The sequence below is a fragment of the Drosophila pseudoobscura genome, chromosome 2 (genome assembly GCF_009870125.1).
Source record: "Drosophila pseudoobscura strain MV-25-SWS-2005 chromosome 2, UCI_Dpse_MV25, whole genome shotgun sequence".
Taxonomy (NCBI): Eukaryota; Metazoa; Arthropoda; class Insecta; order Diptera; family Drosophilidae; genus Drosophila; species Drosophila pseudoobscura.
In genome coordinates this window covers 31,210,455-31,278,693 of record NC_046679.1, presented here as the reverse complement: position 1 = coordinate 31,278,693, position 68,239 = coordinate 31,210,455, and the positions used below count along the sequence as shown (strand labels likewise).

The 68,239-nt window shown below is 47.5% G+C and overlaps 8 protein-coding genes across 8 annotated transcripts; 6 read left to right on the top strand and 2 right to left on the bottom strand.

The window, feature by feature from the left end:
- Positions 1-23,521: 23,521 nt before the first annotated feature.
- On the top strand, positions 23,522-27,485 carry LOC5384075 (xanthine dehydrogenase-like). Its single transcript, XM_033376480.1, has 6 exons — positions 23,522-23,611; positions 23,674-24,414; positions 24,474-24,707; positions 24,767-25,858; positions 25,912-26,620; positions 26,671-27,485. The coding sequence occupies exons 1-6, from the start codon at positions 23,537-23,539 to the stop codon at positions 27,468-27,470; spliced, it is 3,651 nt and encodes a 1,216-aa protein (XP_033232371.1). The 5' UTR covers positions 23,522-23,536; the 3' UTR covers positions 27,471-27,485.
- A 960-nt stretch (positions 27,486-28,445) lies between these two features.
- On the top strand, positions 28,446-33,946 carry AOX3 (Aldehyde oxidase 3). Its single transcript, XM_001360035.4, has 7 exons — positions 28,446-29,039; positions 29,672-29,826; positions 29,897-30,637; positions 30,697-30,930; positions 30,990-32,081; positions 32,135-32,843; positions 32,905-33,946. The coding sequence occupies exons 1-7, from the start codon at positions 29,000-29,002 to the stop codon at positions 33,702-33,704; spliced, it is 3,771 nt and encodes a 1,256-aa protein (XP_001360072.2). The 5' UTR covers positions 28,446-28,999; the 3' UTR covers positions 33,705-33,946.
- An 86-nt stretch (positions 33,947-34,032) lies between these two features.
- On the top strand, positions 34,033-38,601 carry AOX2 (Aldehyde oxidase 2). The gene is made up of 6 exons (XM_001360037.4): positions 34,033-34,385; positions 34,445-35,182; positions 35,476-35,709; positions 35,764-36,208; positions 36,266-37,309; positions 37,374-38,601. The coding sequence occupies exons 1-6, from the start codon at positions 34,131-34,133 to the stop codon at positions 38,504-38,506; spliced, it is 3,849 nt and encodes a 1,282-aa protein (XP_001360074.4). The 5' UTR covers positions 34,033-34,130; the 3' UTR covers positions 38,507-38,601.
- An 858-nt stretch (positions 38,602-39,459) lies between these two features.
- Positions 39,460-44,414, top strand: LOC4803309 (indole-3-acetaldehyde oxidase-like). Its single transcript, XM_001360034.4, has 6 exons — positions 39,460-39,684; positions 40,287-41,215; positions 41,362-41,595; positions 41,657-43,469; positions 43,530-44,150; positions 44,212-44,414. The coding sequence occupies exons 1-6, from the start codon at positions 39,645-39,647 to the stop codon at positions 44,391-44,393; spliced, it is 3,819 nt and encodes a 1,272-aa protein (XP_001360071.1). The 5' UTR covers positions 39,460-39,644; the 3' UTR covers positions 44,394-44,414.
- Positions 44,415-45,683: 1,269 nt separating this feature from the next.
- Positions 45,684-51,800, top strand: LOC117183732 (indole-3-acetaldehyde oxidase-like). The gene is made up of 6 exons (XM_033378706.1): positions 45,684-45,882; positions 47,189-48,117; positions 48,264-48,497; positions 48,559-50,371; positions 50,734-51,354; positions 51,416-51,800. Exons 1-6 carry the CDS (start codon positions 45,843-45,845, stop codon positions 51,595-51,597), a joined length of 3,819 nt encoding a protein of 1,272 aa, XP_033234597.1. The 5' UTR covers positions 45,684-45,842; the 3' UTR covers positions 51,598-51,800.
- Positions 51,801-52,879: 1,079 nt separating this feature from the next.
- Positions 52,880-59,007, top strand: LOC6898005 (indole-3-acetaldehyde oxidase-like). Its single transcript, XM_002138062.3, has 6 exons — positions 52,880-53,086; positions 54,395-55,323; positions 55,470-55,703; positions 55,765-57,577; positions 57,940-58,560; positions 58,622-59,007. The coding sequence occupies exons 1-6, from the start codon at positions 53,047-53,049 to the stop codon at positions 58,801-58,803; spliced, it is 3,819 nt and encodes a 1,272-aa protein (XP_002138098.2). The 5' UTR covers positions 52,880-53,046; the 3' UTR covers positions 58,804-59,007.
- Positions 59,008-63,833: 4,826 nt separating this feature from the next.
- On the bottom strand, positions 63,834-65,331 carry LOC6898004 (allergen Tab y 5.0101-like). The gene is made up of 3 exons (XM_002138061.3): positions 65,099-65,331; positions 64,648-65,048; positions 63,834-64,339 (listed from the first exon to the last, which is right to left on the bottom strand). Exons 1-3 carry the CDS (start codon positions 65,219-65,221, stop codon positions 63,973-63,975), a joined length of 891 nt encoding a protein of 296 aa, XP_002138097.2. The 5' UTR covers positions 65,222-65,331; the 3' UTR covers positions 63,834-63,972.
- Positions 65,332-66,008: 677 nt separating this feature from the next.
- Positions 66,009-67,142, bottom strand: LOC4803306 (allergen Tab y 5.0101-like). Its single transcript, XM_001360033.4, has 3 exons — positions 66,987-67,142; positions 66,527-66,921; positions 66,009-66,473 (listed from the first exon to the last, which is right to left on the bottom strand). Exons 1-3 carry the CDS (start codon positions 67,107-67,109, stop codon positions 66,128-66,130), a joined length of 864 nt encoding a protein of 287 aa, XP_001360070.3. The 5' UTR covers positions 67,110-67,142; the 3' UTR covers positions 66,009-66,127.
- Between the last annotated feature and the right edge of the window lie 1,097 nt (positions 67,143-68,239).

Below are 68,239 nucleotides of genomic sequence, written 5' to 3'. Positions count from 1 at the left end.
TACTGTAAATTATGCGTAGTCGATGCCTGGTTGTTGGTTTTAAATTTCAAATGGTTTTTCGTTGGGGGATTGCCTTTCATTTTTACGTGCCCGAAACCCACTCAGCAAGAAAACCCTCCTTCCAAATATATATATGTATATGTATGTACTACTCTAAAAAGCCACGCAACAACGGATTGCATTCATTATGTTTCACTCACTCAAGGGGCTCTATCGTAGTCGTACAAGTGGAACTTATTTGCATTATTCGTGAGCCAAAAAAGAAATACTTGACTAATGTTTTTTGGCTGTGGCAGTGGCTGTCGCTTTGTTGGTCTTTGGCTTCGACTGCACACGAGATTTAATAGGATTTTAGTGCATTGAAGTGATTCCTTAACACCGCCATTTGATGATGATGTCAGAAAGTAGCTGGTGGGGGGATAATCCTTCTTGATGCGTTAATGAATGTTGAGTGGGGAAGGGCCTTTTGATTTGAATAATTTGAAAGTGGGAACCAGACCGAAAGAGCTAAGGGAAATGGTCAGATAAAGGTCGGGAATGGGTCATAGTATACAAAGAAGGGATCGATTCTTACCTCTAAATATAATAAACATATGCCTAAAACTTTTGCAAGTTCTGTCTCAAATTCAGCTTTCTCTAGGGAATCCCTCTCGCCAAAAATTTGATTAAAAGTATGCAAAGAAGGGATCGATTCTTACCTCTAAATATAAGAAACATATGCCTAAAACTTGTGCTGGTTCTGTCTCAAATTCAGCTTTCTCTAGGGTTTCTCTCTTGCCAAAAATTTGATTAAAAGATTCAATTAAACGGAGTGGCGTGTGCAGAGAAGTCCTAGTCCTAGAAGGCCTGCTAGTTTTTCAGCTTCATGTTGGCTCGTGTGCTGGGCTCGTAGTTTCATTTCAATCAAAAACATACTCAGGAAATTCGGGCACTTCTTCTTCGAGTTGGAGTCTCTGACAGTTTAAGGAAGTTGGAGTTTAACAGCATTTCCACGTGCCACAAGGCACAGAACGAAGTCCGGGACCAAAACCAAAAGCCAACAAAGAGCCAAGTGGTGAGTGGAGAGTGCGCCAGAGAGGGCTGTGGGGCGGTGGGAAGTTCCTCTTTGGTTTTGGTCTCTGGACTGTTTGTAAATTTATGACTTGCCTTTGGCTTCTAATGAGTTTGTCGGCATCACTCACACAGCAGCAGCAGCAGCAGAAGGAGAGGTAGGAATGGATGTGGATGGGATGCTCTATGGCGCCCCAAAAAGCGGCTTAGAGTCGAGGGAAGGCCCCCAGCATCGCATAATGGGTTAAAAATGCGTAAACGATTTTTGGGGCGTTGTAAGCTCCTTAGACTTTTGCACGAGATTTCCCATAAATTGAGTGGCCCTCCGCCGTGTGTCCGTACGGGGAGCTCTCTCTCGACCTGGCTCGGCGGAAGCATTTTGATTGATTTACACACACATCTGCGTGAGGAATAGTAGTAGAATAGTAGTATAGTAGGAGCTGCATCTGCTGCCGCCTGAGGGATCTTTGCCTTTTGGGTCATGTGATGAAATTTGCCATGAAGCCACAACACAAAATACGGCCGTATTTCTTCAACTTCCGGCATTAAGTGCACACTGACGGGCAGTCAAGGCAGGCAAATTAATTAAGTGACGTTCTGCCAGGGCCTGGGCCATGGGAATGGACTGGAATGTAGTCCGGACTCTGAATCGGTGGGTGGGGTGAGGTGGGGTGGGGTGTGGGTTTGGGTTTGTCTGCTTGTCAAATTAATTAAACGCACACCAAAGACATCCAGGGCTCCCGTTGTGGAGCTCTGGCACTGCTTATGGGAGAGAGGAAGAGAGCTTTGCTGTGGCTTTTGTTAAGCTTCGGCAATTTACACCTGTCAGTGTTGATCCGGCTTGAAGACCGGACCAGTAAATGTCTCCCGTCCCTGGCCAAGACTCTTCCACAATGTCGGTGGCATTCAAATTTGTGTATCTGTATGGCAGAATCGTTTTCAATTCTGTTTCGCCATTGAATCGCTTGCATTTCATTGAATCGTAGCCTGTTTTTCGGCGCCCAGGCAATAACCTTTATTCAATTTCCTAATTGGCCTTGATATGACCCCACTTTCGCTAGAGTCAACAATTTTTAAACCGATTTTCACGGCAAAACGAGTATGGAAAGTCAACACAAACAAAATTGGTTGAAAAAACGCAATGTAACGGACAGTTGGAAATATGGAAATACCCCTTAAATGATTTGGGATTGTACGTATGAGGGTTCTATCAACTTAAACCTCTTTTATGAACAAAAAACCCCAGGATATGTATTTATTTCAAGGCCATAGGATCCACAGAAATCACAGTACCAACTCCCGCAACATTCTACCATTTCCATGCCATTCTTTGGCCCCAAATCATCATAGCCTTTGGAGTTTACCAGGGGCGCCATCATGCCAAAAACACACAAAAATCCCTTTGCTGACATAGTTTTCCCATTGATCTGATGGCTTAGTCGGGATGGCTGGCAGCGGAAATTAGGCAAACTCTGAATAGAAAAGGATGGCTACAGAGCTCTCTCTCTCTCTCTCTCTCTCTCTCTCTCTCTCTCTCTCTCCCTCTAGCTGTGGCACTACTCTGTGGCATTAAAAAGCAATTTTGCGGCTCAGTTTCATTGAAAGGTTTACCAGTTTGCCTGACATTTTGGGTATGTTTCCGCTATCGTCTCGTTTAGATTTAGTTTTTAGTTTTTATTTTGTTAGTGTGAGGGATTTGGCAACAGCGACACTCGTAGGTGTTACAGTGCCACTCCCTCCGGTACTCCAGCACTCCAGGGCTTTAATGGGTTAATGTTTACTTGTGTGATAACATCGATAGATGGTTTTTAATTGGACTTTTGGTTGGAGCTACTCAAAGCCTTAAATGGGGGCAATTTTAGTTGATATTCGAAGGTAGATTTGGTGGGAATCCTAGCTAGAGTCCTGGATAGCAGCAAATTCTATCTCCCTACTGTACCTAAGACAGCTGTGATTCGTCGTTCCATATTTTACTCATATTAGCGCAAGCGAGTGAGCCGGGGGTTGACGCACAAAGGGTGCTTGCTCCCTAATAATAACCTCACCATCTTCTGCGCTTTGTTCTAGTACCAATCTACCTGTTGGATACCCTCTTTATGGCATGACGTTCATCAGGTAGCCAAATGGCATCCATCCCCCGCTCTGGCAAAGTGTTTGAATCGCTTCTGACTAATGCATTGGCACGAGAGCATGAGGATAAAGTGTCCTGTCCTGGCTCTTGCCTCCTGCCGCTACTGCTGCCTGCTCCAGCTGGTTAACATTGTCTGAAAGCATTTCCAAGTGACATGCAACCAAATTGCAACTTAAACGGGCAAAGACAGCCAAAGGAGAAGCCATCCCGGCTGAAGGCGTATCCATGCTCCTCTCCGCCCCCCCCCCCCCCCCCCCGTGTCCTTGTTGTCTGTCCTATTTTGTATAATTTAGCGAAAGCGCCAGACAACGCCGGAGGATGTGGATGGGAAGGCGAGTGCGAACTTCTTTTTTAATGCAATTAGTGAATTCTGGAAAACATTTAACACACACACACACACACGGGCACACAGAAGCCCAGTCTTACACACACACATGGCCTCCCTCTTCCTTGTCGTCGCTTCCCTCTAATTGAAGCTGAAAGGCGCTGCAAATGAAGTCAACGCCAAAATGTTGTACGAAAATTTTGCGACGTCTAAAATGCAATTACGTAATCAGCATTCACAGGCAGAAGGGAGCAGCCCTGCACCCCCAAAAGATACACCCCAAAGAGACACATGTATTACATAAAGAAAACCAAAAAAAAGTCCTAAAAAAAATGAAGTGAAATGCAACATAAACTCGATTTATCTGAAGTCGAAAGCCAAGGATTTTTGATTGGAGGATATTTGCAAGAAAATCCAGAACCCAGTACTCGGGAGCTCAAGGAAAATCCTTTACAACAATTTTGTTTGCTTGCTTGTTTGTCTATTGCCCTTTCCCCCACTCGGTCTAGTGTTTGTACTAATTGAAAATTTGCATAAAATCAATTTTAATTGAAAATCTTGTCTTGGCCAGGGCAAAAAGTTAAGTGAACAACTCACTCGCCCACTCAGACATTCGTTCATACATTCATTCAATCATTTGGCCAACTTGAGGCCAGACAAATATTGGCATTTGCCTTCTCTTCTCTGCTCTTCTGCCCAAGATGTTCGATAACACACACACAGGCAGAGATATGGCCATGTCTTGTTCGGTTTCTGGCTTTATTTATTTATGGCTGGCCAAAAACTTAAGCATTAAAAATTAAATTAAATCCTCAAGTTTTGGCCCAAAGATGCTTTCTGACTTTTGCGTCTGTCTGCCGCTTGTCGTGTTGCCATTTTCAGTTTTGCAATTAGCAAAATTTCATTATTTCATAAAGCAAATTGTTGTACTTCTGGCAAAAGTGTATGTGGCAGAGCTCAGAGCTCAATTAGTTATTTAGTAGCTGGCAATTGGCAAAACTGTTGAAATTATTGTCACTGTCCCTCGAGGCAGGACATCCATTGTCCATTAAGTGTAGAGCTAAGTGAATTTTTAGTATCCTAATGAGTGAAGGCAGAGGATCATCGGGAAAGGTGGATCCAAACTGAAGGTACACCTTTGAAGCCTTCTTTCTATTCATGGCTGGGATATCCTACGACTGTTGGCCCCCCATTTCCATACCAATTATTCACTTGACTTCAAAAGGCCAACTATGCTTCGTTCCGACCCAGCTACAGCCATCCATCCGTTCACACACAAACATCATCTTTCTCGAAATGCTGATGACTTTCATGAAGCTCTCTCTCTGAAAAGTTCCTTCGGCCTGTCACACCATCAAAGTTTGTCCCCAAAGGGGGACCCACAACACCTCCTCCTGGTGCTCTCGGGTGCTCCGTTGGACATGTTGTCCATTGTTCTCTCTCGGCTGTTAGTTTAGTGCTCATGGGGCATGCCAAAAATGTGAATAATAATTTTATTTGCTTTTCAATTTGCATATGCCTCCTCGTACTCTCGACTCGTGTGTCCCCGTCAGGGACAGAGACGGCTTTTTTCACTCTGTGGCTTGGGGCTGCCCCACCCGATCTGTTCTGTTTGCTTACAATGTAAGCTTTTGGGCAGTTTGACTTTTCGTCCATCAAGTTGTTAACATGTGTTGGCCGTACGGGCGGGAGCCGAGGGGGTGCCTCAGGCTAGTGCCCAAGGATGGTTTATAGGATGTGGAGAGACCCCGTCAAGTGTCTTTGGGTTTATTTATTCATGCACTTAGTGAGGCATTCAACGCTTGAGCTTCAGCTTCAGCTTCATTTCAGACGGACCTTCAGATGGATTTCTCTCTGCTAATTGCCGGTCTATCCCCCCAGCGGACGGCGACTGCGACTGCCTCCTGGCTTCCCTCCTTCCACCTGCCAATCAACGCGCTCAAGTGTTGTCAGCTGTCCTAGCCGAAAGTCTGTCTGACCTCCTCCTCGTACTCGTCCCGGTCAAATCAGTGCGTGCCATTGTTGTTTATCTTTCAACTGTTGTCAGTCCATGTCCAGATTTCTACCTTCTGGCTCTTAGCTCCTGACATCAGACTCGTCTCGGCTCCTTCCTTCCCCTGTTCCCCCCCTTTGGCTAAATGAAGCGTGGTTCTTTGTGTCTGCAGCTGAACCTGAACCTGAAGTCTCCACAACTTATTGAACTGCCAACACAAATGACTGCCATGCAAATGAGCCAAGAGCCAAGGGCCGGAGCCTCGCCTTCGACATCGACTTCGATGAGTGGCTGCTGCCTGCCTGCTGCTGTCGTCATCGAGGATCCGGCATACCGGACATTTATTGAAAATGTAAGTGCTAATATTTGGACAACAAAAACCGTAACTTAATTGCGAAAACATGTTTAGAGTTCTCTTAGGTTGGGGTTGGTGGCAGCACAGGAGCATTGTCTAATTACAATGGGTGTGGTTTTCTGTTTGTCCGGTGAATCCTAATGTGAACAGAGTCTATATTAACCAGAGACTTCTCTGGAAGGAACCTGCAAGTTGTAACCCTTTTTCGGAGCAGAAAACTCCTCTCTTAACCTTTCTCCAACCGCACCCTTGTAGAGTGTCAATCAGAGGACGGACTCCTTCCCCAAAGCCTAACATCTTTCGATTGTTTCACGGCTACAGTGTGCAGTCCAGTCGAAGCCCATTAGCTTAGCCAAATGTCCTTTCCCACAGCACAAAAACACACAGAAAAAAACAACGAAATCAACCCGAAATCAAAGGCTAGACAACAAAAGGTTTGTCTTCCAGACGGAATACCGTAACGCCCACAAATCACGCCCTCAACAGGGTAACCTCAAGCAAAAAAAAAAAATCGAAAAAAAGTATGCACAAAATGAAACGAAGAGAGCAACAGTAAGGAGAAGGAGTCGAACGGGGTTTACCATTTGGTAACGAAAAAAATGACAGGAATTTTACAGTCAGTCAATTATGGAAGAGCCCGGGACAGGAGCAGCAGAGGACACCCAACAGCCAGAAGTAGAGACACCCATCGAGGAAAAGCTGTAATCGGTACCCCTCGGTTGCAGAGGGGGTATTGGGATTTCGTGTAGAATGGAGCCCTACCGGATATGCATATAGTCTCCATCTGAATCTATAGAGGTGCTTACTACTCTCTTTTAAACATCTCAGATCGGATCGTATAGCAATGCGAACTTCAATAAAATATTTAATTAATTTCTTAGGAAAATATCATCTATTCCTATAAATGGTGGATATACTCCAGAGACATATGGACAGATGTTATTTAGCTACGATATTCTTAGTGAATAAATTTCTATTCCAAAGTCTGCTTCTACTCACATCTTCATGACTTGTCCATCTTTAAGAGTACTCGAATTGGAATAGATTTGGAATCAAGGAGTACGCGATAGGCATTCGATGGCTTTTTCTTTAGAACATTCGGAACCCATAGATGAGGCGAGACATTAATGGGTATATACTGCAACACCGCCGTCTGGCGTTGGATGCCATGCCGTTCCCTGCACGAATTCCTTCGGAGAACCATGACGGCAAAATGTTCATTGGCTCAACAACATTCGCATTTCCATGGCTTTTGCCGTAGATTTTCCTTCAATTTTTGATGCGTTTATTTCTTGCACGGGCTGTTGTCAATAATATTCTGATTTTTTCGAGGAAATACTATATACATTTTTCCATCGTTGCTTGCTTAAATTACTTTACAAATATTTCCAATATTTTCTGTTTCGATATTTGATTTCTTCTCTCTGTCGGCTGGTTGGGGTTTCTAAATTTTTATTCACTGAAACACTGCACTCCTGTTGATATCGAGGAACTCTAAGTATCTTTAGTTCATACAAATTCATACAAATCATACAAATAATGTAGTCTATGTGTTCAGGGTATAAAAAGCTTCTAGGAAGCTAGATACATACATACACATATGTATATAATAATGTGTTCTACAACTCACATTAGTTTTTCATTGATATTAAAAAAATTATATTCTCGCTTCTATTATTTTTCTTAAGTATTTTTCGGTATTTCTTTTCAACGTTTAGTATTTTTTGTTGGAATTTTTTAAGAGTATCAGTATTTTTTTTAAGTAATTTTCGGTATTTCTTTTCAACGTTTAGTATTTTATTTTGGTATTTTTTTATTTTTTAGTATCTCTTTGAATATTTTTAATATCTATTGGTATTTTGCTTGGCAATAAATACTACCTTTAGTATTTTTTAATTTTCATTTTGTAGTATTTTTCGGTATTTTTATAATTTGTAGTATTTTATTATATTTGTAGCTTTTTTTTAGTATTTTTGGTATCTATTGGTATTTTCTGGGGAAATAAATACTACATATAGTAGTATATTTCTGCTTCGAATGATGTAGAAAATACCTTTTGTAGGGTAGCAAAATCCACGATACCCCGAAGTGGCACTCTTTTCTGTTGTTCGTTTTGTTATAGTTTCTGTTACTTGTTGTAACCAAAACGCGCATTTTCCATGCGATTGGCAGAACGAAAGAGACGCACCAAAAAAAGATGTAAAAAAGAGCAAACCAAGGGGTTGGAAGGGGGTTGGACAACAAGGCGGGGCAAATCGACATATTGACAGACTAAATGGAGTTGTGGGTTTTGAGTAGTAAATCAAGTTAGCCACTCACACCGGACGCACCACCACACACTGGACTGGGCTGGGCTGGACTGTTGGTGGGGGGGTGGAGGCAGGGGAGACACCACACAGTTGCATGCATAAGCGAAAATTGCATGCCGCAGAGAATTTACCAACATAAAGCAACAAAAAGACACAAAGGAAAGACAGAAAGAAATCCCTTATATAATGAAGCGTGGATACCCTAAACGGGAAGTACACTTTTATTCTCTCCAGTGGTACCCTCTGGCTCAGCCACAAACCCTATCAAAAAGTTAAGCTACCTCTAGATCAAACCAAGAAAAAAAGAACCCCACAACAAGTTGGCAAAAGTCAAAGAAGAGTCTTGCCGCGTTAGTGGCTACCAAAATGTTTGGGGCGTTGCGGGGTGACCATGGAGACTGGCATCTGGGATTTGGGGAATGGGGTCTAGGGTCTGGGGTCTCGGGTCTGGGGACTGCGGACTGTTGCAGCTTTTTGTTGTCTGTCAAGCGGAGTGGCCAAATATGGTTGTTAGATTGGTTAGAAGACCGAAGGCGGAACACGGCAGAGAAGCAGGCAAAAACATTTGCATATTTTTGTGCCACAGCCACACGAGTGAGTGGAGTGTGTGGTGTGTGTCTTGTCTTTCTCCTCCGGGACCTGTCTTTCGGTCACTCTGGACTCTTGGTCTGTGTCTGAGTCCGGGTCCGGGTATGGCAAGTGGCGGCGAGCGAAAAGGAGTTGTGTTGCCTTTTTGGCAGCCAAAATCAAAGGCAAAGTTCGTTTATTGCCGGCGAAGTTTGCTCGTCAATGTTTTTTGGGTTTTGCGCCCCGCGAGACAGCTTAGGCACTCGTATTGTTGCAAGTATTGTCTTTTGGCTGGCACTGCGAGTATGTGTAAATGGAGTCAGAAGCCCCCCCACCCCCACCGTCGTACACTCCAGGGAAAGGCGCCTGTTCCTGTAACGATTGCTGTTTGCACGCAAATATGAAAATCACAGCCAGCCATCGACAACAACATCAATTGTTGTGGAAAATGTGTGTTTAGCCTGTGGACAAGGCTGCAAAAATCCCACACTCAACTCATCATCATCATCGTCATCGTCGTGCCCTGTTCTGGTCCCCACTTGAGGGAATATTTATGCAAAATGCTCGTTCGTTGTTCTCCCAAAACCCAGCTACCCAGCTACCCTGCTACCCTGCTCTCCTGCTTTGTCCATTCAAATGTGTAGTTAGATCCAGAGACAGAGCCAGTGCCAGTGACAGTGCCATTGCCAGTGCCGGGGACCACCGCATTCATGGTTCACAGTCACATTTGATCCATAAAACATGAGTCGATTTCGATTTGCGATTTAATGCAATCAGGTCCGGTACGGGGTGGGGTTAGGGGGGACAGGATGGTGGAAATTGTGGTTAGGGGAAAAGCGTTTCCCAAAATGTTTGCTGATAGATGGGTTGTCTGTCAAAATCTGTGCGGCGCCAATCGATTTGGCATTGTATCGACATTGGGATTCATTTGGGATTAGAACTGGAATGATGATCGATCACACATTAGAAGCAGCAATGAAAAAATATATTTCCCTTTCTTTTAGCAACTCTTTTTTACTGCCTTTTGGCCCTGTCTAGCCGTAGCCCCCACACCTCAGTCTCCATATGTTCTGCACCCGCAACTAAAATCCTTTTTGTGTAGTTTTGACAATAACTTCGTTAGCAAGCAACCGACAGTCACTTGACTTGACCCTGGCCTTGGCCCTGGCCCTTGTACTCGCCCCGTACCACCACTCTCCGACAACCATTTAGCAACTTTTAATACGAGAGTGTGTGTTCATTTGGTAGTAAAAATCAACAGCTTCCTCGTGGAGTGGCTGGCAACCAAAAAGTGCAGCGAGCAATTAGGCAGAGGTCCAAAGTGCAGCCCTCCTGCTGGCCCTCCTCCTCAGGTTTTTTCCCTGGAATATAGTTTCAACCTCAAGACTGGCTAGCACTCAAATATTTCTCGGCATCTATTGACATTTCTGGGGGGCGTGGCTGTCTGGAAATTTACTACAAATTGGCAATCACCGAAAAGGTTGACTCTCGTAGCAGTAGTTTGAATCCCCTGCCCCATTCATTGGGCATTGAGTGGGTGTCGCTTTTGTTCCAACAATTCTTCTTGCATCTCTCTTTTGTCGAGGGTTCAGGGTTCAAGTGGCAAGTGGGAAGTGGGAAGTGGCTTGTGCCGGCATTGTTACCCCGTACAAGTTTCAAATTTAATTAGACAAATTTTTAATTGATATCATATGGCCAACGCCCCACAATTGTGGACTCTAACGCCCACTCGGGCAGCCAGTAGCCCCCGAAAGTTGCACGTAAAACTTGTTAAGGAAATTGCAATCCACAAAAGACTGGAAGCGGCAGTGGCAGTGGCAGGAACGGGTGGGGGAAATGCAATTATTTGCGTCTGGCTGTATGGAAATTCTGTGCAGCTTTTGCCCCCGAAATGTGAACCGTCGCCTCGGGCGCACACTCAAACAATTCAAGTTTGTTGAGAATCTTTCTCTCTCTTTCCCTGTCTGTCTCTCGTGAAGTGATTCTGTGAGAAGGTGTGAGCATAATGGAATTTGGATACTGCTGCAACTTGTCTGCTTGCCAGCTTGTTAGCAAACTGTGGCATGGCTCTCAAGATACTGAAAGATCTAGAAATAAAAACGAGGGGGAGCGTTGTGAGTTGCTGCGGACACCGCAACTCTACGGTTATACCCGATACTAAGTCAGTATGGCTCTCCTCCGGCAGACGCCGCTAATATTTAACGACACGACAAAGAGTGCGTGCGAGAGAGACAGAAAATCAGTCTGAGCGTGACGTCGGGCGCTGCGTAGCCACTGCAAATTGATTTGTTCCTTTTGGCTATAAAAATGATCTGATCTGATCCAGATTCAGCAACCTGATAGATATGGTCATTATCTATGATTCTGCGTTTTTAGTTTTCTCAAATCTGCAATATTGTGGATGCAACAGATTTTCGTCCTTTGTGGGGGCGGAAGGGGGTGGGGCGAAATTTTGAGAAATACGTTTTATAGTGACATCTTAAAGGAGTGTGTGTACCAAATTTGGTTACTCTGGCCTTAATAGTCTCTGAGATTTGTGGTTGCCTCAGATTTTCGTCCTTTGCGGGGGCGGAAGGGGGTGTGGCGAAATTTGGACAGGAAACGGTCAAGGTCCGATATCACAGGAGTGTGGATACCAAATTTGGTTGCTCTGGCTCTTATAGGTTCTAAGATCTTTGAACTCATATTTCGCAATTGGCAAAACCGACCATGAAACCTGTGTGTTAGAGAGAGACAGAGCGTGAAAAAATGAAATTGTTTTCTTGATTCTGGCTATAATAATTATACGATCTGGTTCAGATTTTGAACTTTAGAAGATATAGTCATCCTCTACGGTTTTGCGTTATTTTGGTTTTATCGGATCCTTAAAAATGTGTATGCCACAGATTTTCGTCCTTTGTGGGGGCGGAAGTGGGCGGGGCAAAGTTTTGAAATATTTTTGGAGCAGTGACATATCACAGAAGTCTGGATCCAAAACATCGTTGCTCTAGCTCTTATAGTCTTTGAGCATTAGGCGCTGAAGGGGACGGACAGACGGACAGACGGACGGACGGACAGACGGACAGACGGACAGACGGACAGACGGACAGACAGACATGGCTCAATCGACTCGGCTATTGATGCTGATCAAGAATATATATACTTTATGGGGTCGGAAACGATTCCTTCTGGACGTTACACACATCCACTTTTACCACAAATCTAATATACCCCAATACTCATTTTGAGTATCGGGTATAAAAAGATTAGCATTCCATATAGCATATTTTGGTGACAAAATGTGATGCTTATTTAATGGTATTTACTGATAAGCTAGAGTAAAAATAATTGATGCTGGAACCCAAGGCGTTTTGCCCTGCAGGTCCCACAACTATTTATTCGCCGCCCACTCGGGTTTCCAGTCTATTTCCCCAGAAACCCTTTAAGCGCATTTTAGTGTTAAGTAAACAAGTGCATAATTAAGGAGATTCTAAGCCAACAAACAGCAGCATCAGCAGCAAAAACAAGGACACGACTGCCAGAGAGCTGGAGAGCCAGAGCTGGCAAGCCGGGGAATCCCTGTTCCCCAGTCGCAGCGTCTCTTCCTCTACCCCTTCTCTGCCGTTTCTCTGGCAGAGTTTTCTCCCCTTTTCGCTCTGTTGTCAGTGACAGGCGATAGGCAAACAACACACACACACAGAAAATGATGGGGGAGCAAAGGATCCAGGACCCAGGAGGCAGGAGCCCAGAACCATGGGAAATCGTGGCGGACGGAGGCGGGACAGAGACCGTTTGGTAGATAATGTGCCTGCAGGTCATAATATTAATTGTTTTTACCGTTTCAGCACTTAAAAGGGGGCAAAGGGTTGTTGTCTGTCCACTTTACACGGGGCAAGGCAGGGAGATAGCGGGAGAGAGAGAGTGGGAAAAGTGAGAGGGCCAGGGCATATTGAATGTCTTTGACAGCCGCTGGCACGCCCAAAAGTATGCTTTCCAATTTTGCAATTAAGCCAACGCGTGTGCCAGGACACAACACCAGGACCTGCCAGCCAGGACATTGCTTTGATTCAATTAGCCAGAAGCCAGCGCCCAGGCTCCTCCCTAAGCCACATGATCCCCGGCTCTTGTCCTTATGCCTGCCTCGAATTCCTTCGCCATTTCATTAAGTCAACGGACTTCTATTAATTGAGCATTTGTGCGGCTTCTGTTCCGGGAGGGCTCTGGGTAGGCTTAAGACGGAGCAGATGAGGGACTACCCACAGCGCCACTTGTCGCCACCAATTGCCGCCAGTTGACAGGCCAAAACTTTTGCCGTCCCCCCCCCCCCCCCCTCCCCCTCCCCTTGGAGCCGTCAAAGCCACATGTCCACCTTTGTGTCAGCTACATTTCCGGCTCTGCTACTGACTTAATTTGATTAAAAGTTTGCGGACAAACAAGGAATTTCCCCCCACACAATCGGTAGGGAGAATTGATCGAAGTGGCCCCCATCCACTCAAAGAATTAGAGACAAAAGAATGTATTTCCCCATTGAACATTTTAATGATTTAATTGTCCAAACAATTAGGCGACAAATCGCTGATGAACAAAAGTTTGCTGCCAGCTCCACGAGTATCCACCGAATTTAAGGTAAAGACAATGTAAGCCACCAGATGAGCTGGAAAGGCTAATTAGATGCGGAAAATTCACAGGAGATGGAGAGCCAAGTGAAAGTTGAATGGTTCTATCAAAGAATGGTTGGATTTCGCAGGTACTTAAGTATTGGAAAGATCCTATGGCAACCAGAGATGTGACAGCATGAAGTGAGCAGAAGTTGGATAGTTCTGGGACTGCGATAGCTATTGAGAACCAGAGTTAGAGACGGATAGGTTTATAGTTGATTAAACACAACAGAGAAAAAAGGCCCTGATCCCCGAAATAACACTTGGACTTTAAGGACTTTATGACATTATATTTGCCCCGAAATTGGAAATATTAAAATGGAAATGTTTTCACTTACATTTTGGCTTCAAAATTAAAATATTTGATCTAAACATACTTCGGATATATGTATAATAAACTAGCTCAATTGATTGTTGCGTCGATGGAGAATAATATGTCGAGTTTGGAACTTTAGACATAGGTATTATTAGTAGTATTTCATGGTCCAGTTTCTCCTCATTCATTTTTTTCGAAAGACAGAGACATTTTCCAAAGTTTCTATCTAGTGTTGCAAAACGTAATCAACTCTCCAATTATGGCCATCTTTTGACAGCTTTAGGAAATAGGGAAAACCCCTCGAATCACAAATGTGCCACCTCATACCTCATATTTCAGTCTAAATAAATAAAGTTTTTATAAAATACTTTGAGACTTCTCAAAAACGAAGCCTTGTAAAATTTTCCATCATGCGGCCGCACTTCAACATTTTAATACTGTTAATGGCTGGGATACACTCGTATTCCCAGAGAACGGCTCAGAACTGGAGATTTTCACCCATCCGCCCAGAAGCCAGGCAATCATTTGCCATTCACATGTCTCCTCGGGGTCCCTGCTCCACTCTGACTTGCATATTCAGTGCCGTTGAAGTGGACTTAACTTATAAGTTTTATGCACATGTAACTGACATTTAAGCAAGCGTCAAAACAAAAACTTGAGCCAGAGGCAAACGCAAACGCAAACACAAAGGCGGTTGGAAAATGCCTGGAAAAACAGTCCGGGCCGGGACCCCGAAAGTGTTTGTATACTCAACTCTATGACACTCCTGGGACCCCAAAGACAAGAGATCCCTGAATGGCGGAGGAGGAGTTTTGTTTCGTTTCTTGTTCGTGCAGAAGCACAAGAAGCTCACTCGTATGTCATGCTCGTGCAAGGATGTAACAGACCCCCCAAAAGAGACCCCCCCCCCCCTCGCAATGTCAAGAATTCAAATTATTTGCTACAGAAAAAGAGTGGGGATTTTCCGTTTTTTTCCTTCCTTTGCCATTACTTAATTGAATTGAGTGCAAATACTTTGCTTTTGTTTTTGTCGGTCCGGGGGGGTTTTTTTCATTCATTCGATGATTACAAAGCGCAGCCAAAGGAATTTCTCATTATTGACCACAAAAGTCGTCGCTGGATCAATGCTAACAATGTCTCTGTTACAAATTGCATTCCACTTCTCGGGAGAGAAGAGAGAGAGAGAGAGAGTAACGGAGAACCACAGAGAGAAATGAAATTAAAAATCGTTTGATGGCAACACTCGACGGTGACTCCAGATTAATGTAAAATCCAGTACAAGTCAACACAGATATCGATGGGAGATATCGCACAAAAAAAAAATTAATTAAAAGCACCAAAGCGACCAGAGGATTGACATCAAAGTGTTACTTTGTCCCTGGCTCTGGTTCTGGCTCTGGCTCGGAAAAACTTCAATTAATGCAACCAAATGGAGCTTGAAGTGTCTGTGGCAGTGACAGTAGTCGTCTACGAAATGAAGTTTTGCTGATGGAAAAGCGCCGAGTGGAGATGGTATCTGCATAAGTGGAAAAAGTGTTTGTCTAAAACTTCCTTTAGCCGCCCCATTCCCCTTCTAGATCCATCCCCCAAATTCTGTAAAAAAGGAAAACTCATCACTTGAGCTAATTTAAGCTAAACAAAAGCACAAACATTTTCTCATTACTTGGGCGCACACAGACACAGCTCACATTTCACATTCCCCCCCCTGTCCGGTACGGCCCCAGCCATAATTTTCCCCCATAAAACGTCAAATGTGGCACTTAAAGCGCTCCACACCCCGAAAAAACCGAAGACCAGCTCCTGTATACCGTGTCCCGGATCATGAGGCAGGGTCCCACAGGTGTTTCGGCCCCGGACGTTCTTCAAATTAAATGAAATGCGTAAAAATGGCAACAATTTGATTTTGTCAGATTTTCAGAGTGGAGGACCCGCACTCACAGACAAGGATACAGATATGCCGCTGCTAGAGATGCTAGAGAGTGGGGGCGGAATCGTTGCCGAGGCACGTAAACATTTCGGGATGGTCGAGAGCAACCCCCGAAACGCATGTTTTATGCAATGTTGCCTCCATTTCCCGCCATTCCTGGTTCTTGCGTATTGCACGCACAGAGCTCCCAAGTTGCTAATTTAAGTGTAATAATCCTCAAAGCCAAGGAAACGTGAGCCAATTTATATGCAGGCATTACGGGTGAGCATTGGTGGAGGTGGAGTTGGTCCGCAGAGGGTTCGAGTGGTTTTGGTGGGGGGTATTGGGGTGCTACGATGCTGGGTCTGGTCCATTCACCTGATGGCCAGATTTGTGTAAATTACTGGGTGGATGATAGTTCATTAGAGCAGGTAAAATGTTTCATTGGTAAAAGTAAATAAGTTCATATGCGAAATGAGTATTTTTTTCGAAGTATTTCGAGAGAAACAATCACAAATTCTCCTAAAGAAACCGTTTAGAGATGTGCAACACTGCTGGAGCTGACCAACACTGCGCCTATCAGGAGCTCCCAACGCTGGGCCAGACCGAGCTAGTTCCTCCACTTGAACCAGAACTACAGCTACCACTTCTATTGTCTCTGTGTCTCCCTCGGGCTTTGGCTAATAATCATTAAGCACACACCGGGAGACACACAGACCAAACAATTGTTTATTGAGGCCTGGTAGCCACCCGTCCGCCCCCATTTTAGGAAATTATGATACAAACAACCGAAGCAAACAAAACTCCAACCCCCAATCCCCCGCTCCTTGCTAAAATAAATTTAATATTGATTCAGCTTTTGTAATGAGAAACGCGACAGCAGCATCAAAAGTCCACTTAAAAAGCCACGGCCTAGTGGGGAAAAGCCTGCTCATTCGGCTCTATTGGTGGGGGTGGGCAAACAGTGGGGGCAGGGCTGCTAACCCCGCTGCTGTGCTGTCAAATGTTGCTGTTGTTGCACTTTAGCTGTCCCGAAATTAAAAAGCATTTAAATTATGCTGATGACCAGAGAGCGAGAGCGAGGGCCAGAGACAAAGAGTCGTCCCTTTTCCCCATTTTGCTGAGCCCGCCTGAGCCCAGATGAGGTTTTCCTAGAGAGCCAGAGATGGGGAAGTTTCATATTTGTTAGCCCTAACATGGAGGCCATTTCATTATAATGCCTGTGGGTCCATCGAGCAGACACCAAAAGCACTTTACACGTTTCGGCTCGGGCCTTTCATTAAGTTTGGCATATAACATAAATGATAAACAAGGATGCGGCGGCGGACACGAGAGCACCATAGATGTGGCATGGATATGCCAGAGTACTTTGCTAAAGTGTTGAGATATTTTTGGGTAATTTCCCTGCTTTATTACAAAGAGTTAACGAGTTCAATTCGTGATCTTTCGTTATGTGAACTTTCTGGCTGTCTTTGGAATGATCTTTCGTATGGATCTTAAACGCACTTGAACATTCCTGACTGGCTGTTCTTCATCCCTTTTCGAACTACAAAGGTAAGAGGTTTTTAATATATTTTCAAAATATTCTTTGACTGTCACAACTTTGTCTTCAGTTCCTAGAGAGGGGAGAAGAGACTCCTCCTCCCCCATTAAAAGCAAAGTTATTTACCGAGCAGCTCATTAGGCCAGAGCTCAAACCCCCTGCGAATGTCCTTTGAGGACTTGACAAAGGTTTTGCCGGAAAAGGAGCTGTAGAGACAGCGCAGACTGTCGCATTTCATTTCATTTTTCGGTTTTATGTTAAATATTTAGACCGCCTGCTGTATCAGCCCCAAAAATGCTGGTGAAGAGGAGGGAACAACCCTTCCCGCTGCCGAGTAGGAACTATCGTCCTTTTGGTCAGAACTCTGCTGAGGACCCCGCATTGAAATGGAAATCTTCCTCAAAAGTTCCAGAATGCAATTAATTTTAACGCCAAAACTCATTAATATCCCCAACGACGACGGAAAGGACACTCGAGCGGGATCCTTGCCGGCTACCCTTTTCGGTGTGTTAGCCCTTTTGCTATTTACCTTGGTTAATAATAAAGCAGCCGAAGGCGCTCTCCGTATTATTTTCGTCGTCTGCAAAGATGAAAACAAACTCAAACTTGTTGCTCGCCTTTGGGTTTTCATATCAACAAAAAAATTTCACCTCTACCTTTTTATTCTCATTTTCTTTACTTTATTTTGTATTTTTGCTTGTTTTCCTCCTTTCTTTGAGGCAGAGCAAATGATTTATGGCCGAAGGCCAGAAAGGTCCCGGCCAGGAAATGAAGTTCAAGGCATCGTAAGTAGTTTCGGAAACGTCGGTGGGAAAGTGTAAAAAAAAAAAAAAAACATCCTCCCGGAACTCCTGTGGCACTCGTTTTCTCGTACCTTGCTCAAATTGAAAGGCTCTCACTCGAGGCACACTCGAAAGGATTTGCAGAAGAGTCGTCCTCGCCATCGTCCGCGTCTGCCTCTTAGGCAGTTGGGGAAAAAAAAGTTTCATTGTTGTCCCGGGATTTGGGCAAACAAAATTAAGCAGTCTGCAAGTTTTTAATTAAAAAAGGACGCCAGCGAGTGTGCATTAAGCGGCTAAGACGCGGAATGGGGGCCACCCCCAAAGGCCAGAAGGATGTGGAGGCCTCTTTAAAGATGGAATGCCATAACGTTTTTTAAGGTATTCTTCCGCTGCTGTAGACCCAAGCAATTAGTGCTGGAAAGATGGTCTTTTCTGTGGAAAACTTCATACTTATCCCATAGCAAAGATCTTTAAAAGATGTTGTTAACAATGTTGTCGTGGAAATTGCCAACAGGTTTCCATTTCATATCCACATAGGAGTATTACTTAGACGATCCACGGACTTGATGATGATCCTAAGCATATGTGAACAAATTGCGTGGCCCGTTGGCAGGAAATTTGTTCAATCTGCCGACAAATTGGCAAAGACACGCAATACCGCAGAAACCGAACGAATCGAACGAAGTGAGTGTTAAGCCAAAACTTGATGAGATGCAAATGGATTTGTGAGATAAAGAGCAGGCCCCAAAGACACACAGAGAGGGAGAGAGAAGATCGGGGACCAGTTTCCGAGTGAGGACGGATACAGGACAGACGCAGAGCCAGTCCAGACCCAGACGCAGACCCCGTCCAGAGCCAGGTCCGACGTGGGCCCCAGCCGAATGCTGGCTTATTATTAACTGTATAATTTAATGTGTAGGCAGGAAATTGATTTATTATCAACGCAAGTTAATTTTTTTCTCATTTTATAAATTAAGAAACGCTTGCAACCATTCCTTGCAAAACAACAAAAAGCCAATAAAAATAAAAGATGCCACGACAGGGAGGTACCCTGGTATGGGGAGGCAAAGACTATAAGAATTATATAGAACTTTCAGAGAGTCCCTGTTCTCTATAAAAATACATATTTACCCTGATATATGCACCCAATATACCCCCTAGAACTCTTTGGCGTACCTTTCGAGGGTATACAAAATAAATCACAAATGAAGTTGTTGGCTCCCACAGTTAACCAGGTGGAGGGGCAGAAGGGGCAACAAAAAAAAACAGAAAGCAGAAAAAACGCCCGTCATCGGGAGATAAGGCCAGAGACAACCGTCTGCCGCCGCCTCGTTTGGGTGACAAAATCCACGCCACAGGAGGATGACTCCGAAAGACGAGGGACAGACGAGAGGGAGAGACAGGAGGCAGGAGGCCTTCCCGCCGTCACAGTCACTTAATAATTTATCGCGCCTACTTTTTATGTGTGCGTTTCTGTCGCCCCTTAAGGATACCCTCACAGAAGATACCCTAAGAAGCAGAAATGGGTGAGGTTAAGAACTATTGAAGATACAAATATCAAAGATTCAGCTACTAAAAATACACCATATTTCTGTGAAGGAAGGTTTTTTCAGAGCATCTGCTTTTCGGCTCTTTCTACAACTCTCTTGTTTTTTTTTTTTATATTATCTTTGTATCTGAATGTTTTGCTGTTCGTCGAGTTATCTTTGAATGTATCTGCTAGGTAGGCGCTTTGCCAAGTTGTGCAAAAAAAGCGAGAGATATTTGTGTGGGATAAGTAAGAGAAAATACATCAAATCAAATAAGAGCCGAAAACATTGGTGAAATATTCGAAAAGAAGGTAGTAAGCGAGAGATAAAGACTATCAAAACATGATACACCAATCCTCCACCAATCCATAATTAATCAGATTGAATGGGATATATGCTATCTCTTCCTTTGACTCTTCCTCTGCCGCCGCTTAAGCAGGAAACTCGTCTGTCAATTGCCCCGAATGAGTCGTCGATTGTGCCACCAGTTGTCGGTACTTTCGATTTCTGATCGAAATAGTTTGTCAGGGCACATGACAAGTGATTGTTACTCACTCGTATGGTCGTTGTCGTTACCATTGTTACGATGTTCGGACAGTCGACTGTTGGATTGATTGAAGCAGGAGTTTGGTTGGTCGTCAAGCCGTGACAATTGCATTTCATCAAAAAGTTTCGTCGAATTTTTTGGGTTCAGCAGTAAATTGCTATTAAATTGCCACACAATTGCAAAATGCCATAAATCGAATGGGATTGAAATGAAACGAATCGTCGAATCGAATCGAGTCACAGCAGAGTTCCCACTTCCATGTCCGACATGGAGTTCCAATGTTCAAGTCCATGTCCATGTTGTGACCCGAAAGAGACCCACTACCACTCCCACACTCCCGCGGAGCGAGCTGGAATTTAATGGCCTGGTTTTCCGCTTGGTTAACTCAATTTGCGTGGCTTCTTTCAATTAGGTTTCCGCTCGGTTCCCTCTCGACTGTCGACTGTCTGCTGTCTGCTTTTGTGTTGAATGGAAAGCTCATTTCACTTAAATATATAGAAATTGGTTATTTGTTTATTTGTCGCAAATAAAACGACTGCGGGGGGTGGTTCCGTTTAAAGAGTTTTTATAGATTTTTTCTTTGAACTCGTAAAATAGAAATGTTAAATAGCCTGCCCGCAAATGAGTTTGACGACAGTTGCTGGCACAGAGGCCCGGTGGCAGGTGCAGTCTGCAGGCCCAAGCCCAACCCTCAACGGCTGCACCTTGGTGGGGGGTCTCTCCGGCCTGCGACTCAGTAACCCAAAACCCATACCGAAATCGTTGCTAATCAATAATGAAGCGCTGATGAATCAATTAAATGGCATTTCGGCTCCAAAGAGCAGCCATTTATCACGTGGGGCATAAAGAAGCTGCCAGCGAATCCGCCAAAAGTCATTAAAATGCGTCGTCTGGTGTCTGTCTCCTTATCCCCGGCTGCAACATGCATCAAACAACAGCAGAGGATAGTAAGACGACGAAGCGAACAGCAAGTTGGCCCCCAAAACGATAAACGCAGAAATTATTTCAAGCAAATAATGCGAATTTAATGTGACATCCGACAGGCGACAAGAGACAGAGACTCGGCAAGAGGACTGCGACTGCGACTCTGAAGCTCTGAGGCCAACAAGCCAATGAATGCCAGGACGATGGCTAAGAACGGACCTCACAAAAGGAACAACTGTGGGGTACCTAGTACTTGAAGGCATAGAGAAGAGGGAATACTCTTCCTATCTTTTGTTTTACTTAGATATGACACCTCTTTGATGTCTCGAAGAATTATTACTGCAGGAATTCTAATATAATTTGGAATATATAATATATATGTAATATATAACAAAAGAGCTATTTATAGTCTTAAGTTATAGAGAGAATATTCCATCACAAACAGATCTTTTATCACTGATCCATTATATATTCTCTAAGCATCTTAAACCTTCCAAAACTTACATTCAAAAACCCAACTAAGCTTCCTAATAATCTCGTCTATTAAGCCATCTTTACCCTATATTAAAACAGGAGGATACCTATTGCCTGCTGGCAGTTCGAAGTCTGCCAATGACCAGTTTTGATGTGACAGCAGTGTACCCTCTTCCTGTCAGAGCGCACTTCGCAGTCCCATCTCCCCCAGCCAAGGGGTACGCACCAAATGACGCATTATTGAACTGTCAATGGAAGTGACAAAGGGTTAACAGTGTCACCATCGAGTAGTTATCTATTTATTTCTCTGAACCCTACCAGAGAGAAAGGGGGGTGAGTGATGGATAATGTGATCCTGGAATTGAAAGATGTACATAAAATGAACATTTGTTTGAATTTTTCGAAATGAAAGAAACTTGGCTTCTCTTCCTGCACTATCTGAATCTAAAAAGTTTTGGCCATAAAACTTTAGCTAATCTTCAAGGCCCCCAAAGGCATCGCATATTTATGGGATGAGCCAAGAGATGTGGCCAATTGAGTGAGGCGTCTGTCTCACCTTGCCCTGGCCTGGAACCTGAACCAGAACCTGGGCTTGGTCTTGGTCTTGACTGTTGGCTCTGCCATTTCAGTGGGTCAGTGTCATCATTCCGTGCTGGACTTGTGAGCATCAAATGGCCGTTGGCCAATAAAACCCAACACTTTCATATGGGTGTGTGCGGATGTGTCTGTGTGCATCATCTTTTTTGGGGTCGGGTTCGAAGTTCTGAGTGGGGATATGGAGATATGGAGATGGAGAGGCTCACGTCACTTTTCGTGTTTGATAAGGATCCGCAATCGAGAACGAAGAAACGAAGACAAGGCGAAGGCGTACGGTCAAATATATTGGAATTTTATTATGCATGACAGCTCCAAAACGAAAGAAACCAACAACAATGGACACTCCCCCGAACGAACGAACAACAAGGAGCGGTTGGACCTGAGCCCCAGACCCCAGAGCCCAGACCCCAGACCCCGGATCCCAGACCCCCGACCCTGGACTCTGATGGCCGGCTGGCCGGCTGGCCGTCTGGCCGGCTGGCTGCTTACCTGTTTGACAGCGGGTTGCCTCCGATATACCAAAATGCCTAGCCATGTGAGAAAAGATTGCGTTATTCATATTTTAATTTTACTTGTTCAAAAAGTTCTTTCATTTCTTTTTTGATTATTACTCGTATTTTATGTGTGTTTTTGGAAAACGATTCTTGAATATCGATAAGGTGCCAGGGCGGAACGTTCTCTTTGTTGTTGTGGGATGATTATGTAAGATTTCCGTCTGTCCAACCGTTCGTTCTCCGAAAGGAAACATCGATTTATATTTTGACAAATGATTTCCCAATGAGTTGACAGTTTTTAATCGTGCCTCTCGAGACTCGCGAGTTAATAAAAGACGAAAACAACGAGAGGAGAGAACATGTATTTAATTAATTAAGCCGCGTCAAGATACAAGATGAGAGAGGGCCAATAATGAAAAACATTCAGGCTGGTTAACGTTAAACGTTGGAGATGCATCCCCATAATGATAACTCAAAATGGAACTCCTCGCAAAAGGTAGATCATAAACTACTCTTAAATTGATAACTAATGGAATAACTTACCTCTTAAATGAATTGTACTTACAAACAAACAATAAATAATCGCATTATATCCATTGAATGGAAATTACAGCACAACAAAGCCAGCAAATGGTAAATAAATCTGTTGCATGGGGAATGGAATCAGCAAAGCGAGAAACGGCAATTCATAACAAATTTCAACAAATTATTCGTAATTTCATAAACGATTTGGGCAAATATTGTATCTGTTAACTGATTTGCAGAACAAATATAGGGCGGTCGACCGTCCAGGGAGACCATCAGTTGACCAGAGACTTTCCCTGCAGCAAGTGGCAACGGCTATAGATAAATAAATTGTACAATGTCTACAACATTTACCATAAATGGACAACCTTATTCGGGTAAAGGATAGATCAAGGATATACTGGGTATCGCTCAGAACCAGCCATTGCATCTTTCCTTTCCATCTTCCACAGTAAACCTAGCTGATCTGCCACCCGACATCACCCTGAACACCTTCATTCGGGAGCATGCCCAACTGACGGCCACGAAGTGCATGTGCTTGGAGGGGGGCTGTGGAGCCTGTGTGTGCGTTGTGCGCGACGCCAACGGACCCAGAGCCGTCAATTCGGTGGGACCAGAGATCAACTGAATCATTCCAATTCTAACAAATATCTCCCATCGCCTTCACAGTGCCTCAAACTACTGAATACCTGCACCCAGCTGGATATCGTTACATGCGAGGGACTGGGCAGTCAGCGCAGCGGTTACCATCCGATACAGAAGCGTCTGGCCAAGATGAATGGCACCCAGTGCGGGTACTGCTCCCCGGGATTCGTGATGAACATGTACGGCCTGCTGGAGCAGCACGACGGTAAGGTGACCATGGCGGTGGTGGAGAAAGCCTTTAGTGGCAACATTTGTCGCTGCACCGGCTACCGTCCCATTCTGGATGCCATGAAGTCCTTTGCGGTGGACAGCGATATCCAGGTTCCCGCCGAATGTGCGGATATCGAGGATCTGAACCTGGAGGCCCGCAACTGTCCCAAGACGGGGCAGCCCTGTAGCGGCAGCTGTCATCGTTCCGCTTTGGTCTATGAGGACGGGAGCCAGTGGCACTGGCCCAAGACCTTGAATGAGCTGTTTGAGGCCCTGGACAAGATCGGAGAGGCAGATCAATTCATGCTGGTGGCTGGCAACACGGCGCATGGTGTCTACAGACGATCGACGGACATCAAGCACTTTATCGATGTGAGTGGAGTGGAGGAGCTGCATGAGCACAGCACTGAGGGGCAGCAGCTAAAGCTGGGCGCGAACCTCAGTCTGACGCAGACCATGGACATCCTTAGTACGACGGCCAAGCAGCCCGGCTTTGAGTATCTGGAGGTTCTATGGAACCATTTGGATCTCATTGCGAATGTCCCCGTGCGCAATGTGAGTTTGGAGTCAGCTCCCAGGGTCGATCATCTGAGTTGACCTCCTCTTCTTTACAGTCGGGGACTTTGGCTGGAAACATCTCTATTAAGAAACAGCATCCCGAGTTCCCATCGGATGTCTTTCTGTCCTTCGAGGCTTTGGATGCAAAGGTTCTGGCAATGAAAAGTGCCACTGAGGAGCAGGAAATTACCCTTGCCGAATACTTGGGCGCAACCGATAGAAAGCTTGTGGTGAAGGCATTCGTCCTGCCTGCCTATCCCAAGGATAAGTTCATATACGAGTCCTACAAAGTAATGTATTGATTATTTCCACAGTTCCCTTCCTATAGAAAGTCTTTCTTGTGCAATAGATCATGCCACGGGCCCAGAATGCCCATGCCTATGTCAATGCCGCTTTTCTTCTCGAGTTGGAAAACGGTTCAAAGGTGAAGAATGCCAGGATTTGCTTTGGTGGCATCCGACCCGACTTTGTCCACGCCACCGCCATTGAGCAGTTGATGGTGGGACACAGTCCCTACGAGAGTGGACTCATAGAACAGACGTTTGATTCGCTACCAAGTGTTTTCAATCCAGACGAGGTCCTGCCTGATGCCAGTCCTGCCTATCGCACGAAATTGGCTTGCGGATTACTCTACAAGTTTTTTCTGAAGCACGCCCCACCTGCAGAGGTCGCGGAGAAGTTCAAGAGTGGCGGCCAACTTCTTCAGCGGCAGCTCTCATCTGGTCTTCAGCTCTTCCAGACGCAGAAGCAGAACTACCCAGTCACCCAGGCAGTGCAGAAGTTAGAGGGCATGATCCAGTGTTCCGGCGAGGCCACGTACATGAACGATGTGCCCACCACCTCCAACACCGTTCACTCCGCTTTCGTGGGCGCCACAAAAGTGGGAGCCACCATCGACGACATTGATGCCAAAGAGGCGCTGCAGCAACCTGGTGTGATTGCCTTCTACTGTGCCAAGGATGTGCCTGGGGCAAACACCTTCTCGGATCCCAGCTTTGGCTACCAGGCGGAGGAAATCTTCTGCTCGGGGCTAGTGCGTCACTCGGAGCAACCGGCGGGAGTGATCGTAGCCCTCACTGCCGATCAGGCTCAGCGGGCGGCAAAGCTGGTGAAGATCAGCTACAGTCGGGCGAGCTCCGACTTCAAATTGATGCCCACTTTGAAGGATGTTTTTTCCTCTGCCACCCCGGATCCATCACGTATAATTGCAGTGGCCAAATCGAAACTAAAGGAAGTAACATTCTCCGACAAGCCTGATATGGAAGTAAGGGGCATCTTCGACATGGGCCTGCAGTATCACTTTACGATGGAGCCACAAACGACTGTAGCCATTCCTTTCGAAAACGGCCTGAAGGTATTCTCGGCTACACAGTGGATGGACCACACGCAGTCTGTCATCGCCCGCATGCTCCAGATGAAGGCCAAAGATGTGCAATTACAGGTGTGTGATTCCTTTCAATTTCCGTGTTCTTTGATACCTAATCCTCATTCTAGGTTCGTCGATTAGGCGGTGGCTATGGCTCAAAGATCTCCCGCGGGAATCAGGTGGCCTGCGCCGCTTGTTTGGCTGCCTTCAAGCTTAATCGTCCTGTTCGCTTTGTCCAGACTCTGGAGTCCATGATGGACTGCAATGGCAAGCGCTGGGCCTGTCGGTCTGAATATGAGTGCCATGTGAAAGCCAGTGGGAAAATGGTTGGCTTGTCGAACGATTTCTACGAGGATGCAGGCTGGAATACCAACGAGAGTCCTGTGGAGGGTCACTCGACCTATACAGCTGGCAATTGCTACGAGTTCACAGACAAAAACTTCAAGCTCAGTGGCCATGAGGTGCTCACAGATGCCCCCAGCTCCACTTGGTGTCGTGCCCCGGGCTCTGTTGAGGGCCTGGCCATGATGGAGAACATTATTGAACATGTTGCCTTTGCGGTTCAGCGAGATCCTGCAGACGTGCGCCTTGCAAACATCAGCAAGAAGACCAAGATGGCCACACTGCTGCCAGAGTTCCTCAAGTCGAGGGAGTACTATGCCAGGAAAAAGGAGATCGATACCCACAACGCCAACAATCGCTGGATGAAACGAGGTCTCGGCCTTTCCGTAATGAACTTTCCAGTCATCTATATAGGACAGTTTCCGGCCACAGTGGCCATCTACCATGTGGATGGCACTGTTGTAGTCACCCACGGAGGCATCGAAATGGGGCAAGGTGTGTTGTGGAACCCTCTCCTGAAAGTACATTGATTGATTTCTTTCCAGGTATGAACACAAAGATCGCCCAAGTGGCTGCCTATACGTTGGGAATAGATTTGAGCTACATTAAAGTGGAATCCTCTGACACCATCAATGGAGCCAACTCCATGGTGACGGGCTATGCCATTGGCAGTGAGAGTGTCTGCTATGCAGTCCGCAAGATCTGCGAAACCCTCAACGCTCGCCTGAAGCCCGTAAGGAAGAGCAAAGCCAGCTGGGTGGAGACCGTGGAAGCCGCCAATGCCGCCTTGATCAATCTGATCGCCTCCGATCACTACAAAACGGGTGATATGCAGAACTATCAGGTGCTTGGACTGGCCCTGTCCGAAATCGAGATGGATGTGCTCACTGGGAACATTGTGATCCGTCGCGTCGATATCCTCGAAGATGCTGGAGAGAGTCTCAGTCCCTATATCGATGTCGGTCAGGTCGAGGGCGCCTTTGTCATGGGTCTGGGCTACTGGCTCAGCGAACTCCTGATCTACGAGAGCGACAATGGCCGCCTGCTCACCAATCGCACCTGGAACTACCATCCACTGGGGGCCAAGGACATTCCCATCGATTTTCGCATTGAACTGGTGCACAATCCCAAGCCCAATGGGGCTGGTTTTATGCGCTCCAAGGCCACTGGAGAGCCGCCCTGCTGTCTGGCTGTGAGTGTGATATTTGCCCTACAGCAGGCAATGCAATCCGCTCGAGAGGATGCTGGCCTGCCGCGGGAGTGGCTACGATTAGGAGCTCCAAGCACACCCGAGACTCTGCTCCTCAATGCGGGCCATGAAGTTACGGATTTTAAGCTCAAATAGGTATCGTATGGATTCATATATTCAGTGTATTAGCTCTTCGTTCACCGATTCCCATTAAAATTATTTTGTGACACCCAAAAGCTTAGCTCTTGAATTCAACGTTTATTTCGTGGTTTATTTAGGGATCGTAGCTCTCAAACAAAAGGCCAGCACTGCCAGATCAGTTCAAAAAAAAGCTTCACTATTTGTAGCTATGTATGTATGTTCTCTCTCTTTACCACAAACTTAAAAAGAGCTTCGCGTTGTCCCGTTTGTTGTGTGTTTTTTCCGCTCTCTCACGAATAACATTTATTATTCGGACAAATTTTCGATTTCTGTTTAACTTTTGACTCTGTTCGAACGCTTTGAGTGTTTTAATTAATACCACTTAAAAGCTTGTTTTTCGAGTTTTTCGAATGTTGAAGCTTTTCAAATACGTTTTATTTTTGTTGGGTCTGCTGAAGAGCTACATAAAGTGGGCGAGCATGGAAGAGGAGAGCGCAAATATTATGCCGGCCGGCAATTATGTGCTCTCTCCCTCTCTCTCTCTCTCTCTCTCTCGCTATCAAACTCTGTAGAAGCGCTCTTCTAATTTCCCTTATGCCTATTTTTAGTGTACACGTGACTCGGGGTATTGCGTTTAACACAATTCAAAGGCAGTTTATCAAGTCTGTGTGGCTTGAAAAGTCATTAAATTAACACAAAGTAAATATATACAAATGTTTAGAGGCTGTAAAGCGAGATACAACGACTATTATCCCCAGTATGCAATCAAAATACGAATGCTATACATATGTATGTAGCTCTAACAAAAGGCTCTCTCACGTAGTCATTTGTTGACGCGACGGAGCGCCAAAGTCTTTTCAGATAGGGTATGCCAGGTATACATCAAATGATGAGAAATACTAGTTACAGATTTTATATCTCTAAAACCAAGGAGTATTTTCTCTTGAACGAGGACCTAATGGACTGCTCTCCGTAACTGTTTTTGAAATCCATTTTCCTAAGCCAAAAACGTCACTTTTCTCCTCTCCCGAATCATTCCTGTTAAAAACACCCTGCCGAAGGGTATTCCATGCTTCGTTGCGCCAAAGTTTGACCTCTTTTATTTTTTGCTGTTCTCGCAAATATCGTGACTATACACAGCTGCCAAAAGACAACAACAGAAAACAGCTGACGAATGGCTTGGAAGCCGGCAGCAGCTGAAAACGAAACGAAACGTAACGGAGCCGTCGGAGCGATAGACTGCAATTATTTGCGATCGCGAGCGAGGCATGAAAGCTTAACAAAATTATTGTTAATTTATACAGAGTTCCCGCCAAACTGACATTTATCTACGGCTGCCACAAAAATCGCAATCAAATTCTGTGGAGCAGATCGTCAGTTAAGCAACGGCAGTGCTTGTGGCAAGAAGCGAACCTCGCAGTGGAACACCAGAGACGGAAAACATTGGAAAATATCAAAAAAGTGGCCACCAATTGAATTATTTATAGAAAAAACTATCAGCAGCTGACATTTGAGTGAATTTGTTTGTGGTGTGAACTAGAAAAATGACTACAAAATTCACAATTAATGGACAGCCGTACACGGGTGAGTTTTAAAAGTTTTTATGTATACATAGGTGTTTGGATTGTTAGTTCCGCTAGGTAAACGAGAGAACGATGGTGCAAGCTAATTATAATATAGTGTAATAAGTAAAACCATGAATGACACCACAGTAGGGTAATTATTTAGCCAAGGTTTAATTAGTATATTTCTGTGATTAAAAGATTCTTGATAAAGTCTAATTAACAAAATGCTAATTGTCAGTGAAGAAAGTGCTAAGAATCGGTTACTCCCTTTACAGCCCTAGTCCAAAATAGTAAGATCATTTCGTTGGTTCTTGACATAAATCGTTAGATCATTTTGTTTTCTATTATTGAAACAGTCAGAGGAGAATCCTATCCCTTTTGTGATCTCATATTTATATTGGTCTTTGGTGAAGTCTCCAGAAAAGATGATCTGCGGCTCTGATGTAAACAAATTGTAGTGTTTAGTCTACCAAGTTGATCATATATCATTTAATATGATACATGTTTATTCCCTTCAGATAAGGATAGTAATCAAGTAATAGTAGAGTCTAAGTAGTACAATAGCTTTTGAAACTGCACGCAATCGTTGACTGTGTAACACATTCATTTAACACAAAATTATATACTGTCCTCACCCCCTATTTTCCACAGTGAATCTGACCAATCTGCCCCCAGACATCACTCTCAATACCTTCATTCGGGAGCATGCCCAACTGACGGCCACGAAGTTCATGTGCCAGGAGGGAGGATGTGGGGCCTGTGTTTGCGTAGTCCGCAATGGAACCCGCAGCTGGGCCGTCAATTCGGTTTGAACAGATCCCATCCATTCATTCGCTCAACCTCTAACTAGAAATCGTTTATGTTCTCTCTTTGTAGTGCCTCACGCTTCTGAATACCTGCGCCCAGCTGGAGATCGTCACTGCCGAGGGGTTGGGCAATCAACGCACTGGCTATAACCCCATTCAGAAGCGTCTGGCCAAGATGAATGGCACCCAGTGCGGATACTGCTCCCCGGGATTCGTGATGAATATGTACGGTCTGCTGGAGCAGCATGACGGCAAGGTGAGCATGGCGGAGGTGGAGAACTCCTTCGGTGGCAACATTTGTCGCTGCACCGGCTACCGTCCCATTCTGGATGCCATGAAGTCCTTTGCGGTGGACAGCGATATCCAGGTTCCCGCCGAATGTGCGGATATCGAGGATCTGAGCCTGGAGGCCCTCAACTGTCCCAAGACGGGGCAGCCCTGTAGCGGCAGCTGTCATCGTTCCGCTTTGGTCTATGAGGACGGGAGCCAGTGGCACTGGCCCAAGACCTTGAATGAGCTGTTTGAGGCCCTGGACAAGATCGGAGAGGCAGATCAATTCATGCTGGTGGCTGGCAACACGGCGCATGGTGTCTACAGACGATCGACGGACATCAAGCACTTTATCGATGTGAGTGGAGTGGAGGAGCTGCATGAGCACAGCACTGAGGGGCAGCAGCTAAAGCTGGGCGCGAACCTCAGTCTGACGCAGACCATGGACATCCTTAGTACGACGGCCAAGCAGCCCGGCTTTGAGTATCTGGAGGTTCTATGGAACCATTTGGATCTCATTGCGAATGTCCCCGTGCGCAATGTGAGTTTGGAGTCAGCTCCCAGGGTCGATCATCTGAGTTGACCTCCTCTTCTTTACAGTCGGGGACTTTGGCTGGAAACATCTCTATTAAGAAACAGCATCCCGAGTTCCCATCGGATGTCTTTCTGTCCTTCGAGGCTTTGGATGCAAAGGTTCTGGCAATGAAAAGTGCCACTGAGGAGCAGGAAATTACCCTTGCCGAATACTTGGGCGCAACCGATAGAAAGCTTGTGGTGAAGGCATTCGTCCTGCCTGCCTATCCCAAGGATAAGTTCATATACGAGTCCTACAAAGTAATGTATTGATTATTTCCACAGTTCCCTTCCTATAGAAAGTCTTTCTTGTGCAATAGATCATGCCACGGGCCCAGAATGCCCATGCCTATGTCAATGCCGCTTTTCTTCTCGAGTTGGAAAACGGTTCAAAGGTGAAGAATGCCAGGATTTGCTTTGGTGGCATCCGACCCGACTTTGTCCACGCCACCGCCATTGAGCAGTTGATGGTGGGACACAGTCCCTACGAGAGTGGACTCATAGAACAGACGTTTGATTCGCTACCAAGTGTTTTCAATCCAGACGAGGTCCTGCCTGATGCCAGTCCTGCCTATCGCACGAAATTGGCCTGCGGATTACTCTACAAGTTTTTTCTGAAGCACGCCCCACCTGCAGAGGTCGCGGAGAATTTCAAGAGTGGAGGTCAGATTCTTCAGCGCCCATTATCATCGGGTCTGCAGGTGTACCAGACCCAGAAGCAGAACTATCCCGTAACCCAGGCCGTGCAGAAGGTAGAGGGCATGATCCAGTGCTCGGGGGAAGCTACCTACATGAACGATGTGCTGACCCCGTCCAACACCGTATACTGCGCCTTCGTAGGAGCTACTAAGGTGGGAGCCACCATCGATGCAATCGATAGCAAGGAGGCCTGCAAGCAACCTGGAGTGATTGCCTTCTACAGTGCCAAAGATGTGCCTGGGACAAACACCTTCTGTGAGCCGAGCTTTGGCTACCAGGTAGAGGAGATCTTCTGCTCCGGACTGGTGCGTCACTCGGAACAACCGGCGGGAGTGATCGTAGCCCTCACTGCCGATCAAGCTCAGCGGGCGGCAAAGCTGGTGAAGATCACCTACACTCAGGCGACCTCCGACTTCAAATTGATAACCAGCATTGGGGATGTCTTTGCTTCGGAAACACCGGATCCGTCACGCATCATTGCTGTGTCCAAATCGAAGCTGAAGGAAGTGACTTTCTCCGACACTCCCGATTTGGAAGTTAGAGGCATATTGCAGATAGGCCTGCAGTATCACTTCACCATGGAGCCGCAAACGACGGTGGTCATTCCTTTTGAGGATGGCCTGAAGGTCTTCTCGGCCACCCAGTGGATGGACCACACTCAGGCTGTCATTGCAAACATGCTGCAAGTGAAGGCCAAGGATGTTCAGTTACAGGTGATTTGTTCCTTTACATTTTTGAGTTTTTTATTCACTTATCGTCATTCCAGGTTCGGCGATTGGGCGGTGGCTATGGCTCGAAGATCACCCGCGGGAATCAGGTGGCCTGCGCCGCTTCCTTGGCTGCCTATAAGCTGAATCGTCCTGTTCGCTTTGTTCAGACTCTGGAGTCCATGATGGACTGTAATGGCAAGCGCTGGGCCTGTCGCTCTGACTATCAGTGTCACGTGAAGGCCAACGGCAAGATTGTCGGCTTGTCGAATGATTTCTACGAAGATGCTGGTTGGGTAAATAACGAGAGTCCCATCGATATGCACTCAACCTTGACTGCGACCAATTGTTACGACTTTACTGGCGTCAACTTCAAGAACAATGGCAACGCGGTGATCACAGATGCTCCCAGTTCTACTTGGTGTCGGGCGCCGGGATCGGTGGAGGGCATTGCCATGATGGAGAATATTATTGAACATGTTGCTTTTGAGGTCCAGAGCGATCCGGCAGCTGTGCGACTCCTCAACATAGCCTCAACCCACAAGTTGTCTGAATTGTTGCCGCAGTTCCTCGAGTCGCGGGAATATTATGAGAGGAAGAAAGAGATCGAGGCGCACAATTCCGAGAACCGCTGGATGAAGCGCGGCCTGGGCCTAGCCGTGATGGACTATCCCATTTTCTACTTTGGTCAGTACCCCGCTACCGTGGCCATCTATCATGTGGATGGAACAGTTGTGGTTACCCACGGAGGCATCGAAATGGGGCAAGGTAAGTGGGGGCCACTGTTTAGTATCATTATTGCTTTTATTATCTATGGATATCATTCCAGGAATGAACACAAAGGTGGCTCAGGTGGCTGCCTACACCCTGGGCATCGATTTGAGCTTCATCAAGGTAGAATCTTCGGACACCATCAATGGCGCCAACTCAATGGTCACTGGCGGAGCCGTCGGCAGCGAGAGTCTCTGCTTTGCAGTTCGCAAAACCTGCGAGATCCTCAACACCAGACTGCAGCCGGTGAAGAAGAGCGGCGACAGTTGGGTTAAGACCGTGGGCGCTGCCTATGACAAATCCATCAACCTGATTGCCTCCGATCACTACAAAGCGGGTGACATGGAGAACTACCATGTGTACGGCATGGCACTCACCGAAATCGAGTTGGATGTCCTCACCGGTAACAATCAAATCAAGCGCGTGGATATCCTCGAGGATGCTGGCGAAAGTCTCAGTCCATTTATCGACATTGGCCAGGTCGAGGGCGCCTTTGTCATGTGCCTGGGCTACTGGCTCAGCGAACAGTTGGTCTACGATCGCGAAACGGGCCGCCTGGTCACCAACCGCACGTGGAACTACAAGCCGCCCGGCGCCAAGGATATTCCAATTGATTTTCGCATCGAATTGGCCCAGAAACCCAATCCCAATGGGCCGGGCTTTATGCGTTCCAAGGCCACTGGAGAGCCGCCTTGCTGCCTGGCTGTCAGTGTGGTGTTTGCCCTCCAACAGGCCCTGCAATCGGCCCGACATGATGCAGGGCTGCCGCGCGAGTGGGTGCGTCTGGGAGCACCCACTACGCCCGAGACTTTGGTGCTGAATGCGGGTCATGAGGCGACGAGCTTTAGGCTTAAGTAGATTCTAATTTCGAATGGGTTTTGGTATTTCTTTTAAGATATAAGTTAACAAATATTATCCAAATTGGCCACTTCTGTAAGATCGCTGAGTAGGCAGATTCACTGACAGTGGGAGCGCGGCCGCCGAGACCGCCAGATGCCGGCCTGCATCGGACACCAGACCCGAAGCGCAATGTCAGCGTTTCTGCTTCACTTTCTAAACTTATTTTTACTTATATTCCAAATATACCTACTATGCGTTTATTTGTATTTGTATCCTATAAAAAATTCTACAAAAGAAAGCAGTTCAAATGCATTTGGGGCTGCGTAATTAGCTTGAAGATTTCGCACAGTGCCCGCTGTGATGGCGCTCTTATCGGACGCTGGAACCCGTTTAGCCTAATTAACGGGTAATCAGGTTTCAGGCAGCGCTTTGAAATAGAAGCGAATGGCCAAGACCTCGCACCATTTGGCTACCGACTCTGCAACGATGAGCATCAGATTTAGTGTGAATGGCTTCCCCTACGAGGTGCAGGCTGGGGACTACGCCCCGGACCTCACCCTGAACGCATTCCTGCGCCAGCATCTCCACCTGACGGCCACCAAGTACATGTGCCTGGAAGGCGGCTGCGGCTCCTGTGTGTGTGTCATCCGACGACGTCATCCGGCCACAGACGAGGCGCAGTCGAGAGCAGCCAACTCTGTAAGTACTGTAGACAGGGATTGGTTTGCCCTTGGCTACTAATAAAACTTTATTTCAAGTGCCTGACGCTGCTCAACACCTGCGATGATGTGGATATCATAACGGACGAGGGATTGGGCAACCAACTGAGCGGCTACCATCCCATTCAGAAGCGTCTGGCCCAGCTGAACGGCACCCAGTGCGGGTACTGCTCCCCGGGATTCGTGATGAACATGTACGGGCTGCTGGAGCAGCATCGGGGGCAGGTGAGCATGGCCCAAGTGGAGGACGCTTTCGGTGGCAACATTTGCCGCTGCACCGGCTATCGCCCCATACTGGATACCATGAAATCCTTTGCGGTGGACAGCGACATTGCAGTGCCTGCGGAGTGTGTGGACATTGAGGACTCCTTCGAGCTGCTGTGCCCCCGAACGGGACAGTCCTGCCGGGACAGCTGCTCCAGACCGGCGCGCAGGCAGGACAATGGTGCCGCCCACTGGTATTGGCCCAAGACGCTGACGGAGCTCTTCTCAGCCCTCAGCCAGGTGCCGAGTGGAGAGCTCTACTTCCTGGTGGGCGGCAACACGGCTCACGGGGTCTACCGGCGGCCCAGGGGCATACGCCACTACATCGACGTTAATGCGGTGCCAGAGCTGAAGCAGCACAGCCTCGAAACGGATCATATTCTGCTCGGCGGCAATGTCACCCTTACCGATGCCATGGAATTGTTTCTCATCGCCGCCAAGCGGCCGGGATTCGAGTATTGCGCACAGTTGTGGCAGCACTTCAACCTGATTGCCAATGTCCCAGTGCGAAACGTGAGTAGATAGCGGGCCATAAATCCACAAAACTCGTTTCGTCGGTGACCAAATAAGTAGATAAATTCAACAAATTAGTGGGTGCAACTTGTGGATACTCTTACTCTTCTTCTAAGAAGAGAGTTCCCATTCCACAACTAACAAATTGCTTCTCTTTTCGCATAGACACTGCTCTGTGTTAGGGAATATCTTTAAACTCATTTAACTTTCACAAGCTTATGTCGCAGAGAGAGTAAATCAAAGCTACACTGAAGAAAAACATCTATTTATACCACATATAACGTGTTCTACAGAATGGAACATTGGCTGGAAATATCACCATCAAGAAGGAGCATCCCGAATTCCCCTCGGATGTGTTCATCACCTTTGAGGCATTGGATGTCAATGTTTTGGTCTATGATAATCCCAGTAGCCAGCGGGTTATGAGCCTCCTGACTTATCTGAGCGATGCCACACCGAAACTGGTCATCGGCGGTTTCATATTGAGGGCCTATCCCAAGGATAGATATATTTTCAACTCCTACAAGGTGAGGTTTGAAATTCCCTGAACGATCTCCTATTAATTCTGTATATTCCAACAGATCCTGCCTAGAGCGCAGAATGTTCATGCCTATGTCAATGCGGGAATCCTTATCGAATGGCAGGACCTACAGCGGCATATTGTGCGGTCGGCTCGCATTTGCTTTGGCAACATTCGACCCGACTACGTGCACGATCAGCCAATGGAGCTGCTCCTGCCAGGCAGAGATCTCTACGATCCGGCCACAGTCACTCAGATGTTTGAGCAGCTGCAAGGCAGCCTCCAGGCCGAGGAGAGGCCGCCAGAGGCATCGCCCGAGTATCGTCAGATGTTGGCCTGTGGGCTCCTCTATAAATTCCTGCTGGGCTCCGCTCCCAGGGATCTGGTAAGGGAAAATTATCGCAGCGGAGGTCTACTGCTGGAGCGTGCTCTGTCCTCGGGCAGTCAAACATTCGAGACGATCAAAAAGAACTATCCAGTCACACAGGCGGTACAGAAGCTGGAAGGTGAGTACCATCTTGAGAGGAGTGCAATCAGATGCTGAGTTTTTTCGATCTTTGCAGGTCTCATTCAGTGCTCGGGCGAGGCCACGTATATGAACGATCTCTTGACAACTTCGAATGCCGTCTATTGTGCCTTTGTCACGGCCAAGCGAGTGGGAGCCACAATCGAGCAGATTGATCCCTCGGCTGCCCTGCAGTGCCAGGGAGTTGTGGCCTTCTATGCGGCCAAGGATATACCGGGAGCGAATAACTTCGTGACGGTCACCCCGCTTACGCCTGAAGTGGATGAGATCTTTGCTGCTGGTCGGGTCAAGCACTACGACCAACCTCTGGGTGTGATTGCAGCCCTCTCGCAGGATACGGCTGTCTATGCAGCCACCCTGGTGCAGGTAACCTACGCCAACGATCAGCGGAAGATCTACACGAGCATCAACCAAGTGCTGGCAGCCAAGCTGGAGAATCGCATCGTCTGTCTAAAGAAGGACAGTGGGGAAAAAGAGGTACTGAATCCATCTGCTTTGGCGCCTGGCGATGTATTGGGTCGGGGTATTCTGCAACTGGAATCGCAGTACCACTTCACAATGGAGCCGCAGACAACAATTGTGGTGCCCATTGACAATATTCTGCAGGTGTGGTGCTCCACCCAGTGGATGGATGGCACTCAGGGAAGCATTGCCCACATGCTGAAGGTGAATGTGAACACAGTGCAGCTCCAGGTGCGACGTGTGGGAGGTGCCTATGGCGCAAAGGTCACGCGCTGCAATATTGTAGCCTGTGCCGCCGCCTTGGTGGCCTCTAAGCTGAACCGGCCCGCCAGATTTGTCCAGACCATCGAATCCATGATGGAGTGCAATGGCAAGCGATGGGCCTGTCGTTCGGATTACGAGTTCCGTGCACGTGCTAATGGATTGATCACCATGTTGACCAATAAATACTACGAGGATGCGGGCTGCAATCTCAACGAGAATGTGGTCGATTTTCTCACACTGCCGGCCCTCAGGAATGTCTACAACTTGACGAACTCCAACTACAAGACCTCGGGAAGTGCCATCCTAACAGATGCCCCCAGTTCCACATGGTGTCGGGCACCTGGAACAGCAGAGGGTAAGCCCTGCTTGACCTCCTTTCCGTCCTTAAAATAACTTTGGATTCCCTCTTACCTCTTCAGCAATCGCCATGACGGAAACAGCTCTAGAGCACATCGCCTTCACTTGTCAGCTGGATCCAGCCGATGTCCGTCTGGTCAATCTCCGACCTGGTAGCAAGATGGTGCAACTCCTGCCCAGATTCCTGGCCACCACAGAATACCGCAAGCGACGGGGGCAGATCAACCTATTCAACGCGCAGAATCGGTGGCGTAAACGCGGACTGGGACTGACTCTCATGGAGTTTCCGCTGAACACGACCGTTGGCTTCACGTATCCCACGACGGTGGCCATTTACCACGAGGATGGATCGGTGGTCATCACGCACGGTGGCATAGAGATTGGCCAGGGCATCAATACGAAGGCGGCCCAGGTGGCAGCCTTCGTACTAGGCGTGCCCCTGGAGCGCGTGAGCGTAGAGAGCAGCAACACGGTAAGCGGAGCCAATTCCATGATCACGGCCAACTCCATGAGCAGCGAAATGATTGGACTGGCCGTGCGCAAGGCCTGCGACACGCTGAACAAGCGTCTGGAGCCCGTGAAGAAACAGCTGGGAAAAAAAGCAACCTGGTTGCAGATCCTACAGGCTGCCTACTTGCAGTCCGTTATTCTCATAGCCAGCGACTCTTATAAACTGGGAGATATTCCCAGCTACAGCATCTTTGGACTGAGTCTCAGTGAACTGGAGCTGGACATACTCACTGGCAACCACTTGATTCGCCGCGTCGATATCCTCGAAGATGCTGGAGAGAGTCTCAGCCCCAACATCGATGTGGGCCAGGTGGAGGGCGCCTTTGTCATGGGCCTCGGCTACTATCTGACGGAGCTGCTGGTCTACGATCGCCAGACGGGCCGCATTCTCACCAATCGCACCTGGAACTACCATCCGCCTGGCGCCAAGGACATCCCCATCGATTTCCGCATAGAACTGCTCCAAAAGAACCCCAATCCGGTGGGTTTCATGCGCTCTAAGTCAACGGGTGAGCCAGCCCTCTGTCTCTCCGTGGGCGTACTCTTTGCCATGCAGCATGCCATCCAATCGGCCAGAACAGATGCGGGACTACCTCGAGAGTGGGTGCGCCTGGGGGCACCAACCACGCCAGAGACTGTAGTTCTGAATGCGGGCCACCAAGTGCAGAGCTTTGCCCTGAAGTGAGATGGGATATGGTTGGGTATACTCCCATATTAATTGCTTATTAGATTTAAGTTGTTTGGGGAATTCAGTGAAATATATATTTGCTTACACAGTTATATCTCTCAGAACTTTTTTTGATTGAATGAGTGTTACACAAACAATCCAACAACAAATACAGTCTTTGGCAAAGAACAAAAGTCGAACGAAGGATACCCGATAAGAGAATGTAAGTATCAGTGTCCGTAAGACGAACCGTCGAACGAAAATTTAAATGGAATTTCTTCTTAATGCAATATCTTGGTATTTTATAATCTTTGATTTCATTTTGTTGAATTTCAATTACGATCATATGGGTATACAAACGATCTCTTTCTACAAACAAAAACCCTTTCATAGCGATATACCTACACATATGATTCCTTGGAATGTGAGTTATTAGAAGCCGAAAGCTTTCAACTATTTCCAGTTCTTTTGAAAGAAACCAAACCCGAAATAATAACGCATTTTGTTTAGAACCTTGAGGAAAAGTAGAATGTCCATTACGATCATATGGGTATACAAACGATCTCTTTCTATAAACAAAAACCCTTTCATAGCGATATACCTACACATATGATTCCTTGGAATGTGAGTTATTGGAAGCCAAGAGCTTTCAACTCTTTCCAGTTCTTTGAAAAGAAACCAAACCCGAAACGATACCGCATTTTGTTTAGAAACCCGAGCAAAACAGAAAATTCTAAACAAACATTTGGCTGATAAAGCTTTATACTCATAGGCTTACCAGAGAGTGCGAGAGTTGTTTAGAGAGCGGGAGATAACGATTCAGTATATAATTTGTAGAAGTTCTCTCCTCTCGAATAGTAGTTAGAGCCGGAGCGCGGAAGCAGCTTGAACTTGAAAGCGTGAGCACATTTTGGGGCTCCCTCCGCGGCCACTCAATAAATACGCAATTCCACCTGCCCTAGGGTACAGTATCTCGGGGATCGGCGTCGAAAACACACGGAACTTGCCTTCCAGCAGCGCTTGCTTCATATTGTGAAATAAATAGTTTCTAGAACAGGTGGACGACAACTTAAAGCGAGAAAGCCTGCAATTAATTTCACAATATACCAAGGCACCCCCTTTCAAGTGATTTGAGGGATTATATAAGACACAGATAATGGCTGGAAGCATTACAATCAACGGCACTAGCTATGAAGGTGAGTATGTGGGTAGTTAATTAATGTATTGAGTGCTTGATAGAAGTGTCATCAAAAAGATAAATAAGAAACGACCAGTGAGAACACAATGTTTCAGTATTCCTACTCATGTTTTTGTTGTTTATCGTGTATTACAACCCACTCAAAATGGAATATTTTCTATGAGAACTTGTATAGAACTTTGGAGACAGTAATGGGTGGCATAACGACCATAATTTGAGCTATTTTTTTCGTTGTATTTATTATATCGTTAAGGTAGTTATTAGTAGATAATGATATGCCAAACGAGATAGACATATCTTGAAAATAATTTCATGATTTTTGTATACTCATTTGTGAGGTAAGCTTTTTAGATAATTATAAAATATAGGTCCCTCAAAATGTTCAAGGTCTATGTGAGATTTGCTGTTAATTTTCATGAACTGGTTTACCGTGTCGAAAATCATTATCATCATTCTTTTCCAGAAGATGTGTCTTATTATTATAGTTGGTAGAAGTCCTATAAAATTTCACCTAATTATAGACGGTTTTGACATGTTGGAGTGGTTTAGATAGATTAGATAAATTCCGGCTAATCTAAAACAATATTTTCTCTCCCGCAGTTAATCTGGCTGCCCTGCCTGCAGACATCTCGCTCAACACCTTCATTCGAGAGAATGCCGGTCTGACGGGCACAAAGTTCATGTGCCAGGAAGGCGGATGCGGTGTCTGCGTGTGTACGCTGACCGGCATCCACCCGGAAACGGGGGAGGTGCGCACTTGGGGCGTAAACTCGTGCCTCACGATGCTGAACACCTGCCTGGGACTGGAGGTGACCACAACGGAGGGTCTGGGCAACAAGCGGGTGGGCTACCACGCCATCCAGGAGCGGCTGGCCAAGATGAACGGCACCCAGTGCGGCTACTGCTCGCCGGGAATCGTGATGAACATGTACGGGCTGCTCAAGTCGAAGGGCGGTCGCGTGACCATGGCGGAGGTGGAGAACTCATTCGGAGGCAACATCTGTCGCTGCACTGGATACCGCCCCATCCTGGATGCCATGAAGTCCTTTGCGGTAGACAGCGACATTGCGGTGCCCGCGGAGTGTGCGGACATCGAGGATCTGGGCACAAAGCAGTGTCCCAAGACGGGCGAGCTATGCGCTGGCACCTGCAAGAAGCAGTCGCCCAAGGGCAGTCAGGTCTACCTGGACGGCAGCCGCTGGAGCTGGCCGGAGAGCCTGAGCCAGCTATTTGAGGTCCTGCAGAGCGCTGTCAAAGAGAAGCTGCCCGTCATGCTGGTGGCCGGCAACACGGCTCACGGGGTGTACAGGCGCAGTGCGGACATAAAGGCGTTCATCGATGTCGGGGCCTTGGCAGACCTCAAGGGACACAAGCTGGCTGTTGATTCCTCTTCCCTTACGCTTGGGGGAAACCTGAGCCTCACAGAAACCATGGACATTTGCCGCCAGCTGGAGAAGACCCGTGGCTTCGAATACTTGTCGCAGGTGTGGCAACATCTCGATTGGATCGCCAACGTTCCCGTGCGCAATGTAAGTCGACAATTTTCATGTTATCTGCCTGATAAGGTGTAAGTTGGTTCTCCAACTTCTCGAATTATCTTATCATGGGCATCGGCATGGGTCATCTAATTCGACTCTAATGCTGTTTTCCATCAATTTGCTTTGCATTAACCCAGGCCGGCACCTTGGCGGGCAATCTGGCTATCAAGCATGCGCACCCGGAGTTTCCCTCCGACGTGTTCATTGTCCTCGAGGCCCTGGACGCACAGGTGATTGTCCAGGAGTCGGTGGCTAAACAGGCAACTGTGAGCCTCGCCAGCTATCTGAAGACGCCGATGGAGGGCAAGATCATACGAGGATTTGTGCTGCCCGCTTATCCCAAGGATCGTTTCCTGTTTGACTCCTACAAGGTGAGATCTATCACGGATCTATCTTCAATGCTTTGAATCTCAACCTTTTTCCTACCCTTAGATCATGCCTCGTGCCCAGAATGCCCATGCCTATGTCAATGCCGCTTTTCTCCTCGAGTTGGACAACGCCTCCAAAGTGAAGACCGCTCGCATTTGCTTTGGCGGCATCAACCCGGAGTTTGTCCATGCCACTGCCATTGAGAAACTGCTTTTGGGACGCAATCCCTATGAGAATGGACTGGTGGAGAAGGCCTTTGGCCAACTATCGACTCTTCTGCAACCTGATGAGGTGCTGCCCGATGCCTCACCCGTGTACCGACGCAAGCTTGCCTGTGGCCTCTTCTACAAGTTCCTGCTGAAGACCGCCGCCCAGAGGAAACAGGGAGTTGGAAGTCGCTTCGCTGTGGGCGGATCCCTGCTGCAGCGGCCGGTATCGAGTGGAAAGCAGAACTTTGAGACCTTCCAGGAACACTATCCGGTGACCAAGGCCACGGAGAAGCACGAGGGCCTCATCCAGTGCTCCGGCGAAGCAACCTACGCCAACGATCTTCCCACTCAACACAATCAGGTGTGGGCGGCCTTTGTCACAGCAAAGAAAGTGGGTGCTAAAGTCACGAAGGTGGATCCCCAACCAGCGCTGGCTCTGCCCGGAGTGGTGGCCTATTTGGATGCCAAGGACATACCGGGACCTAACTACATTGGACCTAAGACCCGTGACCAGTTTTTCTTTGCTCAAGACGAGGAGCTTTTTGCCACAGGCGAGATCAAATTCTACAACCAGCCCGTCGGCATAATCGTTGCCAATACCAACGCCCTGGCTCATCGCGCTGCAGAATTGGTGAAGTTGAGCTACGAAGGAGGTGCCAAGGAAGTGCTACCCAGTCTGAAGCATGTGCTGGACAAGGTGGGAGCCTCATCTAACGAGCGCTTGGAGCAAAAGGTCAAGTCAACTCTGGACAACCTCGACTTGGAGGGGGAGCACTTTGATCTGAGCTCCTCCGGTCAGCTGGACATGGGTCTGCAGTACCACTACTACATGGAGCCGCAGACTACGGTAGCAGTGCCCTTCGAGGGTGGCCTGCAGGTGTATGTAGCCACCCAGTGGATGGATCTTTCGCAAGACGTCATCGCCAACATCCTTAAACTCAAAGCCAACGAGGTGCAGGTAAAGACTCGCCGTATCGGTGGCGGATACGGAGGAAAGGCCACCCGCTGCAACCTCGCCGCTGCGGCTGCTTCTGTCGCTGCGAACAAGCTCAATCGTCCCGTGCGCATGGTCCAGTCGCTCGAGTCAATCATGACTACCATAGGCAAACGGTGGGCCTTCCATTGTGACTATGACTTCTTCGTTCAGAAGTCTGGCAAGATCGTGGGTATCGTCAGTCGTTTCTTCGAGGATGCAGGCTACTTGTCGAACGAGTCCCCCATGGGGCACGTGGTAATGCTGTCCAAGAACTGCTACGAATTCAGCGATAACTTCAAGTTGGATGGTTTCCTTGTCTACACGGACGCTCCCAGCAACACTCCGTGTCGGGCTCCTGGGTCCGTGGAAGGAATTGCCATGATAGAAAATATCATCGAACACATCGCCTTCGAGACGGGGCAGGATCCCGCAGACGTGCGATATGCCAACATGCTGCCCGCCCACAAAATGGGAGAAATGATGCCTGGATTCCTAAAGAGCACCCTTTATAAGGATCGTCGTTCGGATATTTTTGCCTACAACAAAGAGAATCGGTGGCGCAAGCGCGGATTGGGTCTGTGCATTATGGAGTACCAGATCGGGTACTTCGGACAGTACCCGGCGACGGTAGCTATCTATCACAGCGATGGCACTGTGGTTGTTTCTCACGGAGGCATAGAAATGGGACAAGGTGAGTGTTGCAGATCCATCCAACTGTTCCGTTTCTTAAGACTAATGTGATCCATTCCAGGCATGAACACCAAGATATCTCAGGTGGTGGCCCATACTCTGGGCATTCCCATGCAACAGGTGCGCATTGAAGCCAGCGACACTATCAATGGAGCGAACTCAATGGTCACTGGAGGTGCCGTTGGCAGCGAGACCCTCTGCTATGCCGTGCGCAAGGCCTGCGAGACACTGAATTCTCGTCTGGAACCGGTCAAGGAGGAGCTGAAGCCCTCCGACTGGCAGCAGCTGATCAATGAAGCGTACAACCGGAAGATCAATCTCATTGCCAGCGACCAGTGCAAGCAGGGTGACATGGACCCGTACTCGGTTTGCGGGCTCTGTCTAACGGAGGTGGAGTTTGATGTGCTCACGGGCAACTATCTGGTCAACCGGGTGGATCTCCTGGAGGACACGGGCGAGAGTCTGAATCCCAATGTGGACATCGGCCAGATCGAAGGCGCCTTCATGATGGGCCTTGGCTACTGGACTAGCGAGCAGATTGTAGTGGACAATCAGACTGGCGAATGCCTCACGAACCGCACCTGGACGTACAAGCCTCCGGGCGCCAAGGACATTCCCGTGGATCTTCGCATTGAGCTGCTGCCTAAGAGCCCCAACAAAGCAGGCTTTATGAGATCAAAAGGTGAGCTTATAAGCACATGTTCCTTTTGAAATACCAGTAAGTAAAATTTCTCGTTTTTCAGCTACCGGTGAACCCGCCATCTGCTTGTCAATAGCGGTGGCCTTTGCCCTGCAGCAAGCCCTGCAATCGGCCCGCGATGATGCCGGCGTGCCCAAGGCATGGGTCACCCTCAATGCCCCAATGACGCCCGAGTTTCTGGTTCTTCATGCCGGCACCGAGCCCAGCCAGTTCAAGCTGAACTAAGTGGTTGAGGAAGAGAAAAAGTAGAGCCAGGAGATCTCCTCCTCGGCGGACGGAGCGTGAGACGCGGCACGTGGCCTGCGGAAGCGATGGGAATGCTTCGATAAGCATGCCACGAAAATCCCCTATACATATACCCCACTTAACCTAGAGGAGCAGACCTTGTATTGTATGCACAATAAATTAAAAACATATCCAACGCTTAATCCAAATGACATTCATTGCGAACGCCCGAAGAACGCCGCCGGCCTGGGTCGACAATGGAATGGCATGGAGTGTTTGCCAAGTGGTGACCCCACGCTCTGCAGAATTTGCATTTTCCTTGGGTCTTTTTTTAATGCTTAACACCTCAGCCATAGCTCTGGTAAGATACATTCGACGCCTCAAACTCTTCAATGCTGGACACTGCGCCAATGGACCTGGTGCAAGCACGCAATCGCAGCTAGTTAGCAAAGTCTAATGTCATACGGCTATAACATGTAAACATTTGGACATTTGAAAACATAGAAAAGGAGAGAACCACCACCGCTAATTTCTTATTCTAATTTTCATTCTTACACTTAGTTTCGTTTTAGTTTTAGTTTTACACCTAAAGAATTTTAAAATAGTTTATGTTTCCATTTTTTATTTCGCTACATCTGTCACTTACTTTTCTCACACCAACACCAGCCGTTATATCATATCTCTTGTGTGAGAGAGAAAAAGAGAGAGAATGAGTAAGCGTGTGAAAGGGTCAAAATCAAAGTCATGACACGTCATGACAAAGTCCTAAAGGAATCGATGACATCCAAAAAAGTCATCTATTCTTGCCTAAGAATTCATTCCTCTCCTGTGCGTTTGGGAGCTATCTTCCAGTTGCCTACCTTGGCTGCCTGCCAGTTCCAGGGCGTTATGGATTTCTACGCTGCCAATTAAATACCTGAATCATTGCATACATTGTAAATCTAAAGCTCTCGACGCTTTCAGGTATTTTAGAAGTATTCTGCATTTTGTTTAGAATCCCGAGCAAAACAAAAACTGCTAAGCCAACAGCTGATAATGATTTATAAGTTTGCCCGTAAAGAGAGAGTAAATATATACTTGGATAATGAGAGAGAGAGAGTGGATGAGAGATCGTGCGATAACGATTCATTATAAATCTAGGTACATATATGTATGTATGTATTGTAGAATTTAGAGAGACCCACACGAGAGCTCTCCTCTCGATCAAATAGTAGTTAGCCAGTGTCACTGCGGGAGCAAGTTAAACTTTGGATCGCGAGAACGTTTTGGGGCTCGGCAATAAAAGCTCGATTCCAGCCACATTAACCCACAGTTGACCGGAGATTAGCGTGGACAACACACGCAACTTTCTTCGAAAACAGCGAACGGCAATTAAACTCGAGAAAGACTTCAATTTGTTTCAAGACAACAATCGTGGCCCCTTTCAAGTGATTATATAAAACACAGATAATGGTGCACAGCATTACAATCAACGGCACCAGATATGAAGGTGAGTATGTGGGCAGTTAATTTGTTGATTAATTGCTTACAAAATTTTAAGAGCTTTAGCAATGGGAACTCTACGCACTGACGTGTTCTTAACAAGATGAATGAAAAGTTTGATATACAATAGAGTGAACCGATTTTTATACCCGATACTCAAAATGAGTATTGGGGTATATTAGATTTGTGGTAAAAGTGGATGTGTGTAACGTCCAGAAGGAATCGTTTCCGACCCTATAAAGTATATATATTCTTGATCAGCATCAATAGCCGAGTCGATTGAGCCCTGTCTGTCTGTCCGTCCGTCCGTCTGTCCGTCCCCTTCAGCTCCTAGTGCTCAAAGACTATAAGAGCTAGAGTAACGATGTTTCGGATCCAGACTTCTGTGATATGTCACTGCTACAAAAATATTTCAAAACTTCGCCCCGCCCACTTCCGCCCCCACAAAGGACGAAAATCTGTGGCATACACATTTTTAAGGATCCGATAAAACCAAAATAACGCAAAATCGTAGAGGATGACTATATCTTCTAAAGTTCAAAATCTGAACCAGATCGTATAATTATTATAGCCAAAATCAAGAAAACAATTTCATTCTTTCACGCTCTGTCTCTCTCTAACACACAGGTTTCATGGTCGGTTTTGCCAATTGCAAAATATGAGTTCAAAGATCTTAGAACCTATAAGAGCCAGAGCAACCAAATTTGGTATCCACACTCCTGAGATATCGGACCTTGACCGTGTTGTGTCAAAATTTCGCCACACCCCCTTCCGCCCACACAAAGGACAAAAATCTGTTGCATCCACAATATTGCAGATTCGAGAAAACTAAAAACGCAGAATCATAGATAACGACCATATCTATCAGATTGCTGAATCTGGATCAGATCAGATAATTTTTATAGCCAAAAGGAAACAAATCAATTTGCAGTGGCTACGCAGCGCCCGACGTCACGCTCAGACTGATTTTTTGTATCTCTCGCACGCACTCTTTGTCGTGTCGTTCAATATTAGCGGCGTCTGCCGGAGGAGAGCCATACTAACATAGTATCGGGTATATATGTAGAGTTGCGGTGTCCGCAGCAACTCACAACAACGTTCCCCTTCGTTGTTTAATAATTACATGGCTTGAGCATACAGCTAGTGAGCTAAACATATTTGATACCCATGGTCCCATATCACTTCGAGATCCACTTTGAGTATAGTTTCTCGTTTAAATGTGCACCTAATTTAAGAAATGTTTGGCATGTTGGAGCGGTTTATAACTGTAGATTAGATAAACAAAACCTGATGCAATATTTTCTCTCCTGCAGTTAATCTGGCTGCCCTGCCTGCAGACATCTCGCTCAACACCTTCATTCGAGAGAATGCCGGTCTGACGGGCACAAAGTTCATGTGCCAGGAAGGCGGATGCGGTGTCTGCGTGTGTACGCTGACCGGCATCCACCCGGAAACGGGGGAGGTGCGCACTTGGGGCGTAAACTCGTGCCTCACGATGCTGAACACCTGCCTGGGACTGGAGGTGACCACAACGGAGGGTCTGGGCAACAAGCGGGTGGGCTACCACGCCATCCAGGAGCGGCTGGCCAAGATGAACGGCACCCAGTGCGGCTACTGCTCGCCGGGAATCGTGATGAACATGTACGGGCTGCTCAAGTCGAAGGGCGGTCGCGTGACCATGGCGGAGGTGGAGAACTCATTCGGAGGCAACATCTGTCGCTGCACTGGATACCGCCCCATCCTGGATGCCATGAAGTCCTTTGCGGTAGACAGCGACATTGCGGTGCCCGCGGAGTGTGCGGACATCGAGGATCTGGGCACAAAGCAGTGTCCCAAGACGGGCGAGCTATGCGCTGGCACCTGCAAGAAGCAGTCGCCCAAGGGCAGTCAGGTCTACCTGGACGGCAGCCGCTGGAGCTGGCCGGAGAGCCTGAGCCAGCTATTTGAGGTCCTGCAGAGCGCTGTCAAAGAGAAGCTGCCCGTCATGCTGGTGGCCGGCAACACGGCTCACGGGGTGTACAGGCGCAGTGCGGACATAAAGGCGTTCATCGATGTCGGGGCCTTGGCAGACCTCAAGGGACACAAGCTGGCTGTTGATTCCTCTTCCCTTACGCTTGGGGGAAACCTGAGCCTCACAGAAACCATGGACATTTGCCGCCAGCTGGAGAAGACCCGTGGCTTCGAATACTTGTCGCAGGTGTGGCAACATCTCGATTGGATCGCCAACGTTCCCGTGCGCAATGTAAGTCGACAATTTTCATGTTATCTGCCTGATAAGGTGTAAGTTGGTTCTCCAACTTCTCGAATTATCTTATCATGGGCATCGGCATGGGTCATCTAATTCGACTCTAATGCTGTTTTCCATCAATTTGCTTTGCATTAACCCAGGCCGGCACCTTGGCGGGCAATCTGGCTATCAAGCATGCGCACCCGGAGTTTCCCTCCGACGTGTTCATTGTCCTCGAGGCCCTGGACGCACAGGTGATTGTCCAGGAGTCGGTGGCTAAACAGGCAACTGTGAGCCTCGCCAGCTATCTGAAGACGCCGATGGAGGGCAAGATCATACGAGGATTTGTGCTGCCCGCTTATCCCAAGGATCGTTTCCTGTTTGACTCCTACAAGGTGAGATCTATCACGGATCTATCTTCAATGCTTTGAATCTCAACCTTTTTCCTACCCTTAGATCATGCCTCGTGCCCAGAATGCCCATGCCTATGTCAATGCCGCTTTTCTCCTCGAGTTGGACAACGCCTCCAAAGTGAAGACCGCTCGCATTTGCTTTGGCGGCATCAACCCGGAGTTTGTCCATGCCACTGCCATTGAAAAACTGCTTTTGGGACGCAATCCCTATGAAAATGAACTGGTGGAGAAGGCCTTTGGACAATTATCGACTCTTCTGCAACCCGACGCGGTGATGCCCGATGCCTCACCCGTGTACCGACGCAAGCTTGCCTGCGGACTCTTCTACAAGTTCCTGCTGAAGACCGCCACCCAGAGGAAACAGGGAGTGGGCAGTCGCTTCGCTCTGGGCGGATCCTTGCTGCAGCGCCCGGTGTCGAGTGGAAAGCAGAACTTTGAGACCTTCCAGGAACACTATCCGGTGACCAAGGCCACGGAGAAGCACGAGGGTCTCATCCAGTGCTCCGGCGAAGCAACCTTCGCTAACGATCTTCCCACGCAGCCGAGTCAGCTATGGGCGGCTTTCGTTCACGCTAAAAAAGTGGGTGCGAAGGTCACGAAGGTGGATCCTCAGCCAGCGCTAGCTCTGCCGGGCGTGGTGGCCTATTTGGATGCCAAGAACATACCTGGACCTAATTACCTTGGTCCTAAGACACGCGAGCCTATGTTTTTTGCCCAAGACGAGGAGATATTCGCCACTGGCGAGATTAAATTCTATGACCAGCCCGTCGGCATAATCGTCGCCAATACCAACGCCCTGGCTCAGCGCGCTGCAGGATTGGTAAAGCTGAGCTACGAAGGAGGCGCCAAGGAAGTGCTTCCCACCCTGAAGGATGTGCTGAACAAGGTAGGAGCCTCATCCAGCGACCGTATCGAGCATAGGTACAGGTCAACGCTGGACACTCTCGACCTGGAGGGGGAGCACTTCGATCTGAGTTCCTCCGGTCAGCTGGACTTGGGCCTGCAGTACCACTACTTCATGGAGCCTCAAACCACGGTAGCAGTGCCCTTCGAGGGTGGCATGCAGGTGTATGTAGCCACCCAGTGGATGGATCTGTCGCAGGACATCATCGCCAATATACTCAAGCTCAAGGCTAACGAGGTGCAGGTTAAGACTCGCCGCATTGGAGGCGGATACGGAGGCAAGGCCACACGCTGCAACCTTGCCGCTGCGGCCGCTGCTGTTGCTGCCAACAAACTGAATCGTCCCGTGCGCCTGGTCCAGTCTCTGGAGTCCATTATGAGCACCCTGGGAAAGCGCTGGGCGTTCCACTGTGACTACGACTTCTTCGTTCAGAAGTCGGGCAAGATCGTGGGTATCGTCAGTCGCTTCTTCGAGGATGCCGGCTACCTATCGAACGAGTCCCATATGGGCCATGGAGTGGCGGTGTCTAAAAACTGCTACGAATTCAGCGATAACTACAAGTTGGATGGCTTCCTGGTCTACACGGACGCCCCCAGCAACACTCCGTGTCGTGCTCCTGGGTCATTGGAGGGCATTGCCATGATAGAAAATATCATCGAGCACATCGCCTTCGAGACGGGGCAGGATCCCGCGGATGTGCGATATGCCAATATTTTGCCCAACCACAAAATGGCAGAAATGATGCCTGGATTCCTAAAGAGCACCCTTTATAAGGACCGTCGCTCAGAGATTATTGCCTACAACAAAGAGAATCGGTGGCGCAAACGAGGATTGGGTCTGGCTATAATGGAGTACCAGATGGGCTACTTTGGACAGTACCCCGCGACGGTAGCCATTTATCACAGCGATGGCACTGTGGTTGTTTCCCACGGAGGCATCGAAATGGGGCAAGGTGAGTGATTATGCGACGATCAAAATCGCACTGTTCAAATTGAAAGTCGTAGGGATTGGAACACGCATGCTCTCGGAGCACCTGCTGGCTCTCAGATCTAGTAGTCGGATGGGTCCAAACTGGACAATGAGGATACCATCTATCAGGCCGAGATTCATGTTTTTGAAGTGGGCGCTCGTGAGTACCTACCCATTTGTGTTCTCGGACAGGGATATCTTATAGCGTACTGTCACCTAAGATATCACTTCATGAAATATAAATTAGTAGATATTCTATGTATTCTTCCACGTGGTTATAGTGCCACAAGACAATAAAAACAAATCGCTCAAACGGTTCCTTAACTCAAATTTAATTTATTCTAGGCATGAATACCAAGATATCCCAAGTGGTGGCCCATTCTCTGGGCATTCCCATGCAAATGGTGCGCATTGAAGCCAGCGAAACCATCAATGGAGCCAACGCAATGGGTACCGGGGGCTCCGTGGGCAGTGAGTCCCTCTGCTATGCCGTGCGCAAGGCCTGCGCGACGTTAAATTCTCGCCTGGAGGCGGTCAAGGAGGAACTGAAGCCCTCCGACTGGCAGCAATTGATCAACGAGGCATATAACAGGAAGATCAATCTCATTGCCAGCGACCAGTGCAAGCAGGGTGACATGGACCCGTACTCGGTTTGCGGGCTCTGTCTAACGGAGGTGGAGTTTGATGTGCTCACGGGCAACTATCTGGTCAACCGGGTGGATCTCCTGGAGGACACGGGCGAGAGTCTGAATCCCAATGTGGACATCGGCCAGATCGAAGGCGCCTTCATGATGGGCCTTGGCTACTGGACTAGCGAGCAGATTGTAGTGGACAATCAGACTGGCGAATGCCTCACGAACCGCACCTGGACGTACAAGCCTCCGGGCGCCAAGGACATTCCCGTGGATCTTCGCATTGAGCTGCTGCCTAAGAGCCCCAACAAAGCAGGCTTTATGAGATCAAAAGGTGAGCTTATAAGCACATGTTCCTTTTGAAATACCAGTAAGTAAAATTTCTCGTTTTTCAGCTACCGGTGAACCCGCCATCTGCTTGTCAATAGCGGTGGCCTTTGCCCTGCAGCAAGCCCTGCAATCGGCCCGCGATGATGCCGGCGTGCCCAAGGCATGGGTCACCCTCAATGCCCCAATGACGCCCGAGTTTCTGGTTCTTCATGCCGGCACCGAGCCCAGCCAGTTCAAGCTGAACTAAGTGGTTGAGGAAGAGAAAAAGTAGAGCCAGGAGATCTCCTCCTCGGCGGACGGAGCGTGAGACGCGGCACGTGGCCTGCGGAAGCGATGGGAATGCTTCGATAAGCATGCCACGAAAATCCCCTATACATATACCCCACTTAACCTAGAGGAGCAGACCTTGTATTGTATGCACAATAAATTAAAAACATATCCAACGCTTAATCCAAATGACATTCATTGCGAACGCCCGAAGAACGCCGCCGGCCTGGGTCGACAATGGAATGGCATGGAGTGTTTGCCAAGTGGTGACCCCACGCTCTGCAGAATTTGCATTTTCCTTGGGTCTTTTTTTAATGCTTAACACCTCAGCCATAGCTCTGGTAAGATACATTCGACGCCTCAAACTCTTCAATGCTGGACACTGCGCCAATGGACCTGGTGCAAGCACGCAATCGCAGCTAGTTAGCAAAGTCTAATGTCATACGGCTATAACATGTAAACATTTGGACATTTGAAAACATAGAAAAGGAGAGAACCACCACCGCTAATTTCTTATTCTAATTTTCATTCTTACACTTAGTTTCGTTTTAGTTTTAGTTTTACACCTAAAGAATTTTAAAATAGTTTATGTTTCCATTTTTTATTTCGCTACATCTGTCACTTACTTTTCTCACACCAACACCAGCCGTTATATCATATCTCTTGTGTGAGAGAGAAAAAGAGAGAGAATGAGTAAGCGTGTGAAAGGGTCAAAATCAAAGTCATGACACGTCATGACAAAGTCCTAAAGGAATCGATGACATCCAAAAAAGTCATCTATTCTTGCCTAAGAATTCATTCCTCTCCTGTGCGTTTGGGAGCTATCTTCCAGTTGCCTACCTTGGCTGCCTGCCAGTTCCAGGGCGTTATGGATTTCTACGCTGCCAATTAAATACCTGAATCATTGCATACATTGTAAATCTAAAGCTCTCGACGCTTTCAGGTATTTTAGAAGTATTCTGCATTTTGTTTAGAATCCCGAGCAAAACAAAAACTGCTAAGCCAACAGCTGATAATGATTTATAAGTTTGCCCGTAAAGAGAGAGTAAATATATACTTGGATAATGAGAGAGAGAGAGTGGATGAGAGATCGTGCGATAACGATTCATTATAAATCTAGGTACATATATGTATGTATGTATTGTAGAATTTAGAGAGACCCACACGAGAGCTCTCCTCTCGATCAAATAGTAGTTAGCCAGTGTCACTGCGGGAGCAAGTTAAACTTTGGATCGCGAGAACGTTTTGGGGCTCGGCAATAAAAGCTCGATTCCAGCCACATTAACCCACAGTTGACCGGAGATTAGCGTGGACAACACACGCAACTTTCTTCGAAAACAGCGAACGGCAATTAAACTCGAGAAAGACTTCAATTTGTTTCAAGACAACAATCGTGGCCCCTTTCAAGTGATTATATAAAACACAGATAATGGTGCACAGCATTACAATCAACGGCACCAGATATGAAGGTGAGTATGTGGGCAGTTAATTTGTTGATTAATTGCTTACAAAATTTTAAGAGCTTTAGCAATGGGAACTCTACGCACTGACGTGTTCTTAACAAGATGAATGAAAAGTTTGATATACAATAGAGTGAACCGATTTTTATACCCGATACTCAAAATGAGTATTGGGGTATATTAGATTTGTGGTAAAAGTGGATGTGTGTAACGTCCAGAAGGAATCGTTTCCGACCCTATAAAGTATATATATTCTTGATCAGCATCAATAGCCGAGTCGATTGAGCCCTGTCTGTCTGTCCGTCCGTCCGTCTGTCCGTCCCCTTCAGCTCCTAGTGCTCAAAGACTATAAGAGCTAGAGTAACGATGTTTCGGATCCAGACTTCTGTGATATGTCACTGCTACAAAAATATTTCAAAACTTCGCCCCGCCCACTTCCGCCCCCACAAAGGACGAAAATCTGTGGCATACACATTTTTAAGGATCCGATAAAACCAAAATAACGCAAAATCGTAGAGGATGACTATATCTTCTAAAGTTCAAAATCTGAACCAGATCGTATAATTATTATAGCCAAAATCAAGAAAACAATTTCATTCTTTCACGCTCTGTCTCTCTCTAACACACAGGTTTCATGGTCGGTTTTGCCAATTGCAAAATATGAGTTCAAAGATCTTAGAACCTATAAGAGCCAGAGCAACCAAATTTGGTATCCACACTCCTGAGATATCGGACCTTGACCGTGTTGTGTCAAAATTTCGCCACACCCCCTTCCGCCCACACAAAGGACAAAAATCTGTTGCATCCACAATATTGCAGATTCGAGAAAACTAAAAACGCAGAATCATAGATAACGACCATATCTATCAGATTGCTGAATCTGGATCAGATCAGATAATTTTTATAGCCAAAAGGAAACAAATCAATTTGCAGTGGCTACGCAGCGCCCGACGTCACGCTCAGACTGATTTTTTGTATCTCTCGCACGCACTCTTTGTCGTGTCGTTCAATATTAGCGGCGTCTGCCGGAGGAGAGCCATACTAACATAGTATCGGGTATATATGTAGAGTTGCGGTGTCCGCAGCAACTCACAACAACGTTCCCCTTCGTTGTTTAATAATTACATGGCTTGAGCATACAGCTAGTGAGCTAAACATATTTGATACCCATGGTCCCATATCACTTCGAGATCCACTTTGAGTATATAGTTTCTCGTTTAAATGTGCACCTAATTTAAGAAATGTTTGGCATGTTGGAGCGGTTTATAACTGTAGATTAGATAAACAAAACCTGATGCAATATTTTCTCTCCTGCAGTTAATCTGGCTGCCCTGCCTGCAGACATCTCGCTCAACACCTTCATTCGAGAGAATGCCGGTCTGACGGGCACAAAGTTCATGTGCCAGGAAGGCGGATGCGGTGTCTGCGTGTGTACGCTGACCGGCATCCACCCGGAAACGGGGGAGGTGCGCACTTGGGGCGTAAACTCGTGCCTCACGATGCTGAACACCTGCCTGGGACTGGAGGTGACCACAACGGAGGGTCTGGGCAACAAGCGGGTGGGCTACCACGCCATCCAGGAGCGGCTGGCCAAGATGAACGGCACCCAGTGCGGCTACTGCTCGCCGGGAATCGTGATGAACATGTACGGGCTGCTCAAGTCGAAGGGCGGTCGCGTGACCATGGCGGAGGTGGAGAACTCATTCGGAGGCAACATCTGTCGCTGCACTGGATACCGCCCCATCCTGGATGCCATGAAGTCCTTTGCGGTAGACAGCGACATTGCGGTGCCCGCGGAGTGTGCGGACATCGAGGATCTGGGCACAAAGCAGTGTCCCAAGACGGGCGAGCTATGCGCTGGCACCTGCAAGAAGCAGTCGCCCAAGGGCAGTCAGGTCTACCTGGACGGCAGCCGCTGGAGCTGGCCGGAGAGCCTGAGCCAGCTATTTGAGGTCCTGCAGAGCGCTGTCAAAGAGAAGCTGCCCGTCATGCTGGTGGCCGGCAACACGGCTCACGGGGTGTACAGGCGCAGTGCGGACATAAAGGCGTTCATCGATGTCGGGGCCTTGGCAGACCTCAAGGGACACAAGCTGGCTGTTGATTCCTCTTCCCTTACGCTTGGGGGAAACCTGAGCCTCACAGAAACCATGGACATTTGCCGCCAGCTGGAGAAGACCCGTGGCTTCGAATACTTGTCGCAGGTGTGGCAACATCTCGATTGGATCGCCAACGTTCCCGTGCGCAATGTAAGTCGACAATTTTCATGTTATCTGCCTGATAAGGTGTAAGTTGGTTCTCCAACTTCTCGAATTATCTTATCATGGGCATCGGCATGGGTCATCTAATTCGACTCTAATGCTGTTTTCCATCAATTTGCTTTGCATTAACCCAGGCCGGCACCTTGGCGGGCAATCTGGCTATCAAGCATGCGCACCCGGAGTTTCCCTCCGACGTGTTCATTGTCCTCGAGGCCCTGGACGCACAGGTGATTGTCCAGGAGTCGGTGGCTAAACAGGCAACTGTGAGCCTCGCCAGCTATCTGAAGACGCCGATGGAGGGCAAGATCATACGAGGATTTGTGCTGCCCGCTTATCCCAAGGATCGTTTCCTGTTTGACTCCTACAAGGTGAGATCTATCACGGATCTATCTTCAATGCTTTGAATCTCAACCTTTTTCCTACCCTTAGATCATGCCTCGTGCCCAGAATGCCCATGCCTATGTCAATGCCGCTTTTCTCCTCGAGTTGGACAACGCCTCCAAAGTGAAGACCGCTCGCATTTGCTTTGGCGGCATCAACCCGGAGTTTGTCCATGCCACTGCCATTGAAAAACTGCTTTTGGGACGCAATCCCTATGAAAATGAACTGGTGGAGAAGGCCTTTGGACAATTATCGACTCTTCTGCAACCCGACGCGGTGATGCCCGATGCCTCACCCGTGTACCGACGCAAGCTTGCCTGCGGACTCTTCTACAAGTTCCTGCTGAAGACCGCCACCCAGAGGAAACAGGGAGTGGGCAGTCGCTTCGCTCTGGGCGGATCCTTGCTGCAGCGCCCGGTGTCGAGTGGAAAGCAGAACTTTGAGACCTTCCAGGAACACTATCCGGTGACCAAGGCCACGGAGAAGCACGAGGGTCTCATCCAGTGCTCCGGCGAAGCAACCTTCGCTAACGATCTTCCCACGCAGCCGAGTCAGCTATGGGCGGCTTTCGTTCACGCTAAAAAAGTGGGTGCGAAGGTCACGAAGGTGGATCCTCAGCCAGCGCTAGCTCTGCCGGGCGTGGTGGCCTATTTGGATGCCAAGAACATACCTGGACCTAATTACCTTGGTCCTAAGACACGCGAGCCTATGTTTTTTGCCCAAGACGAGGAGATATTCGCCACTGGCGAGATTAAATTCTATGACCAGCCCGTCGGCATAATCGTCGCCAATACCAACGCCCTGGCTCAGCGCGCTGCAGGATTGGTAAAGCTGAGCTACGAAGGAGGCGCCAAGGAAGTGCTTCCCACCCTGAAGGATGTGCTGAACAAGGTAGGAGCCTCATCCAGCGACCGTATCGAGCATAGGTACAGGTCAACGCTGGACACTCTCGACCTGGAGGGGGAGCACTTCGATCTGAGTTCCTCCGGTCAGCTGGACTTGGGCCTGCAGTACCACTACTTCATGGAGCCTCAAACCACGGTAGCAGTGCCCTTCGAGGGTGGCATGCAGGTGTATGTAGCCACCCAGTGGATGGATCTGTCGCAGGACATCATCGCCAATATACTCAAGCTCAAGGCTAACGAGGTGCAGGTTAAGACTCGCCGCATTGGAGGCGGATACGGAGGCAAGGCCACACGCTGCAACCTTGCCGCTGCGGCCGCTGCTGTTGCTGCCAACAAACTGAATCGTCCCGTGCGCCTGGTCCAGTCTCTGGAGTCCATTATGAGCACCCTGGGAAAGCGCTGGGCGTTCCACTGTGACTACGACTTCTTCGTTCAGAAGTCGGGCAAGATCGTGGGTATCGTCAGTCGCTTCTTCGAGGATGCCGGCTACCTATCGAACGAGTCCCATATGGGCCATGGAGTGGCGGTGTCTAAAAACTGCTACGAATTCAGCGATAACTACAAGTTGGATGGCTTCCTGGTCTACACGGACGCCCCCAGCAACACTCCGTGTCGTGCTCCTGGGTCATTGGAGGGCATTGCCATGATAGAAAATATCATCGAGCACATCGCCTTCGAGACGGGGCAGGATCCCGCGGATGTGCGATATGCCAATATTTTGCCCAACCACAAAATGGCAGAAATGATGCCTGGATTCCTAAAGAGCACCCTTTATAAGGACCGTCGCTCAGAGATTATTGCCTACAACAAAGAGAATCGGTGGCGCAAACGAGGATTGGGTCTGGCTATAATGGAGTACCAGATGGGCTACTTTGGACAGTACCCCGCGACGGTAGCCATTTATCACAGCGATGGCACTGTGGTTGTTTCCCACGGAGGCATCGAAATGGGGCAAGGTGAGTGATTATGCGACGATCAAAATCGCACTGTTCAAATTGAAAGTCGTAGGGATTGGAACACGCATGCTCTCGGAGCACCTGCTGGCTCTCAGATCTAGTAGTCGGATGGGTCCAAACTGGACAATGAGGATACCATCTATCAGGCCGAGATTCATGTTTTTGAAGTGGGCGCTCGTGAGTACCTACCCATTTGTGTTCTCGGACAGGGATATCTTATAGCGTACTGTCACCTAAGATATCACTTCATGAAATATAAATTAGTAGATATTCTATGTATTCTTCCACGTGGTTATAGTGCCACAAGACAATAAAAACAAATCGCTCAAACGGTTCCTTAACTCAAATTTAATTTATTCTAGGCATGAATACCAAGATATCCCAAGTGGTGGCCCATTCTCTGGGCATTCCCATGCAAATGGTGCGCATTGAAGCCAGCGAAACCATCAATGGAGCCAACGCAATGGGTACCGGGGGCTCCGTGGGCAGTGAGTCCCTCTGCTATGCCGTGCGCAAGGCCTGCGCGACGTTAAATTCTCGCCTGGAGGCGGTCAAGGAGGAACTGAAGCCCTCCGACTGGCAGCAATTGATCAACGAGGCATATAACAGGAAGATCAACCTCATTGCCAACGACCATTACAAACAGGGCGACATGGAGAATTACGCGGTATGCGGCCTCTGCCTCACGGAGGTGGAGTTTGATGTGCTCACCGGCAGCTATCTAGTCAGCCGCGTAGACCTCCTGGAAGATGCGGGTGAGAGTCTGAACCCCAATGTGGATATCGGGCAGATGGAAGGCGCGTTAATGATGGGCTTGGGCTACTGGACTAGCGAACAGATTGTGGTAGACAAGCAGACCGGCGAGTGCCTCACGAACCGCACCTGGACATACAAGCCTCCGGGCGCTAAGGACATTCCCGTAGATCTGCGCATCAAAATGTTGCCTAAGAGCCCAAACAAAGTTGGGTTTATGAGGTCGAAGGGTGCGTTTTTAAAATCACATCCTTACTGAAATCCAAGTAAATGAGAGTCATTCTATTGCAGCAACCGGTGAACCCGCTATCTGTGTAGCCATCGCGGTGGCTTTTGCCCTTCAGCAAGCCCTGCAATCGGCCCGCGATGATGCCGGCGTGCCCAAGGCATGGGTCACCCTCAATGCCCCAATGACGCCCGAGTTTCTGGTTCTTCATGCCGGCACCGAGCCCAGCCAGTTCAAGCTGAACTAAGTGGTTGAGGAAGAGAAAAAGTAGAGCCAGGAGATCTCCTCCTCGGCGGACGGAGCGTGAGACGCGGCACGTGGCCTGCGGAAGCGATGGGAATGCTTCGATAAGCATGCCAAGAAAATCCCCCAACACATATACCCTACTTAACCTAGAGGAGCAGACCTTGTATTGTATGCACAATAAATTAAAAACATATCCAACGCTTAATCCAAATGACATTCATTGCGAAAGTCCGAACAACGCCGCCGGCCTGGGTCAACAATGGAATGGCATGGAGTGTTGGCCAAGTGGTGACCCCACCCTCTGCAGAATTTACATTTTCCTTGGGTCTTTTTTAATGCTTAACACCTCAACACCAGCGACAGCTCGGGCAAGACACACCCCAAGCCGAGTTCTTCATTAAATTCTAACGTAAATTTTGGTATTGAAATTATATGCCACACGAACCGTTAGCGGGGGCAGGACTTTGGTTCGCCTGCGGTTGTGGCATCTGGCTCGCTTTAATGGATTTTTCGAATATCACCAACTGCTGTGCCGTTAATGAGTACATCCCTAATAACATTATTCAATTGATCCTGTGGACAATAATCTAAAGTATGCCCAAACGACATTCCCTGGGGTTCAGAAATATAACAGTCAAAGCACTTAGAGAATGTGATAAAATATGGGTGAATGATCTCTTTTTGGGTAGTATAGAAAATGGTTTGAAAGGATTGTAGTCTGCTGGAACTTAGGATTATTTGAGTTTAGTGAATTCCTTGAGCATTTGTAAAGTCAAAACATTAATTTCCTTTTTCTCGTTCCAAGGACTCTTCAGATCACGAAAAGACGGCCAGATCGGACGGATTGAAATGATTAATATTGGATATTGAATAACCAACTAATTTCTGCCAACCTGCCTGGATTACTTCTATGTAAGAATTTTCCCCCTAATGTTCTAATTGCAACCTCAACGGAAACCACAAAATGAATATGGTCCCCCAACCATTTGAACATTTGGCAGACCCTTTGGAAAACCACAACCGTCCACAGCTGCTGTCGATTGGCCCCAAGGCAAAGTCGCAGCGTGGCCGGGCTTCGCGACTGTCAAATTAAATTAATAAACACAACAATTGGCAGTGGAGGGCGAGTGGACGGCTGCGAGTCCTGGCCAAAAGCGCCAACTGGCGACTCCCACACGGACTGGGGCACGTCCCCCCAATGCCACGAGGAGGCGACGATGGCGTCGGCAATTGTAAATGAAATTTTTATCAAATTGAGTTCTCGGGCAACAGCACTGCGGCAAAGACTCAACTTTTGGCATGCCCCCGGCTGTAACGTGCAGAGGGAGCTGCTCCGCTCCCCCGATCCACACCTCCCTTTCGTCCGACTAAGGGTCCATGCCACGGCTTGGGTCTGAGTCCGGAGTCCGGGCTATGGGTCTGAGGCCACAGCATTTTGTATTAATTACAACATAGCCTTCGGTACTGGCGCTCAAAAAAGTTTCAACATAATTGATTTCATTTTTATTCCCGAATCGTCGGCAGCTTTCTTTGCCGGAGAGCTTCACGGCTCTGGGCGGGCGCACTCCCCCTCATCCCACACCCTTTCCGCTGCACTAAAGTGCAAATAAATTGATTGCATTATTGGCCGGACGAGAGAAGATGCGTCGTCGTGGCAGTGAAAGAATTTACTTTTTAATTTACTCAGAAAGCCGAATAAAAAGGAAAACAATTGAGACGACGCGACGGCTTAGTGGGCCCAGAAATTCTACGAATATTTGGATGCCCTATTTAATTATTATTTAGAAAATGCAGAAGAGAGCAATGCAAATAAACGATTATTTCCCAGCATAGGATCCAGTAAATGCTTAAAACTTCCTGTATATCCAGCCCTATATACCCTTCTTTGGATGGCAGTACACCGAAGCAAATGTCCACGGGATTGGTTTTATTCTTTTAGTGATTTTTTCTGTTGAAGTGAGCACATTCTGCTATCATTGTTCTGCGGTAGTGCGTCTGGCTGGTTATTCCCTTTTGCATATCCACAGATTGAGTTACGCCCGTTTGTCCTTTGCAGTTGGCCATCGTTGTCGTCGCCTATCAGTGGCACTCGTCCTGACCATGGCCATGGCCATGGCCGTGAACAGGACGTCCTCGCTCTTTTTCCGTCTGCTGCTGCCTCAGAGTCTGATTTTTTTCCATCATCCTGACACTTGGCCACATGGGAGTTTTCTGGGGTTATTGAAAAATCGGATATTGCGTATTTTTTAATTATGAACGAAACGACTGAATATTAAGTCCCATTTGGACTTAAATTTAATTAAACTTTCTCGTTGGATACCTTTGGAATTCCTCACTGCAAAGAATAACTGGGAAGGGATCAGATGGATTTTACGAGTATTTCCTTTGAAGAGGTTTTGCCCTAGCAAACTTTAAGAATATTACAGGCTAAAAAATGTGCAAATAAGTATCTTAGACGGAATTCTCATAGCTCCCAGAGCTGGGTGCACACATGCAGAAATATTTTAAGCCATTCGGGGAGTGCAAAGTCCGTTGAGCAAATAAACTTGGAAATATCATAAATGCATAGTTTTCGTTCGCCTCTTTTTTGGGGTTGGTGAAATCCAGACTTTTCAGACCATTCATGTTTGCCCAGACTCCTCCGAAAAAGGGGAACAGGACCAATGGCAAGGACAAGCTGCTTCTTCTGCTGCAGTGGCAAGCTGAAAATTTTAATGATATCAAATATATATATGGAGAGGCAAATATGTATATCTGGGCACAATGCAGTCGGCATTAAGTGGAAAAGGATGCGGCAATGGATACACTCGCACATAAGGGCCATGCATGCGTAGATTTTATGTATTTGGCTCACGATTTAAGCCCTCTGTCTGTCTGTCTGACTGTCTGTGTGGTGTCTGGCAGGACGAAGGAGAAGACATTCGTTGCGGCATAAAATCCAACAATGAGGCGAGAGGCGAGAGTCGAGAGTGTCGTCCTGGCCACAGGATATGCGCCAAAAGCATCCGACAATCAACCGAAAACTCTCCCCGAACCGAAATGATGTACTTAATTTGGCGAGTTCTCTCTTTTCTCTTTTTTGTCTTCCCGCATCGTTTTTTGTGCTCGCTCCTATTTAATAAACTGCATGCAGTTTTCCGCTCTGGCAAAATGCAAATGAAACTGCAAGCCAGAAGCCGGTAGCCAGAGAAATGAAGAATGGAATCCTTGCTGGGCGCAGGAGCCCAGCTGCACCGCAGGAGTCTAGACGTTGACGTAGTCGTTGTCGGTGTCGGTGTCGCCGCCGATAAGCATACGCCTGGGCGCGGCAAATATTATAATACGTGGCCATTATCCCAGCTATGCCGGCGATAAATCACACCGGGACATCTTTGTGTGCCAACGGCAGACGCAGTCCACCCAGGACGGAGCACAGAAGAGCCCAGCGCGAACCCATTGAAATGGCTGCTGCGCTGTGAAAACTGGAGCAGTTGGAGTCAGATCCGCGTGGCTGTCTTCCCATAACAGACGTTTCTCTGGCCATATCTGAGTCGCTGCATCACGGGCACGCTCATAAAATGTTGCGCCTGCCCCCAGCCAGTACCCAGCCAGCCCTTCCGTATCCCTCATCCCCGTTAGACGACAAATTTGCTTAGAATTTGAAATGCAAGCCAGACAATGGCCGCAGACACGGAAGGACAGAGTCATGAAAGGGACTAAAAGGGAGCTCTGGGTATGAAAAAGAAATAAAAGCTATCCGTAGGAGCAGCCGTGGAGAGCTGACGGGAAGGATTGTTAGTTGGGGATCTGCATTATTATTATTATTAGAGTTGCAAGTTCAAGTTCATGGCTGGGAAACCGTGCCCTCGACTTGAAATGGAAACCTTCCTAAACTAGGAAAGAGAGAGGAAGATGAAGAAGGCAATTTACGGATAAGATACAGAAATTGTAAGATATGATAGCAGAGGACTGGAGCTTATTGTTGGTTAGATTATAGCTTGTTCAATTCTGATATTTTTTAAAGTATTAAATGGATTTGTGAATGAATGCAACTGATTTTCCTTTAAAACATTTTCATTCCCGATTTCTTTTTGTTAAGTTCTATCAAACTCTGTAGCTTTTCCATCATACGGAGTATCCATGATCAAACTTCCTTTATATATATACAGCGTAAACACTTTATTTGCCTTGGTTCATCATTTGCCATTCGGGAACCTCCAGCTCCTTCTTGTCACAATGCCAAACTCCTCGTTTCAGGGGGCCCCGGTGTCTGTTGTCCCTGCACGACGGCCATGGTGAAACTTTTGAATAATTCTGTGGACATTCAGAGCGACATTCAGCATGCTCCATTGGTGCCTGCCCCGCCTCTGTATGCACCAGAGCCAGGACTGATCCCTGTCCTCGTACTCGTACTCATCCTCATCCCTATGCATACAGCACTCTCGTAAGCTCGGACCATTTTATGGCCGTGTCCTGGCCCTGTCTGCTCTCGTGGCCTTCAGACGCTCATAAACAAGCGACACAAGTTGGACACTGCCAGAGTGGCATCAGGAGCAGCAGGAGTAGGGCGACTGGGAGTATCAGCAGCAGAAGGACCAGAAACAGGATGAGAGCACAAGTATAAACGGTAGGTTGGCGGAGGAGGGGGACGGAACCTAATGTGCTGGGCGTGGCTTTGCATTTATTCGTGTGTAAAATTTTAATTGAAATATATATTTAAGCAGGGAAACTGCGACGAATGTCACTTGTATCTGTATCTGCATCTGCATCTGTATCTGTCGCTGTCTCGCTGGCTATGTATCTGCATCTAGCAGAGGCGGATAGCGGATGGCAGCCAAGGATGAGAGTGGGGATTGGGATGCGCGTGTGTTCCGCTAATGTTTTCATTTGCATGCGAAGGACATCAGCCCGGAAGCGCGTTGATATGCAAATGCGTCCCGTGATTATCGAGACAGTCTGTCTGTCTGTTCCTACTCATGCTCCCTCTGCTGGTGCTGGTGCTGGTGCTGCTGCCACATGGCAACCCACCCATGACCATGTCTGGGTGTTAACTATTTGTTTTTGTGCGCTGATTTTATTGGGCTATGTTTTCTGCACTCTCCCGCTTGCCCCCTCTTTTTGGGGCGTGTCCTTTTGTCTAGCCAGCAGGCAGCCGGAAAAAAGCACTCCCAAACTGTAATCCAGCAAATACTCATAGATTGAATTTCAAATTTAAAGTACGGCCGTAATTGTAAAAATTGTAACTGTTAAAGGTCTCCTGGTCCGGATCCTGCATCTTGGCTTTACCATACGGCCTGAGGAGCGTTCCATTGGGTATATGCCTGTCATTGTGGTATATCTCCCCGGGAGCACAGAGCGCAGGATATGTGGAGTCCCGACGCTTGCAGGCACTGCCCGGCCTGGCTGTCAGTTTGTAGAGGCTTCGATTGATGAAGACATCCGTGCTGAAGGCGCAGACGAGCACGAAATGGTGGAAGTAGCTCAAGGTGAAGCGCATCCCCATACAACCCACATGGGTATTCGCCTCCGAAATGAGAAGAGCGGCATTGGCGATTTTTCTAAAGAAAAAGAAATACTGAATATTGCTGAAAGGGCAACACTGCTTCTGTCCACAGGCATCTATCTGTCGATTCCTGTCATAATTTGTAAAAGCTGCTTAATTTTGTTTTACAACCATTGATGATTACGCATTAGTTTTTGCGGAAAAAGCAGTTGGATTATTACTTTGGGAACTCTGCACCAACAATTCCAATGGTAAAAAGTGGTTTAGCTATGACGATGAGCGCCCAGTTCAGCTGAGCAGCCCTCGCATGTGTTACAAGATCTATCTCAAGGAATACGAATCTTTAAAGTTCATCAATCTTACATGTCTCCAAGTTTGTCCGGCATTGAGATGACCATCCCCAAAGAGATATCCGCCAGCCTGTCCATCCAACCGTTGATTAGTTTTGTTATTATTATATAATCTGGGATCTCGTCCGGGTCCATCTTCCCTGCGTATTTGAGCGCATCGAGGATGGACCCAACATAACAGAAATTCTTCGTGCTCAAGCAATAGTTCTCCATGCTGCAGGACAAGAGTGTCAACTTGGCCATGTACTCCAGTTCCATGGACCAACTGATACTGGACATGCGGGCGGCTGGTCTGAGCTTCTTCTGCCCACTGGCGACACTATTGCGGAACTTATTGAAGGCACTCAATAGGGACTTGCGGTGGATTTTCATGGGTACAATTCTGGTATCGGGCAGACATTTTGGGTTGAATTTCTGGAAAACGTTTTATAAGACCTTTTTCTTGATCATATTGCTTTTCTTACGCCGTCATTGTCGCAGCCCAGATTATTCCGCCCGCATTCGGATAGATTGCAATAACTTCCACTACCAAGTCCGCAAAGGAAGGAAAAAACGAGTAGCAACGCTGTTAAGCATTTGATGTACATATCGCTGGATTTCTGCTCGAAAACTGACACTTGGGTCTTCGGTACACGCGTATATATACCCCGGCGCTATGGTTGTTCTGAGGAATGCCAGATTTTGCATATCCGAATATTGCTGGGTGAAGAGGACCGGCAGTCGTTCGACTGAAACCAAACTATCAATTACTTCTACATAATTTTGTATTAGCTCAGGTATATCTACATATGTCAAAGCCCTTGAGTTTCGACAGCCATTCTGTCTATCTGGCGATGAAGCCAGAAGTGTATGGTATTATATTATATAATAATATACATATAACATCACATACGTATAAGAGTAAACTGCGCTATGATTTATTGATGATTTATTCGTGATATATACAGATTATAGCGTAATACCTGTCATACCAGAAAGTTCGACTGCGACATATACGGTGTATGAACTGGTAAATCTATATACTGTATGGATAGTGGTCGAATCCAGACAGGTGGCAACTCTATCGGCGCCAAGCGGCGCATGTGGCTGGCATCCTTATCAAAAGCCGAAAGTTCGCAATATCTCGGATAATAGATCAGCGAAGATCCTATTTTCACAGGATCGTGAGGTTCCAAGACTGTCGGTCGACATCAAAATCTCTATGGCGAAAACGTGGCATATTTTTGTCAAATGTAATGATGATTTTTTGCAGAAATCTTCTGAAAGTAGATCTACTTTTGGGGTGCTATTCGATGAAGAGGACTCTCACGATATGCAAATGCGTCCCGTGATCCCGCTACAAGCCGAATAAGTCCCAGGGCTTAGGTTTAAATATAAAATGGATTATAGCGGGTTTATTTTCAATATAATTGGGGTGTTCTTCGATTTTCGCACTCTCCATTCGATAGTGGGAAAACAGATAATTTTAAAGAACTCTTATAGAGAAGCTGCTGCTAAAAGTTGTTCCTGTAAAAATTGTAACTGTAAAAGGCACCCCGGTCCGGATCCCGTTGAATTTTGGCGTTGCCGTGTGGCCTGAGGAGCGTGCCATTGGGTATCTGCCTGTCATTGTGGTATATCTCCCCGGGAGCACAAAGCGCAGGATAAGTGGAGTCCCGACGCTTGCAGGCACTGCCCGGCCTGGCCGTCAATTTGTAGAGGCTTCGGTTGATGAAGACATCCGTGCTGAAGGCGCAGACGAACACGAAATGATGGAAGTGGCTGAAGACGAAGCGCATGGCCTGACAACCTACATGGGTATTCGCCTCCGAAATGAGAATAGCGGCATTGGCGATTTTTCTAAAGAAATATGGGATAAATAGATAAATAAACAAAGAAAATCACATTCTTACATGTCTCCAAGATCTTTCGGCATATAGATGACCATCCCCAAAGAGATATCCACCAGCCTGTCCATCCAACCGTTGATCAGTTTTGTCATTAGTTCATAGTCTTTGAATTCGTCCAGCCTCCCTGGGTATTTGAACACATCGAAGATGGACCCAACATAGTAGAAATTCTCCGTGCTTAAGCAAAACTTCTCCATGCTGCAGGACATGGCTGCCAGTCCGGCCATGTACTCCAGCTCCTTGGACCAGCTCATGCGGGACATGCGGGCGGCTGGCCTTAGCTTCTTTTTCCCACTGGCGACACTGTTGCGGAACTCATTGAAGACGCTCAGCAGGGATATGCGGTAGATTGTCATGGGTATGAGCCTGGTATTGGGCATACATTTCAAGTTGAATTTCTGGAAAGAACCAAGCCCTTCATTAGACTCTTTCTGGATCCCACTCATGTTGGTACTCCTCTTACGCCGTCGTTGTCGCAGGCGAGATTATTCTCCCCGCAGTCGGATAGATTGCAATACTTTCCACTCCCAAGTCCGTAAGGGAGAAAAAAGACGAGTAGCAATGCTGTCAAGCATTTGATGTTCATATCGTTCTATTTCGGCTCGAAAACTGGCTTTTGGGTCTCCAATATATGCGTATATATAGCCCGGCGCTATGGTTGTTCTGAGAAATTTTCGTGGTATGCAAGATATGGCTGGAAATGGGTATACGATTATTGCTGGAGGAAGGGGAACAGCAGTTGTTCGACGGAATCCAAACTATCAATTACTTCTTCATAATTTAAAATCGGCAGATTTTCTCTTTGAAATATTGTTTTTTGTTGACTTTCAAGACTTAATCCGATATACCCATTCGTTAACCCACTCCTCCCTTCCTTCTGCTTTATACTTCCTACGGAATATCCCCAGCAATTTGTTGTAAATTAGCTAAGCAACGCATTCTGCATTGATTAGGCGGCAACGAGGTAGGTAGAAACCAGATAGGTGCCAGAGCCCCACCGCATTCCCCGCACCGCCGGGTCCCGACACTCTTTGCGGCAAGCGGCGCATGTGGCTGGCACATTTGTCAAACGGCAGCGGCAGTCGGCAAAACTTCAACTTCAACTTCAACATCAGCGCCAACGCAAAAGTAAAACTGAGCAAAACTTCAGCTGCGTCTCCTGAGCCGAGTGTTAAATGAAAGATATAGTACGTGCTCCCCGCTTAGCCTTCTCCGACCCGTCCCAAACGCCGCTCCATACAGGCGCCCACCTAGCAAAACTATAAACAATTTATGGGTTTGGGAAGTCTTTTGCACCACGGATGCCCCTCCTCCTCGCAGGCGACATGCGGTGCATGCCAAGCGCCTTTGCATTTTCTGTCAATTGTGCTGGCAACATATTGGGGCCTGGACCTGGTTGCCACCTGACAACGTGGCAGAGCTTCACGTATTGCATTACAACTGGCATGGCCCCTGTCCCCTGTCCCCAGTCTCATGCCACACAACATTGCGAACTAGTTTACAGTTGTTTTAGTGCCGCGGGTACACTGAGCGGAACGTGTGGAATCTATGTGGAATGAGCCTCTTCTAAGCCCGTACCTTTTTTCACAGTGCAGCCAGTTTTTGTTGTAGCTGCTTGCTGATTTGTCTATCACTCGGTTGGGCGGCAACATTGTTGTTGCCGCACAAAAACTTTGTTGCACTTGAACTTATGCCCCACGGTTATTTGGCTAATTA

Bases quoted from the DNA above. Each gene is read 5' to 3' on its own strand.
- LOC5384075 (XM_033376480.1), top strand. From the start codon at position 23,537: ATGTGCTTGGAGGGGGGCTGTGGAGCCTGTGTGTGCGTTGTGCGCGAC. The intron at 24,708-24,766 runs GTAATGTATTGA...CTTGTGCAATAG, and splicing joins TCATATACGAGTCCTACAAA to ATCATGCCACGGGCCCAGAA. The intron at 26,621-26,670 runs GTGTGTTGTGGA...ATTTCTTTCCAG, and splicing joins AGGCATCGAAATGGGGCAAG to GTATGAACACAAAGATCGCC.
- AOX3 (XM_001360035.4), top strand. From the start codon at position 29,000: ATGACTACAAAATTCACAATTAATGGACAGCCGTACACGG. The intron at 29,040-29,671 runs GTGAGTTTTAAA...TATTTTCCACAG, and splicing joins TAATGGACAGCCGTACACGG to TGAATCTGACCAATCTGCCC. The intron at 32,844-32,904 runs GTAAGTGGGGGC...ATATCATTCCAG, and splicing joins AGGCATCGAAATGGGGCAAG to GAATGAACACAAAGGTGGCT.
- AOX2 (XM_001360037.4), top strand. From the start codon at position 34,131: ATGGCCAAGACCTCGCACCATTTGGCTACCGACTCTGCAACGATGAGC. The intron at 34,386-34,444 runs GTAAGTACTGTA...CTTTATTTCAAG, and splicing joins AGTCGAGAGCAGCCAACTCT to TGCCTGACGCTGCTCAACAC. The intron at 35,183-35,475 runs GTGAGTAGATAG...CGTGTTCTACAG, and splicing joins CCAATGTCCCAGTGCGAAAC to AATGGAACATTGGCTGGAAA.
- LOC4803309 (XM_001360034.4), top strand. From the start codon at position 39,645: ATGGCTGGAAGCATTACAATCAACGGCACTAGCTATGAAG. The intron at 39,685-40,286 runs GTGAGTATGTGG...TCTCTCCCGCAG, and splicing joins CAACGGCACTAGCTATGAAG to TTAATCTGGCTGCCCTGCCT. The intron at 44,151-44,211 runs GTGAGCTTATAA...CTCGTTTTTCAG, and splicing joins AGGCTTTATGAGATCAAAAG to CTACCGGTGAACCCGCCATC.
- LOC117183732 (XM_033378706.1), top strand. From the start codon at position 45,843: ATGGTGCACAGCATTACAATCAACGGCACCAGATATGAAG. The intron at 50,372-50,733 runs GTGAGTGATTAT...AATTTATTCTAG, and splicing joins AGGCATCGAAATGGGGCAAG to GCATGAATACCAAGATATCC. The intron at 51,355-51,415 runs GTGAGCTTATAA...CTCGTTTTTCAG, and splicing joins AGGCTTTATGAGATCAAAAG to CTACCGGTGAACCCGCCATC.
- LOC6898005 (XM_002138062.3), top strand. From the start codon at position 53,047: ATGGTGCACAGCATTACAATCAACGGCACCAGATATGAAG. The intron at 55,704-55,764 runs GTGAGATCTATC...TCCTACCCTTAG, and splicing joins TCCTGTTTGACTCCTACAAG to ATCATGCCTCGTGCCCAGAA. The intron at 57,578-57,939 runs GTGAGTGATTAT...AATTTATTCTAG, and splicing joins AGGCATCGAAATGGGGCAAG to GCATGAATACCAAGATATCC.
- LOC6898004 (XM_002138061.3), bottom strand. From the start codon at position 65,221: ATGTACATCAAATGCTTAACAGCGTTGCTACTCGTTTTTTCCTTCCTT. The intron at 65,049-65,098 runs GTAAGAAAAGCA...AACGTTTTCCAG, and splicing joins TGGGCTGCGACAATGACGGC to AAATTCAACCCAAAATGTCT. The intron at 64,340-64,647 runs GTAAGATTGATG...CTTTTTCTTTAG, and splicing joins CCGGACAAACTTGGAGACAT to AAAAATCGCCAATGCCGCTC.
- LOC4803306 (XM_001360033.4), bottom strand. From the start codon at position 67,109: ATGAACATCAAATGCTTGACAGCATTGCTACTCGTCTTTTTTCTCCCT. The intron at 66,922-66,986 runs GTAAGAGGAGTA...GGTTCTTTCCAG, and splicing joins TCGCCTGCGACAACGACGGC to AAATTCAACTTGAAATGTAT. The intron at 66,474-66,526 runs GTAAGAATGTGA...ATATTTCTTTAG, and splicing joins CCGAAAGATCTTGGAGACAT to AAAAATCGCCAATGCCGCTA.